Source organism: Euphorbia lathyris, chromosome 3, assembly GCF_963576675.1.
Source record: "Euphorbia lathyris chromosome 3, ddEupLath1.1, whole genome shotgun sequence".
Classification (NCBI taxonomy): Eukaryota; Viridiplantae; Streptophyta; class Magnoliopsida; order Malpighiales; family Euphorbiaceae; genus Euphorbia; species Euphorbia lathyris.
The window spans coordinates 76,079,375-76,151,463 of record NC_088912.1 but is presented as its reverse complement, the minus strand read 5'-3'; the positions used below and the strand labels follow the sequence as shown (position 1 = coordinate 76,151,463).

The window sequence follows — 72,089 nt, the reverse complement described above, 5'->3', positions numbered from 1 at the left end:
TGAAATTTCCGCTTGACCATTCGTTTGAGGATGGTACGGCGTAGAGATACGGTGGTATACTCCGTATTTTTTCATAAGTGACTCAAAACTTCTATTTACGAAATGAGTACCACCGTCGCTTACCATAACTCTAGGAACTCCAAATCGGCAGAATATTGTATTTAAAAACTTAACAACTACCTTAGAATCATTTTTCGGGGTTGCAATTGCTTCAACCCACTTTGAAACATAATCTACGGCTACTAATATATAATTTTTGCCAAAAGAAGTAGGACAAGGACCCATGAAATCAATCCCCCATACGTCGAAGATTTCAACTTCCAATATGTTCGTAAGAGGCATCTCATCTTTCCTTCCTATATTCCTGATTCTTTGACATTTATCACAGCGGACAATAAATGAACGGACATCTTTAAACAGAGTAGGCCAAAAGAATCCGCATTCAAGTATTCTAGCTGCTGTTTTGCTTACGCTATTATGACCTCCGTAAGCGCTAGCATGACATTCCAACATTATAGAGTCATATTCAAACTCACTAACACATCTCCTAAGTATTCCATCGCCGCATGTTTTGAACAGAAATGGATCTTCCCAAAAATATCTCTTAACTTCTGAAAAGAATTTCTTCTTTTGCTGATGATTCAATCCATCCGGCACAACATGTGCAGCTAAGTAATTGGCTTATCCGCATACCATGGAGCTATGACACTTTGTACTTGCATGAGATGTTCATCGGGGAAATCATCTCGAATGCCTAATGTTTTACCGATGGGACCGTTTTCATCCTCAAGTCTTGATAGATGATCGGTGACAAGGTTTTCAACTCCCTTTTTGTCTTTAATCTCTATGTCAAATTCTTGCAATAATAAAACCCATCTAATAAGACGCGGTTTCGCATCTTTCTTAGCAAATAAATATCGTAAAGCTGCATGATCTGTATAGATGATGACTTTAGATCCTAACAAGTAAGATCGAAACTTATCACATGCAAAAACTACTGCTAACATTTCTTTTTCAGTTGTGGTGTAATTTAACTGTGCACCGGACAATGTGTGACTCGCATAATATATAACATGAAGTTTCTTATCATTCCTTTGACCTAATACACATCCTACAGCTAAGTCACTCGCATCGTACATAATTTCGAAAGGTAGATTCTAATCGGGTTTCGATATTATAGGTGTACTGACTAAAGCCGTTTTCAAAGTATTGAAAGCTTGTAAACAATCCTTATTAAAATCAAAAGTTGAATCTTTCATAAGAAAATTAGTAAGTGGTTTGGAGATTACAGAAAAGTTCTTTATAAACCTTCTGTAAAAACCTGCATGACCTAAAAATGATCTTACTCCCTTAATAGTGGTTGGTGGGGGTAATTTTTCTATAACTGAAGTCTTTGCTCTGTCCACTTCTAAACCTTTTTCAGATATCTTATGACCTAAAACAATTCCTTCGTCTACCATGAAATGACATTTTTTCCAATTTAATACTAAATTCGTTTCCTCACATCTAGACAATACTTTATCTAAGTTCTGTAAACATGCATCGAAAGAATCTCCATAAACTGAAAAATCATCCATGAAAACTTCCATTATATCTTTAATGAAGTCATTAAATATTGCTGTCATACATCGTTGAAATGTTGCTGGTGCATTACATAGACCAAAAGGCATTCTCCTATATGCAAATGTTCCGTAAGGACACGTGAAGGTTGTTTTGTCTTGGTCATCCGGGTAAATGTAAATTTGAAAGAATCCGGAATAACCGTATAGGAAGCAATAAAATGCATGACCGGCTATCCTTTCGATCATTTGATCAATGAAAGGTAGAGGAAAATGATCTTTCCTAGTTGCTTTGTTTAGGTTCCTATAGTCTATACAAACCCTCCAACCGGTGGTGGTTTGTGTAGGTATCAGTTCACCTTCATCATTTCTTACAACAGTTATGTCTCCTTTTTTGGGTACACAATGGATTGGACTAACCCATTCACTATCCGAGATCGGATAAATGATTCCATTGTCTAAAAGTTTAGTAATCTCATTTTTGACTACTTCTTTCATGTTCGGATTTAAGCGTCTTTGCCTATCCGTTTTAGGTGGCTTATCCTCTTCGCTGTCGCGACTGAGATTCTGAAAATCTTAGTCGCGACAGGGGGTACAGGGGCGAGTTGAAATTGCATCTTTTTCCGTGACGCCTTTCGTAAGTCGCGACTGAGATTTTGAAAATCTCATTCGCGACAGAGACTTGTCTCCCTGTCTCTCGACTGCTTCTTGTCCTCTTTGAGCGTTCTTCTGGCTGATATGCATTCGTGGTACGTTTTTTTAGGTTTTCCCTCCATTTTAGCTCCGTTTTAGCTCCTATTTGGATTTAACCAAATAATTGAGTACATTGCATCAAAGAAGTAAATAAAGACGTAAAAGTATTCCAAATGAATATAATTAGCATGTTTTCAATGTAAATTTAACGTATTTATATATGATATTTTAGGTATATTTTGGGCTTAACAGAGGGGCATCTGGAACCTGTTATCACATATCTATTCAGGACTTCGATGGTGAATTGGACAAGGGGAGTCTGTGCGAATTTGGGAGGACCCATGGCTACCAAGAGACATCCCATGTATCACCTCAGCTAAACTGGATGGCCTAGCCCCACTAATAGCTTGTGACCTATGGATCCCATGAACTATATATTGGAATACGCCCCTACTCCAAACCTTCTTCTGTAATGAGGAGGTCTCCTCCATCCTCAAACTTCCAAGGGGCTCCTACTCTCTTCTAGACAAACTTCGATGGAATTTTGATAGAAGGGGGAGTATACAACGTCATGTCTGATTATAGGATAATCGTAACAGATTTACTTAGACCAAATGATATCACCAGCATTGATATTAACTAAGTATGTCTGGGCGCTAAACTTACCTCCATACATCAAAGTCTTCCTATGGAAACTATGTAGTGGCTACCTCCCCCTACGAAAAAGGCTATGCATGCACAGGATGGATATCAACAACAGTTGTGCAGCCTGTGGAGAATACGGGGAGCACGAAGTCCACCTTTTCATCAAATGTGCTTTTGTCATGACCTGTTGGCCAACAACCCAACTGCAACTCGATCTCCTACGAATCGACACCTTCAGAGATTAGTTTCGGCTATTGATGTCTAAACATGGCTTGTTAGAATTGAATTAGCATGTACGGTGTTATGGTCACTATGGAGGAACCGCAACGATGTGGCTAGTCAAATGCCCCCAAACTTACTGATATTTGCGTGAATTTAGCGCCTGGGTTACCTTGATCAATTCAGGTCGTCATACTCGGGCCCTTAATGCTGCAAACACCTCAGAGAGCCACCACATTCGTCATATTGTACCTGGCCTCCCTGACCAGACTTAAGGTAAATGTCGATGTAACTTTGTTCTCGGATTTGAATATGATTAGATGTGGTTTCGTGATTAGAAACTCCTTTGGTTTGGGAGTGGGTTGTTACTCAAGCTTAATCCCGGTCAATCGACATCTTTAGTGGTAGAAGCCCTATGCATAAAGGAAGCTCTCTCATGGTTGAAGCAAAGAAATAGTACTGCAACACTGTTGGAAACTGACTCTTTGGTTGTTGCTAGTGCCTTCAACTCCCGAGGTGATATCCTCAGTGATATAGGCTGCATTATGTTTGATTGTAGGAATTTAGCTAAGCAAGTAGGTGTCGATAAACTTACTTTTATTCCCCATCAAACTAACCGAGTCACCCATAGTTTAGCTCAAGCTTCCCAATTCAATGTTAGTCCCTCTTTTTGGTTAAATGCTTCGGTCTCTTGTTAGACATTAATCATATCTGATGTATCACTTTTTGGTTGATTAATAGAAGAGTTAAGAAAAAAAACTTGTTTCTCATTCCATAAGTTTTGAAGTCTTTTTTTAATATCTTATAAATTGAGCACATTTTTAATTAAATTTAATATGCGTATATGTTATTTATAATAATTTAAATTTATTAGAATTTGATAACATAGATATCTTATTTATTAAATCACTCCATTCATTTAGTATATTGAGAAAATAATAACTATATTTCTATTGTATAAGTTGTGCTTAAATGAGAAAGTATTTATTTATAAAGTATAGTTATACCAACCTCCAACTAGCTTAAATAATTGATATATCTATATTTGATTAGTTTATGAAATTAGAGTTTATATTTGTGGAGTGTTGTCTTATCTATGGTCCCCTAATATAAATGATGTCATAACATAATTTATTATGAGTGATTGGAATTGCTTGTTTTATCCTTCATATAGGCCAATCCCAACCATGCTTTTGCACCCCATTATTGATGTCAAGATATTTGGTCGCCGACAAAGTTCTGAAATAGTGCCCACACTCTTTATTATTCACACACTTTCTTACTAGTGTCTTTCAATAGATATTTACTCTTTTACAGTACTAATTAATAAGGTAATGAAGATAATTACCTAGCCTACACACTACAACTATTCCATACACAACAAGGATTAATATATCTATACGTAAATAATTGCCCTCTATATATATATATATATATATTTTTAAACTATTGCCCTCTATACTTTTAAATGTTGAGTTTATGTCATGAATTTGTTTAAAATGACTTATTAACTTTTTAAAATTTATACAGTGGAATAAAAAGAGACTTTGAAAAAGTTGAAATATATGCACTAAATAGTCATTGGTCACTATAAGTAAGTTCAAATGAAAGGTGAATAAAGCTGAGCTAATCAATTAAGAAATATCAGTGAAAAAACCTAAGAAATAAGAACCTCTCGCCGTTGTCGAGCCGCCTTGCCCCTCCCACCTCCATCGCTACTTCGATCCTTTCCCTGTTTCCTACTCTGTTTTTTTCCCTGCTTTGCCTCTCCCACCTCAACTCATACTGCTATTAAGAAGTTCACCGACCCCTATAACTGGTTTGCCGTCGCTATTTTTCTTCTTTTTTGTTGTTCTCGCCTATGACTATTCCGAGAGCTATGGATGCTGGCGTCGACATGAGTGCCCTCACACTGGAGGAAGAGTCGAGCACGGGTCTGATAATCCAACCCGATGAGTCTGATTTGCGGGTTAGTCCCCGAACATGGTGCCTGGTCGGATCTTTTGTTACTGACCGACCGATTAAGAGTGCATTTATGAAGTCAACCTTGGCCGATGTTGGAGCCCGTCAAAGGGAATTTTTATTGAAGACCTAGGCCCCAATTTGTTTCGTTTCGAGTTCTATCACCCGTGGGAGCGCGATAGGGTGGTTCAGGGGGGGCCCTGGACGTTTGAACAGCACCTACTACTATTACAAAGGTTAGAAGAGGGACAAAATCCTATGGAAATTGTTTTATCGAATGCTGAATTTTGGCTCCAGGTGTATGATTTACCAACAGGGTTCATGTCAGAAAATATTGCCGCTAGTATTGGTAATTTTGTGGGAAATTATGTGGAAGCTGACCCGAACAATTTTACAGGAATGAACAGAACTTACCTCCGTATCCGTGTTGCAATTAATATCTTCTCACCTCTGAAAAGGAAGATGCAAATTAGTATGTCTGGTGGCACAATCTTCTGGATTAACTTTAAGTACGAGAAACTTCCAACCTTCTGTTTTGTCTATGGTCTCATTGGTCATGCTGATAAATTCTGCCTTGCCTTGCTACAAGTGGCCGAACCAGAGAAAGTTGAGCGTGCTTATGGTCCTTGGCTCAGAGCTCCTACTCGTCGCTCACAATCACAACCGCAATCTAAATTTCTTCTGCAACGTCCTCTCCAATTACTCTCTTAGACAGGTAATACTAAAGCTCCACACTCCAGTAATAACTTAATTCACCTAATAAGGAGAGTTGTATCCCGAAGATTGCATCCAAGGTCCCGCCAGGGTTTATCCAAAAAGGAAAAGGTGCTGCAGAGATGAATGAAAAGGAGAACATCCCCAAAGGAGGAGTATTGCAGACAGGTGGTAGCCCTCAAACTTTCTTTGAAGATGGCTTAGAGGTTTCTGATCCTAAACGCAAACGGTTAATTCCACAGACAGTGAGGGAACAGACAGACAAAGCAGCTTCGATGGATACTGAGGGGAATGTGACGATAGGATTAACAGGGACTAACAGTTCAACACCAGAAGCAGGTCGAGTGGACTCGACTTGCAAGGGGCCATGAATGTTCTCTCGTGGAACTGCCGGGGAATCGGGAATGCCCGGACAGTTCGTCATCTAGTGGATTTGGTAGCCAATCTACATCCCGAGTTCATTTTCTTGATGGAAGTTAAATGTAGCCGTTCCAAGGTCGAAGCAGTTCGGAAGAAGTTATCCTTCCATGGACTTTTTTTCGTTGAACCTATCAACCACGGTGGGGGACTTGCGTTGCTCTGGAAAACTGTAAATTCAGTTCAACTTCAGGGTTTCTCTTTGAATTACATTGACTTCAGGGTCACTTTACTTGGTTTGCCGGAGTATCGATTAACCGATTTCTATGGCTATCCGGAGAGGTCGCGTCGTGCAAACTCTTGGCAGTTGTTGAGAGGGCTCAAAGGTATTAGTTCTGAACCATGGGCCATATTTGGAGATTTTGATGATTTACTTTCTCAATCCGAGAAGCATGGTGGTAATAGACATCCCCCGGCTCTTCTGAGGGGTTTTGGTGAAGCAGTGGCAGATTGTGGTTTGTCAGAGATTAGAATGTCGGGTTATCCATTTACTTGGGAAAGAGGGCGGGGAGCGGATGACAGAATTGAGGAAAAACTTGATAGATTCTTGGCAACAGTCAGTTGGTTTAATCTGTTCAATGAGGCGTCAGTTAGAGTTGAGGATGCTCAGTGCAGCGATCGTGCTGCTCTCTTCTTATCCGTAGCCAGTGCACAGTCAACAGTATCACATCAGTTCCGCTTTGAAAATGCCTGGACCGCTGAACCCGGATGCGCAGACCTAGTTAAAACAACTTGGGGATCCGCAGATGATAGGGGTTTTCTCCGTAAACAGCAAAGGTGTGGAGAAGTCCTACAAAGCTGGGGTAATCAGATCTGTAATAAGTTCAAGAGGGAGATTCGCCACTGCAGATCAGAAATAAGGCGTCAAAAGTTAAAAACTGACCCCTAGGCGTGCGAGGCAGTTCAGTTGGCTCGAATAAGGCTCGATGAACTTCTTCTTCAACAGGAATCTTATTGGAAACAAAGAAGCAAGACAAATTGGCTGAAATCTGGGGACCAAAATTCTAAGTTCTTTCATTCGACCGCAAACAGCAGAAAAAAGAAAAATGAAATCCGCAGACTTAAAGACGATACAGGCAACTGGATCGATTGGCAATCGGGTTTGTCCTCTCTAATCTCAGCTAATTTTACTGATATTTTTACCTCTTCTGGTTGTGTGGCAGACCCTATTCTTAATAATATTCATCCAAAGATTTCCCCTGAGATGAATTTTGAGCTCCTTCAACCATACACTGAGACGGAAATAAAAAATGCAGTTTTTTCTATGCATCCTGATAAAAGCCCGGGTCCTGACGGGTTCAATCTGTGCTTCTATCAACACTACTAGAATCTAGTAGGTCCTGATGTCGTCAAGAACTATATTCAGTGGCTGAATGATGGAGTCTTGCCAGATAGTATCCATGAAACAAACATTGTACTGATTCCGAAGAAGTCACCGCCTGAAAAAGTTTCAGACCTCCGACCAATTGCATTGTGTAATGTAATTTACAAAGTTCTAGCAAAGACAATTGCAAACAGGCTTAAAAGGGTGCTGAATGTTATTATCTCACCAACCCAGAGCGCTTTCATTCCGGGGCGTCTGATCACTGATAACATTATGCTTGCTTTTGAGGTAAACCATTTTCTAGAACACAAATCTAGGGGTCGGAAAGGATTTGTATCTCTCAAGCTCGATATAGCCAAATCATATGATCGGGTAGAGTGGGATTTTCTGAGATTAATGATGCAGAAGATGGGTTTTGATATAAAATGGATCTCTCTGGTTATGCAATATGTCACGCAGGCTAGATATACTATTGTCCACAATAATCAGAGAATCGGGCCAATTATTCCATAACGTGGACTGAGACAGGGGGACCCCATCTCTCCGTATCTGTTTCTAATTTGCGCAGAAGGGCTATCAGCTTCACTGCAGGCGTTGGAATTACAGGGCTTAATTCATGGTTGTCGAATTGCTAGATCAGCCCCTCCGATTACCCACCTCTTTTTTGCGGATGATAGTTATTTGTTTTTTCAAGCAAATAGTGAGGAGAGCCTACAAGTGCAACAGTGTTTACTTCAGTATGAAGCAGCTTTTGGACAGAAAGTGCATTTTACAAAATCTTCAATTTCTTTCAGTAAGAATTGTACTGCAGCTTTGCGTTCTAATCTGAGCTCTATCTTTGGGATACCGCTGGGTAGGGTTGCAGCTAAGTATCTGGGTCTTCCGGCTTTGGTTGGGAGGAATAAGACACAAGTGTTCCAGTATATCGCTGACAGGGTGAGGGCTAGAGTAACAAGCTGGACATCCAAACTTCTATCTCGCGCCGGGAAAGAGGTACTCCTAAAATCTATTATCCAAGCTCTTCCCTCCTACGCAATGAGTTTATTTTTATTGCCTCACTTATTATGTGCGGACTTGGAACGGATGATGAACTCGTTCTGGTGGGGTTCATCGGGATCTGATGGTAAAAGACTCCACTGGAAATCCTAGGATAAGCTATGTAGTCCAAAGAGTGAAGGTGGATTGGGCTTCCGAAAATTACACTTGTTTAACACAGCATTATTGGCTAAACATGGATGGCGGCTACTCACAAACCCGGATTCCCTTTTGGCTCAGGTATACAAAGCAAAGTACTATCCCCATTCTTCTTTCCTGGAAGCGGAGCTAGGGAATAGGCCTAGCTATATCTGGAGAAGTGTTCTTGCCGCATAAGCTGTAGTGGCTTCTGGTGCGAGGAGGGTGGTGGGTTCGGGCTCATCAATCAGAATTTGGGAAGACCCATGGCTCCCTGATCCTATTAATCCCTTTGTTGAAAGTAGCCAGTTATCGGATCTAGTGAGCGATAGAGTGGAGAGTCTCAGGATGGAATCAGGGTCTTGGGATATGGATCTGATACAAGGTATATTTGTAGACCGTGATGGGAGCTTATTCGGGCTATCCCTCTCAGTATACGTTCAGTTAATGACTCATGGGAGTGTTTTTGGGGTGAAAGAGGCAAGTTCACAGTACGAAGCTGCTACCGACAATTGTGGACTGCACAGTACGGGTCTGAACCGGACACGAGAGTTAGCGGAGTGGATTGGGACACCGTTTGGGCGATAAAAGCGCCGCCTAAAGTAAAAAATTTCTTATGGAGAACTTTAACAGGATGCCTCCCGTCGTTGAAGGCGCTAACAGCAAAAATGGTTCCGGTTAGTAATCTGTGTCCGATTTTCCAACAGGATGAGGAAGATGACCTTCATGCTCTAGTCGTGTGTCACAACTCGCGATCGATGTGGGGTCTGACTCGCTTTATTGGTCTGTCTGATAGCTGCTTGTCGTTTAAAGAGTTTTGGGCAAAAGTGGTTCAGTTTCATGCGGACAGCTTAGACGTGGCCGCAATTAGCTATTGGTTCCTATGGTTGAACCGAAACAATAAAGTTTGGAAGCAACAGACGTCGCCACCTACGGTAATCTTCTCACAAGACATGAATTTTCTCTCTAACTGGAAGGCAGCCCAAACACGGGTTCAAGGAGGTATCGTCGGAAACTCGACTGCCACGGCAAGTTGGTGCAAACCCCCTATCGGCTCGCTGAAATTGAATGTCGATGGGGCGGTCTTTGCGGATAGGGGTTATGCGGGTTATGGCTTTGTGTTGCGAGATAGCTCGGGTTCGTTTCAGGCTGCTGGGAATGGAATACTTCAGTGTCGGCTTGATCCGTTTTTGGTCGAAGCAATCTCGTGTCGGGAAGCTTTAAGTTGGCTAAAAGGAAGTGGTAGAAGCGATGTGTTAGTAGAATCAGATTCTCAATTGCTAGTGTATGCTATCCAGCGAGAAACTAGCGGCAATTCGGCTCTCGATCTAATAATTGAAGACTGCAAACTGTTACTTTCGGGTATTACTAATGCATCTATTTCTTTTATTCGTAAAACAACAAATTCTGCTGCTCATTCTTTAGCTCGTGCAGTTTCATCTGTCACAAATAGGTCGGAATGGCTTTTAGTGCCTCCCCCATGTATTTGTCCTGCACTTGCTGCTGATCAATAAGATTCTTTACATTCTTTCAAAAAAAAAAAAAAGTTCAAATGGTAAATATAACTTTTTCAAAATAACAATTGACTTTTTTAAACAAGTACATGAGACTAATAATGTATTAATAAACCATTTGTATTCTCAAAGTTTGCACTTTGTACAGACAACATATTTTGGTAAGAACCATCGTTGATTTCAAATTTAGCTACATGGCTTTATAAGATTAGTCTTAATACAGACCCTCTTAAATCTTCCCTTAGAGGCCTTGATAGTATTTTGATCAACATTCATCATACATTTGAATGAGCATAGGGAAACACATCAAAACAAAGGTAGAAGCAATGATGGTCATTGCAGCAACAACATCAAAAGACTAAGTTCGCATGGTAAAGTAATGGCCCTGAATGATCCATAGTCTATCTCTTAGCACTCTTTCCCTATCGCTCATAATTTTAAAAGGCTTAATACATTATTTGCTTTCTGAACTTGTCTAAAAATCTTGAATGGCCCCCTAAATTTTCAAAGTGTTCCGATAGCCCTTTGAACTTGCAAAAAATGTTCAGTTAGCCCCCTGAACTTACGTAAAACGTAATCAATTGATCACTCGGTCGTAAAAAAGTAAGTTAAATGCGGAAGATGTATTCCACGTATCTTAGAATGTTATTGCATAATTAAAAAATAGATTAAAAATGAAGTTATTGTTTGCTCAACTATACAACTTATCTCCTCTAATATTAGAATTGTATATTCCGATTTTGGTCGTTTTACTTTTTATAAGACTCGTGGAATACATCTTCCGCATTTAACTTACTTTTTTACGACCGAGTGATCAATTGATTACGTTTTACGCAAGTTCAGGGGGCTAACTGAACATTTTTTACAAGTTCAGGGAGCTATCGGAACACTTTGAAAGTTCAGGGGGTCAATCAAGTTTTTTGGACAAGTTCAGGGGGCAAATGATGTATTAAGCCATTTTAAAATGAACTAGATGAAAATCATAACATATATTCATAATATCCACTCCCCCTTTCAATTCCCAAAGTTCAAGGACGTGCTTTTACAAAGCTACATACCCAAATTCTTTCTCAAAATTTTGACAATCAAAGCATCCTTCAGTTATTGAGTAATTGGAAGATAACAGTAAACTTAGGTTTGTGCGGATTGGTCAAAAAAGTCGTACCAAATCCTTCAATCCGAAAATCTTTGGGAATACAAGTCTCTTCCAGAATTATTTCCCCAACCACAAAATGTCTATAGGAATGGGAGCAAGTGGTGTCCATGTCATGATCAGAACCACCGCCATCCGGCTCTAACGTTAGTATCGTGGTTTATTCATGCTGTTAGGATTTTTTAATTGAATCATAATTCTATTAACTTTTTTTCTAATTGAATGTTGTCTTGTTACTTTCAAGAAATCTCATTTACCTCGAATTGCAATAAAACAAAGTATAGAATAAGACGCTACTACCACTCATGAAATATAAAATTAGTACTATGAACACCAAATCATACTATACAAATATGAGAAAAGAAGAAAAAATGAAATGAATTACTATTATTTGGGACCAACCCAAGTTAAAATATATTTACTTGCCATATTATGTTAAACCCACCAATAATTATTTTATCCATAAGAAAAGAAAACAACAAATCAAAATTAGGTTAGGTAGGTAGTCACTCAAATTACCAAAAAGAATATTGCAATTAGAACCACCAAAATTTGCATAAATAATAAATATTTTGTAGGCTGCCGACACATCCCATCCCTCAGGTTCCGTATCCGAGCCTCACTAGTGACTGCGTTGCTGGTCTTCTCTTTGCAAAGTTGCATGCACTTGCACACCTTGCTTCTTTCTTGATAAGGAAAAAGACCCACTTTCACTTGCTCTTACACAGAATTTGTGGCTTTTGTTGCTGTCTTTTTTGTCACTTCATCTGCTTCTTCTTTATATTCTACAATCAGTTTTTGGAGTTTCAGTCGGTTGACTCTAAATTATTCTAATCTTTTCTTTTCTTTTTTGGGTATTTAGACTTTTCTTTTGATTTTTAGTATGTTTCTTTCTTTTAAGCATCCGGAACCAAAAACCCTCTTTTGATTTTCATAATTTGGAGCAAAAGGTCAATTCTTTTCAGTTTTCTACCTCTCAATTAGGTATTTTCTTTTCTGGGTATGCATGAATTGACTGTTTGTGACCTCCAAATGCTTGAATGAGTAGAAGAGTAAGAAATTGAAGTGTTGAACTTAACTTCCAATTTGGGAATTTATCCAGTGGAGGTTGTTGACAATGATTTCCGCAAAGTCTGAATCTGATGTTACAAGTTTAGCTCCATCATCACCATCAAGGTCTCCAAAACGCCCTGTATATTATGTGCAGAGTCCTTCAAGGGATTCACATGATGGGGACAAGTCATCTTCTTTGCAACCAAGTCCAATGGAATCACCTTCACACCCTTCCTTTGGACGCCATTCCAGAAATTCATCAGCTAGTAGGTTTTCAGGGATATTCAGGTCATCCTCAGGGAGGAAAGGTAGCAGGAAAAGAAATGATAATAAAGAGTGGAATGATAAAGGATGGCCTGAATGTAATGTGATTATGGAAGAAGGAGCTTATGATGAGGATAAAGCCTTTACTAGACGGTTTCAGATTTTGATTGCCATTTGTAGTTTCATCATCTTGTTTAGTGTTTTTTGCTTGATTATTTGGGGTGCTAGCCGCCCTTTCAAGACTGAGATTACTGTCAAGGTATGCCTTTTACTCATTTATTTCTTATCTCCAAATTTGTATGTTACTATTTGAACAATCAGGTCTTTATATAACAGTGTTGAAATTGTGTTGTAATGCATAGAATTGGTTAATTTTGCAGCAATGATGTGTTTTAAAGGGTCTTGAGTAGCTAGCTTGTGTTATCACACAGTTTGTGTAATAGCCTAGTCCAGACATTGTCCTTTTTGTCCCAATATCATTCCTTGGGAGGGACTCATGACATTCTGAATTTACATTACTAATATAGTCCAGTCAATTACTCTCTATTTTCGATGTGGAATTCAGTTCAATTCTGCCTTATTTCCATCCTTTAGTGTCGCTCCAGTCAATTACTCTCTATTTTCGATGTGGAATTCAGTTAAATTCTGCCTAATTTGCTTCATTTCCATCCTTTAGCGTCGCTCCTTATGCAGGCGTCCACTCTAGCGCCACCCCTCTGGACAGGGTTATTACAGTTTGACTGTTTGTTTGCCAGAAACTGGAACCATTCCTAATTAGCTTAGCTAATGCATTTCTTTCAATTGCTTAATGTTGAGTTCCTTTGGACTCTTGAGAAGCTATTGAGGCAAGTTCTTTCTGATATGCAGTGTGAGATTCATATGCTAACAGTCAGACAAAACAGAATTGATGCTTTATAATCTTGTTATGATTCCTAAACTTTGGATATGTCACCAGTTTGCTACCATGAGATAAATTGAGCTGTTCTATGTGTGTCAATAACAAAGTAATCATCAGCTGCTCATTTATTCTGCTACCATCCTTGCAGAGCTTGTCAATAAGTAATTTGTATGTGGGAGAAGGTTCAGACTTCTCAGGCGTTCCGACGAAAATGCTGACAGTAAATGGTTCATTAAGGATGAGCATATACAACCCTGCAACAATCTTTGGAATTCATGTTACATCTACACCAATCAATCTCATCTACTCGGAAATCACGGTTGCAACTGGACAGGTATTACAACTTCCTATTCATTGCAACTTTCTTAATTAGTACCAATACAAAAGCTTGAAATGCTGTATTTCGATTATTGGCAATTTTGATCTGGTATTGCAGCTGAAGAAGTACTACCAGCCAAGGAAGAGCCGGCGGACAGTATCAGTAATAATAGAAGGAGACAAGGTACCTCTATATGGAGCAGGATCAAGTTTAGCAGTATCACAAACTGGGATACAAATTCCATTAAAACTGAAATTTGAGATAAAGTCAAGAGGGAATGTAGTTGGGAAATTGGTGAGGACAAAGCATAAAAAGCAGATAACTTGCCCTGTGGTTATTGATTCTACTAGAACTAAACCAATCAAGTTCAAAAAGGGTATTTGCACTTATGATTGATGATATGATTTCCCTTTCTAAGACTTCGTTTTCTTGTGGATTTTCCATTGAATTGATAGCCAAATACAGTTAGTTTTTGCAAACTTTGCTTCTGTTTATGAGTGTGATTTGTGGAAATAAGTTGTCTTTTGTACACTATGTGCATAATATATGTAAGAGATCTTCAAATTGTAAGTGTATATTTGATTTTGATTTGATGCTAATGAATTCTTCAAATTTTAGTCTCATTTTCGTAGCTCTTTTTTGCTTTTTTATATTTGGAATAAAAGTGTTTGGTCAGGTCAGGTCAGGATTGAAAATAGTAGATATAAATAACCGAAATAAACCGTTCCTCTAGTTCGTTTCATAAACAAATTTTTTATAATTTTCTTATTTATTGTTCAATCAAATACATAGACCAAATAAACGGATTGAAACTCAAAAAACTGTGTTAATATTTCAGAGTTGTACATGAAATTCAAGTTATGGATTGCCATAGACAACTTGAAATTTGAAATTGAATGTTATTTTTGTTTGTAAGAGTGGATGTATAGTAAGAAATATAAAGTCAACTTTCATTAGTGGAAAAGCAAGACTAAAATACAAGTTTTGGAGAAGCTCCTTTATGATGAGTGGAAGCAAACATAAATAAAGATTATGGATAAAGGAACATGAATTGTAAGGCCTAGCCTAGCTTCTTAATTTAAAGGGTTAATTACAAATAACTACTTTGTGGTTTGGCCGATTTGCGATGTGGTACCTGTGATATTTTTTTTTGCAAATAGGTCCTCGTGGTTGGCACCGTTACACAAATAAAGGAGACGGCAGAAATTCTGTTAAATTACTGATGTGGCATAGGGGTATTTTAGGAAATTAGAATTTTTAATTTTTTCTTTCTCTCTCACTCCTCTCTTCTCTATCGATCTCTTCTCCATTGATCTCTTCTTCTCCTTTCTTCTTCTTCTCCTTTCTTTTCTTTTCTTCTTCTTCCTCCTCCTCCTTTCTTCTTCTTCTCCTCTCTATTTTTTTTTTAATTTCTGGTAAATTCAAGAATTCTGGAATTTCCAAAATTCTGGAATTTCCAGAAAAAAAGAAGAAGATGGGGAAGAAGAGAAGAAAGGAAGAAGAAGAAGAAGAAAAGAAATGGGAAAGAAGAGAAGAAAGGAAGAGAAGATGAAGGAAGAAGAAGAAAAGAAAAGAAAAGAGAGAAAGAAAATCGATACCGAGGAGGAAGAAAAAGAGAGGAGGAGAGATAGAAAAGTCAACAAAACAAAGTTAAAAAAAGTCAAAAAAATTTGTTTCCGAAAATATCCCTGTGATTTAACAATCAAACTGCCGTTTCCTTGATTTTGCTAACGGTGTTAACCACGGGGACCTGTTTGCAAAAAATAAAAATAACACAGGTATCACATCGTAAATCGGCCAAAGCACAGGGTAGTTATTTGCAATTAACCCTAATTTAAAAAATGTAGTTGAATTTAAAATAGTTAATCTCATTAATTTGTTGAAACAATTAAAAAATAATTTAAAGATGGATTAATACGATTATGGTACTGATATTAAGCTTGCTGGAGGAGATGAGTTTGTTGATTACTAAAAGAAAAAAAATCAGAAAAACTAAAAAGAAAAAACACAGCACATTGAAAAGATAATAAAAGAAAATATAGATATGGCGGAAAAAAGAACATAACAAACGTAATTTAAATAAGAAAAAATAAATATATATGTATATATTTAGAGTAAATATTTAGCATTTTATAAATAATAATTGAAAATATTAATTAATGTTGACTTGAGTGGTTATTTAAATCGTTTTTAAACTAGATTTCGAATTCAAATCGTAGTAGCTTCCTATTAAGAAATGGCCCCAACAAATTTGGGCAAATCACATGGGATTTTATTGAAAATCTGATTCTAAATGGGCCCAAATTGAAACTTTGGGCCTCTTTTATGAAGTTTTGATTTTGATGTCCATATAAGATTTTTCATGATAAAGAGCGAATTTTTTGTCAATGAAATTGTGAAAACATTATTATGATATTTTAGATCTTATAATCGTATTATTGTTATCACAATGTGGAGCTAAGTAATAAGAAATGATATTAATATTTACCCAAATTTACCCTTTAAACTTGTTTAAGGAGAAATTTTAGAATACGCCAGGCATACCACGTGAACAATAGGATGTGGTATGCCTGACCAATAAAAAAATAGACATCTGTAAAAAAAACCCTAAGGGGTCCGTTTGGTATGCCGTAATGCAATGTAATGTAATCAATGTCGTAATGTAATCAAAGTTGTAATGGAATGGAATGGAATGATGATTCTATTACCATGTTTGGTTGACAATTAGAAAGAAAATGATGCAATGTAATTACCATTACAATACTTATATTTTCCTAATTAAATGTAATCATAAAATTTTATTTACATAATTAAAATCAACTAAAAACATGAAAAACGTGAAAAGCATAAAAAAATGTGAAAAATCGAATCGAAATCAAATACAAAATTAGATTAACCGAAATAATAAATTAGTATATAATTTTTCGCTTTTTCATTTTTTTTAAAAATTTTCCCGTTTCTTTTAATTTCCATTTTCAACATTTTTCACCATTTTTTAAATTTCCATTTTTAACATTTTTCACCATTTTTCTATTTTCTCTTTTTCTGGTTTTTCGTTTTTTTATTTTTCACATTTTTTCGTTTTTTCTTCATTTTTTCTCGTTTTCAATTTTCATGTTTTTCTACTTTTTGTGTTTTTGACAAGAATGGGAGGTAAAATTGAGATGTGAGATTTGAGAAATAAGGGGTTAGATGACAATGTAATGAGAATTCAAGTCATTTTTCTATGTAATGAGGATTACAAGATTTGTTCAACAAAATTTAACTCAAAGTTTTCTCATTCCATTACAATAAAATTGTAACATGCAACCAAACATGGTAATTAACCTTCAATGTAATGGTCATTCCATTACGAAGCTCATTACGTCTTACCAAACAGGACCTAAATATTTAATACGGTTCCTTCCTCTTCTTTCCGCTGGTGCTGCCGCCTCTCCCCTTTCCTATTGAACGAAACAACACCGACTGATGTTTGTAATTTCAGGCAACACCGGATTATGTGAAAGTTGTTAAAATCTTAAATTTTAATTAAGCTAAAGATAATAAATAATCTATAATTCCAGTACTGGCCAAACATGTAAGAAACTCTGTAAAAACACGCAGATATTTATTTGGTATAAGGCAACGTCTGCTCTTGGATTGCACAAAAAATAATAATTCAACAGTGTGTAAAATCAAATCCAATTGGCACATGAAAGTCAATATGTATATATATTTATATTTACAGTGATCAGAGTTTTGCAGTTCTCTGAATCTGAAACCGGTGCTTCTAATTTTTCATTAAATTCCAATTTTCCAATAAATTCCATTGTGACTTTGTATTCCTCAGAGAAATTATGGGTTATGTCGATCTACATGCCGTAGCTTCAAATGAAAAAAACCCAGTGTTGGCCATTGATGGAGGAGATAGGCGGTTGGCGGAGGAGAAGGGGCAGAAGTTGAAACGAGTGGAAAGAAAAGAAGGGAGAGGAAGCAACAGTACTAATCTTTAAGGTTTTTTAACAGATGTCTTAAGCTTATTGGTCAGGCATACCACATCATATCATTGACGTGGTATGCCTGGCGTATTCTATAATTTCTCTTGTTTAAGGTAATGCATTGACTTTCCAAAAGTAATTTATTGCTCCATTCTCCATTTAAATTATACACACTTTAACTTATCCAATAACTCTTTACCCGCCAAACACATAGATTTTAAAAGGTTGAGCACAAACAAATAAGAATTTTAGAAAATTGAGCAAAACAAGTGGTTTTGATAAAATATTTCTTTCAAATTTGATTGATAACTATAATTTACATTGAATAAAAGAAATAAAACTAGATCTTACTTTTACTGTAATTAGTTGGTGTAGTGATGTTATCTAGTGTATCTGAGTCTAGTGTAAGCATAGATGAATATAATAAATATAAAATAATCTAACATCCCCACTTCAAGATGGAGACGATGAAGCAACAAATCTCATATTGGATAAAAAAATATATTAAGATGAGGAGCGGATAATGGTTTAATGAACAAATCCGCGAGTTGAAGTTTGGTAGAGATATGAAGAGTGGTAGAAAACCACATGATAATATGATCACAAACACTGTAATAATCGATGTCAAAATGTGGTATGTTCGTGAAAGACCGGATTGGAAGTGTTGTGGATAGCAATCTCATTATCGCATAAAAGAGTAACGGGAAAAGAAAGAGGGATGTGAAGGACATGTAATAAGTAAGAAAGAACTTGAATTCACAACTAGTACTCGTCATATTTCGGTATTTAGTCTCTAACAATGCTTTGTTTCTTAGCTTTTCAAAAAATAAGTGAATCACACAGAAAAAATGCAATAACCACTAACAGAGTGACAAGTTTGTTTGCAACAACTCCAATCCACATCACAAAAATCCTTAAGAGGAAAGTCGTTGATGGAATTGTAGTATAAACTGTAATGTATGGCACCTTTAAGATACTGATAACTTGGGAAAAATCCTTGATCGGAGCACTTCCTTGTGAGGCGCCGTTGGGATCGGTCGGGGACACTCCAATGCCAAAGTCAGTAATATTTCTGAGAATAAACTGTAAGCACAAAAGTAGAGAATCAGTAAGTGTACATTTGATCCTAGGAAGCTGGGGTATTTATATAGGTTTCTGTAACCTTCAGCATTAATTGGGAAGCAGGTGAAGAGTCATGTCATTACTCATCTTTAATTGCTATCAATTCTCCATTAATCCCAGCATTTAACATCGAAACCCTCAGAGTTAAGGTATTCGAACAGTCAAGTCTTTATTCCCCTTTAATGGCTATTAATTGCCATTTAATTGTATTTATTCTCATTCATGGATGGTAATAAAGGCGCCTTTTCGTATTCTTTGATCCGTCAAGGCGTATGTACGCTCTCCTTGAGAGCTATGACGGGTCTCCACTATTCGCTCTCATCGGGCGTATCTCGTTATGGCGTATCTCGCCATGGTCCACGTGATGTGGCATAATGCTAGAAACTCCTTCCTTTTCTTCATTATTTATATATTCACCCCTGCATTAATCCTGCAATAATTATCATTAATTCCATATTAATCATGCATAAATATCTCTTTTAGAAGGAATAATGGTTTGCCATTATTTCTATTAATTTTCCCTTATTCCTTATTCAAGAATAATTTGGGTTGTTATCAGAAGCTCCCCCTAAAGGTATAAAAAGCTCTTCAGGGCTGTCTAAAGGGTGTTTTATTTTTCTATCTTGGAGGAAAGTGGACCCGCCCTAGATGGGATCATATATGGATATGATGCGCTTTTAGGGGTTTTTTCTTCTTCGTGGATAAGTGGTCAGCTGTATCCATTGTTAGCCTCTAGGGGCTTCTTGAGAGTTGTATTTCCTTTAGAAAGGAGTAACCCGTCCTTTATGGGACCATTTGTTCCTACTGCATAGGATTATGATTCGCCTTAGGGACTTCTTTTCTTCAGTTCTGCCATATTGAGGAGAATGACCTGCCCTTAGGGATCAGTAAGAATGATCAGCCATTTAGGGACTTTTGAGCATTTTGTGGGGGTTTTTGACACTCTAGGCACTTGCCTTTTTAGTATTTACTCATTTTCCAAAGTGTTTTTACTTTGCATTTGTGAAGACGAGACTTCATTGCTTTTGATGAAGACGAGGCTTCATTGCTTTTGATGAAGACGAGGCTTCATTGCTTGGATGAAGACGAGGCTTCATTACTTGGATGAAGACGAGGCTTCATTACTTGGATGAACCCTTTTCTTTCCAGAACTATTTTTACTAATGCATTATATCTTTTAGCAAGTAATTTTCTAGAATCTGGTTTAGGATTTGTTTGGTTTGTTCAAGGTAGGTGGCCAGCCATACCTCGGAGTATGAGCCTTTTTGAAGGCTAGAAGCTTTTATTCCTGGTGAGGAAGTTAAGCTGCCCCAGGTGATCGATTGTTTCCTATCTTTGAGGTAAATAGATCTGCCAGCGGGTCTTAATACTCTCCTTTTGAGAAGAATACTTGAGGGTGTAAAGATCTCACGTCTGAGAAATTTTTAACCCGTCCCTAACGGCGATCAATCGTTTCCTATCTTTGAGGTAGATCGATCCGCCACTGAGATTATTGTTCTCCTATCTTTGAGGAGAAAGTTTAGGGTGTAATTTTCTCACGTTTGAGATAATTTTAACCCGCTTTTGATGGTGACCAATATTTTTCCTGTCTTTGAGGAGAGAGTTGAGCTCATTTGAAAGCTCTTGAGGGTCTGTGTTTCTTATCTTTGTGGAAAGGGGACCCGCCCTTGGTGGGGATCAATTGTCCTATCTTTGAGGTAATTGATCCGCCTGTGGAACTTTTCATTCGCCAGCCATTGGGCGTATATCACCTCTTTGATTACATCCGCCTGTTCAGCTTTGCTATTTCTTCTTCTATAGAATTTGGAAAGATATAGAACAAAACTAGGCAAATGAATATAAGAAATATGGCGAGAAAGAATAAATTATAAAATATAGGATACTATAACAGTTTAATGCACATATAAGAATACGTAAAAATACTGATTTTTAGGCCCATGGTTCCGTCTTTTCTGAGCAACTGGAACCGCATCCTCAATGATGTTTAACTTATGAGTAATCACATCTGGGCTTACTCCTGTGAGGATCTCATTCTCCCATGCAAACACGCTTTCAGACTCAATGAGAACTTTCGTAACATCCTCCTTGATCTCAGGTTTTAATCCTTTGGCGATTCACACCCGCTTTCCATCAGCAATAAGGAACATTTCCGTGTCACCCAAAGCTGTAGTGACAAGTTCATCTTCCTCACCTTCGTCATCTTTGAATTGTGGGCGGATCGATAGCGACGCCGAGTAGGTCTCTTGAACCACCTTTTGGTTCCCGCTAATCATTATTCCTCCTTTGCTAGTGGGAATGTACATTGCCAGACGATGGGTGGAAATTAGGGCTGCAACCTCTGAGATGAACGGCCGCCCAAGAATGATGTTATAAGCTAATTGTCCATTCATAATAGAGAACTCAAGATCACCAATCCACGCTTGATCATCATCTGCTAGCTTGCATTCCAAAGTTACATGGCCCTTGGTCTGGATAGTGTGACCTGTCACTCCCATGATGTCAACAATGGTTGTTTCTATTTGGATCGGATCAACCTTTAGTTTGGCGAATGCACCTCTGGTGATGACATTGCAAGAACTGCACGTATCCACCATTACTCACTTCATTTCCCAACCTTCCACTACCATAGTAATAACTAGAGCATCTGCATGTGGAGGGATTACTGGACCTGTTTGTTGAAACACCTTTCCACATGATTTTGATTTGACAAAATTATTTAAGTAAATGATAAAAAATATTCTAACACATTAAATTTAAATGCTTTGATTTATTCACACTAATGTGTTTGTTCAATGTTGAGTTTATTGATTTATAAGACATTAAGACATTAAGATAAAAAGTCTAAAGGCCCATAAGTGGAAGTCAAGCCTAAGTCAACAGATCAAGACCTCACGGTCCAAGAAGATAAAACGCAGTCGTATCAAGTGAAACGACGACTCAGCATGAAGAAGGATCGAGAAGCCTTCTAACAAAAGCTTCAAGAGGAAGTTGCTGAGTTGAGCGACAATGCAGTCAGGTCAGTGGAAGAACAGAACCAACTTCTAGACAAAGTATTTCTACTTTGGGTAAAGCTCAGAAGGCGCATGAAGCTGTCTGGAAGACTTTTCTGTAAATGTCGAAACATTCTGTTTATCTGACGAAAAGCTGCTGAGCACTGCCGTAGACAGAAGATGCAAGAATCTCATTGGCCAACGACACTGAGCACGCCTAGAGTGACAGCGACAGGAAGCCATTTGCCTCCAACGGTTATTTCGAAATTCAAAATTACCGGTGCTTGAAGTGTCACTATATAAAGGCCTCTTAATTGCTTCATTCGATGCAGATCTTCAATTAGTCGAAACGCTGTCCAAATTCATACTTGAAGTTCTGTAAGAAAAGCAAAGCAAAATCTTACACCAATTTCCAATCATTGTGTAAAATTCTAGAGTGATTTCAATCATCTAAAGTGTCTTAGCAATTGTTGTTTAGGACAAACATTTTATCATTTCTAGAAGAATAGAAAGGAGAGGCTGAGTACTCGGTTATAGTACTCAGCGGTAGTTATAGGAGTGAGTAGAGGTATATAGGAAGGTACTCTTGTATACTCAGCTTCTATTGTAAAAGGTTTCGTGCTCTACCTTTAAAGAGCTCAGTAGAGAATTCGAAAAGCTCGGAACGAGTTCCGGGGACTGGACATAGGCGGAGAGGCCGAACTAGGATATGTCTGCTGAGTAACATATTTCTAACCCTTAAACTCCTTTATATATTGCTTGCTATAAAACTGACTAAGTAACGAACTCATGCTTAGTTGAGTGCACTAAGAAGCTGAGTTCAGGAATAGACTCTAAGTGCTATCTCCTGACTCAAGGAAAGAAACAGACTTAATCACAAGCTGACTAAGCTTGTGTCTTAAAAACTACTTAGCGCCGCTGTGTAAACCTTTTCTTAAGAAAAGAAGTCAGCCTTAACGGACAAAATTTTAAATAGTTCCTATCCCCCCCCTTGGAACTAACCTTGTCACGTTAAAAGGGACCAACAAGTGGTATCAGAGCTTAAAAGCTCACTGAGCAAGATATAACTATCTTGAGCTGATCCCCACAATGGCTGAGAACATCACTCGTTTCCTTCCAGGAAATCAGACAACTCAGATTCTTCCTGAGGGACTGTCCATTACTCGGCCTCCTCTGTTCTTCGGGTCTAACTATACCTTTTGGAAGAACAGAATGAAAAATTTCATTCAGGCAACAAATATGTGTGCATGGCTTTCTATAGTCCAAGGCCCATTTGTTCCTGTTGAAACTATTGACGGCCAAACGGTTGTTAAAGCTGAGACTAAGTGGACAGAGGATGATCTCAAGAAGCTACAAAATCATGCTTCGGCTATAAACATGCTTCACTGTGCGTTAGATGCTGCAGAGTACAACAAGATTTCAGGTTGTGAGTCAGCGCAGGAGATCTGGAAGAAACTGGAGGTCGCCTACGAAGGAACCAACAAAGTTAAGGAGTCCAAGGTGAACCTGCACATGAGGTTGTACGAGCTATTTGAAATGAATGATGATGAAGGAATCTCTGACATGAACTCAAGATTCACAAACATAATCAACGAGCTCAAGAGACTTGGCAAGATCTTTACTGAGGAAGAGCAAGTCAAGAAGATACTGAGGAGTCTTCCTAAAAGCTAGCAAGCCAAGAAAACTGCTGTTGAGGAAGCTCAAGACTTAACCACCTATAAGTATGATGAACTCATTGGCTCGCTGCTGACCCATGAGATCTCAATGAAGAACTTTGATGTGAAGGAGAAGTCTGAGGACAAGAAGCAAAAGTCTCTTGTCATGAAAGCTGACTCCACTGACGGGAGCTCAACAGACGATGCAGAGATGGCCATGTTCGCTAGAAAAATGAAAAGGCTGTTCAGAAAGAATGACAAGTATTCAAAGAAGCCTTACAAGAAGTTTGACAAGTACAAAGCTGAGTCCAACGACAGCAAGTACAAGAAGGACAGCTCAAAGCCAATCACATGCTTTGAATGTCATCAAACTGGCCATATCAAATCAAGCTATCCTACCTTAAGGAAGGAAAAGAAGAACATCAAGAAGGAAATGGTGGCAACCTAGAGTGATAGTGATGAGTCATCATCATTAGGAGACGATGCCACTGAGTCAGCAAAGATCTGCTTCATGGCAGATGAGCTTGCTGAGCCTTGCATTTCTGAGCATGCTGACCCCTCTGTTGCATCTGACGATGAGGCACACTCAATTGAGGTAATATCACTACCCCTGCTCAGAAATGAAATGATAAATGCCCTGAGTCACCTCTACACACTTATCAAAAAGTGTAACAAGAAGGTTAGAGCACTCAGCAGGCGATGTGACGAGATTGAGGAGGTCAAACTGAGTGACCTTCGATATCTTCTCCAAGACAACTCAACTTTGCATAGCAACGTAGAAATTATGCAAAAGTTTATCTCTGAGGTCCAATCAGATTCTAAGAAACTGAAAAAGGACGTCACATCTATTAAGAACCAACTCAAGGTTCCGAATAAAAGAAATATTCCTCTGAACACTCAGTACCGAAGTACTAGTCAGCAGAGATGGAATCCTCAGCGGAATGTCCAGTGTGACTTCTGTGGGAAGAAAGGACATACCACAAATGTGTGCTGGCATGCTCAGCACTGGAGTGCTGACCAGTCAGTGAGATATCCTAAACGAAAGGTCAGCTGTGACTTTTGTGGGAAAAATGGGCACACTGTCCAAGTGTGTCGTCATAAGATTAAATATGATGCTTTACCTGCTGAGCCTAACAAACAAGGACCCAAAAAGACTTGGGTACCTAAAGATAACTAGCTATATTGCATGTAAGCCTGAGGTGTGCTGAGAAGTCAAAGATGTGGTACATTGACAGCGCATGCTCGAGGCATATGACTGGTGATGAAACTCAGTTCATCACATTTGTGCGTAAACGAGGTGGAAGCGTAAGTTTCGGAGACAACAAAAAGGGTAAGATAGTAGGGTCGGGTACCGTTGGTGGTAATCCTACTATTGAGTCAGTCTCCCTAGTCAGCGGACGCAAATATAACTTACTCAGCGTAGCTCAGCTATGTGATGATGGGAGAAAAGTTATATTTGATGACACTGGATGTAAAATATACGAGGGTAAAACAAATGAGTTGATCTTAACTGCTCCTCGTATTGATAATGTCTTTATGCTGAATTTAGAAAAGAAATTTTCAAAAACTGTATGCTTAGTGTCAAAGGAAGAAAATTCCTGGCTATGGCACAGGAGACTTGGTCATGTAAGCATGGACCTCCTGGCCAAATTGGCAAGAAAGCAATTAGTTGAGGGACTGCCAGAACTTAAGTTCAAAAAAAATCAATTATGCCACGCTTGTCAAGCTGGAAAACAAACAAAACAATCTTTTCATAGTAAAAACATTGTCTCAACTAAGCGTCCATTAGAGTTGCTACACTTGGATCTCTTCGGTCCAGTCCAGCCGCTGAGCTTGGGTGGTAGAAGATTTTCCTTGGTCATTGTAGATGACTTTTCTCGGTACACTTGGATCATCTTGCTGAGTAGCAAGGATGAAACCTTTGAGACGTTTTCAACTTTAGTAAGAAAACTTGAAAATGATAAAGACCTTAAGTTAGCTCACATCCGAAGTGATAATGGTGGAGAATTCAAAAACCAACAGTTTGTTGAATTCTGTGAAGCCAACGGCATTGACCATAATTTTTCTGCTCCTAGAACGCCTCAACAGAATGGGGTTATTGAAAGGAAAAACAGAACCTTGGTTGAAATAGCCAGGACAATGCTGAGTGAGCATAGGCTTCCAAAGTACTTTTGGGGAGAAGCTGTCAACACAGCGTGCTACATACTTAACAGGGCTCTAGTTAGACCCATATTAAAGAAGACCCCCTACGAACTTTGGAAAGGACGAAAGCCCAACATTGGATACTTTCGTGCCTTCGGCTGTAAATGTTTTATTTTAAATACCAAAGACAGCCTAGCTAAGTTTGACTCAAAAGCTGATGAAGCTATCTTTTTAGGCTACTCAACAAACAGCAAAGCATACAGAGTTTTCAATAAACGAACTCAGGTCTTAGAAGAGGCAGTACACGTTGAGTTCGATGAAACTAACCATGCAGGAAAAGACAAGCAGCTGACTGAGGATGATCCATACTCAGCACCTGCTGACCAAGAAACAGCCGCTGAGTCACTACCTCAAGGGCTGACCAAAGGTAAAAGCGAAACTCAAATTGTTTTCACTGACCAATCTACACCTGCAGAGATTGTTGAAACACAACTAGCTCAAGACATCACTCTACCAAAAGAGATCAGAATACCAAGAGGACACTCAGAGAGTGCCATTCTTGATGCTGCTAAAAACACACTGATGACAAGAAATCATCTCAGAAGATACCTCAGCAACGTAGCATTCGTCTCAGTTCAGGAACCAAAGAACTTCGCTGAAGCTAAGTACGATGAGTTCTGGATGAATGCAATGCAAGAAGAACTTGATCAGTTCAGGAGAAATGAAGTATGGGACTTAGTGCCAAAACCAAGAAGCCAGAAGACCATAGGAACAAGATGGGTCTTCCGCAATAAGCTTGATGAACAAGAGAACGTGGTCAGGAATAAAGCAAGACTTGTAGCTCAGGGCTACAGTCAGCAAGAAGGTATTGACTACGGTGAGACCTTCGCCCCAGTGGCAAGGCTAGAGGCTATAAGAATTTTATGTGCATATGCAAGTTATATGAATTTTAAATTATTCCAAATGGATGTTAAGAGTGCATTCCTTAATGGAGTTATAAACGAGGAAGTCTATGTTAATCAGCCTCCAGGGTTTGAGGATCTCAAGTTCCCAAATCACGTTTATAAACTCAAAAAGGCTCTGTATGGTCTCAATCAAGCACCACGTGCTTGGTATGAGAGGCTGACCAGTTTCCTGCTGACTAGAAATTATGTCAGAGGTAAAGCTGATACAACCTTATTCATTAAGAGGAAGGATAAAGATACCCTACTGGCTCAGATATATGTTGATGACATTATTTTTGGTGCCACTAACGAGTCAATATGCAAGGAATTTAGTAAGTAGATGCAGGCTGAGTTCGAAATGTCAATGATGGGAGAACTCAACTTCTTCCTTGGACTTCAAATCAAACAAGGGAAAAATGGCATCTTCATCAGTCAAACTAAGTATGCTAAGGAGATATTGAAGAAGTATGAACTTGAGAACTGCAAGTCAATATCTACCCCTATGGGCACTGACACTGTCCTCTGCGCTGACAAAAATGGTAAGTCAGTAGACAGCAGATTGTATCGAGGTATGATTGGCTCTCTACTCTACTTAACTGCTAGTAGGCCGGACATTCAGTTCTCAGTATGTTATTGTGCTAGATATCAATCTAACCCTAAGGAATCTCATTACATAGCTGTAAAAAGAATCCTTAGATATTTGCAAGGCTCAGTGAATGCAGGTTTATGGTATCCCAATACTCATGATTTCACACTCATTGGATACACTGAAGCTGACTACGGATGAGACAAACTTGAACGAAAAAGCACCTCAGGAGGATGTCACTTCTTTGGAAGCTGTCTTGTGTCCTGGTTCAGTAAGAAGCAGGCGTCAGTAGCCTTGTCAACCACTGAAGCTGAGTACATTGCCGCTGGAAGCTGTGTTGCTCAAGTCCTCTGGATTAAGCAACAGCTAGAAGATTATGGTGTTCAGACTAAGACAATTGAATTAAAATGTGACAACAAGAGTGCCATTGACCTATCAAAGAACCCAATCCAGCACAGCAGGATGAAGCACGTCAGTATAAGACATCACTTCATCAGAGATCATGTACTCAAGGGAGAGATCAAGTTGACCTATGTCCCAATGGATGAGCAGCTTGCTGATATCTTCACAAAGCCACTAGCTCGTGAGCAATTCAACATACTTAGAGAAGCCATTGGTATGTTTAATCCTCTTCAGTAAATTCCAAGTATAACATGAGATATATGCATGCTGAGTTGACTACCATGCTGAGTGATTTATGCTAAATCAATGTCTATTACATACTGAGTAGATATACACGCTGAGTGATTATCTCAAGCTGAGTTACTAAGCACACAAATAATTCTTTTGCGTTGAACTAATTACTCAGAACCTTAAACGTTTGGAATCCTTAACACTGAGTAAAGATCTGTTGCAAAATTTAATGCAATACACGCGAGTTAAATAGCCACCTAGGATGACGTAAGCGCAATAATTAGAAAATACATGTGCCGAATGTGTCATAAATGCTAGAATCCTTATCGATTGAGTATCTCGAGGTCAAACGGCCACCTCAACGCTTCAGATCAACTTGACACTTTTATAAATAGTGGACGAATTCCCACTCTTACCTCTTTACGCTTAGAAATTTCTGGTATTCAAATACTCTCTTCTCTAAAAATTCCCAAACTTCTCAAACTTCTCTAAGAATCATGACAAAAGATTCTCAGAATGTCTCCGGTGCCGGTTACGCCGATAATCACTCCGATGAAAACCCTCCATCTCCTGCTCAGCAGGAACATAGAGAGACTCCCACCAAGTCTCAAGAACCTGGTCAGCATGACCATTCTAAGGTCACTACCCCAAGGAAGAAAACCCAGGCTGACCAAGCTGCCTCTTCAAGAAGAAAACAACAAAAGGACAAGGGTAAGAAACCCATAGAGAGAACCTACTCACTGCTATATGAGAGTGTTAGGGGGTATAAGGTTGACCACTCTCGCTGGTTTTCGAAGGGATTTATGGAGGCTGAGCAACCCTTCTGTGAGTGGATCTCAAAGAACGGTTGGACCGAGCTGTTCTCAGTCCGAGAAGCCACCTATCCTGAGTTAGTGAAGGAATTCTACGCTAACCTAAGAGCCGCTGATGATAACCGGGACTACATGGTCACCAAGGTTCAAGGGAAGGATATCTTCATCAACCCTGCTTACCTTGCCTCACTGCTCAAGCTGAAAACGAAGGAGTTCAACTCAGAAAATTAGGTGACCAAGATAAAATTGAGTATCCCGTTGAGTTCTGCAAACCCACTGATCACGTAGGAGAGATATCCAGCACTTCCATGGGTCAGAATCAGAAGATGGCCCACTACATACTGGCCAACTTCCTTTTCCCCAAGATCAACTGCACCAGCTCAGCAACGAACTTCGAACAATGCTTCATTTATCACATGCTGAACTACCAGCCGATCAATATGCCAGTCTTTATTATCAGTGGTTTTCAACGGAGCACTGGAACCCTTAGGTTAGGCTCCATTATTACCAGAATCCTCAATGATCACAAGGTGAGTTTGGTTAAGGAAATCCACATCTGGGGAACAGAAATTACTGCAGCTGCACTGTTCGGCTTGGTCTACGACCAACCGATTTTCCCTAAGAAAGGAAAAGGGGCCGCTGTTCCAGATACAAAGAGGATGGTGACCCGAAAAGAAAAGAAGGAAACGAGAACTCAAGCTGACCCAAAGGATAGAAAGAGGAAAGCTTTTCAAAGCCCCTCCAGAGACGCTGTCTCTCCACCGAAGAAGGTTCGGTTTGTATCCAGGGGAACAAAGCCTCAAGTTCAACAAGGTCAGGATGGACCTAATTCTACAGAGAACCTCAAAAGGCAAGCTGAGCCTGAGGAAGACAAAAGAGAGGACACTCCTGAATCACCCCTGAGGAAGAAGAAGAAAATCTCTTATGGGTTAAGTCCTATTGACGTAGCCCCTCTTGGAGTTGTTATCTCTAAAGACTCTCATTTTGCGAGAAGTCAGGGCATTGTTCATGAGAACAACCTTACTGACCAAGATGAAGATGAACTGGATGGTCAGTTTGATAATGAGGAAACAGTGGATGATGAGCAACATGAGCCATCAGATGTTAACATGAAACAACCTACACTAAGCAGGTTGAAGAAGAAGAAGCTGAGCGAACAGCAAAGGATCACACTGATCAAGGGGCACCTTCACCCACTAACTCAATTGAGTCCCTTCCTGCTGACCCCTCTCCTCAAAAGACTAAGAAATTAAGGAGACTTAAGAAGAAGGCACAAAGATCCCCTATCATTGACCTTATGGGTGACTCACCTCTGTGGGATCCAATCACTGACCTATCAGATATGTAATTTAAGTCCTTCTCAAATCCTACTGAGTCTCCACCAGAGCAACAGGAAAAGCAAGCCTCTATTTCTAATCCTAAGGAACATGCCGACTCAACTGCTCCCATAAGCCAAGATGATCCCGAGTAAGTGCTCGAAGTTCCTGCTCCTCAACATGTTGAGCTAGCTAAGGAAATACCCGCTCAGGTCAGTGCTGAAACACCTCAACCTCCTGAAACCAGTCAGCTTCAGCTTGACTCTGAGCAAGTAGATATTTCTGCCGATCATCCTCTTCCATAAACACAAGTGCAGAATATCAACCAGTCAGCTCCTACTGGAAATCTAAACTCAAGACCAGCCGCTGATCATACTGGCACTTCCAATATTGAGCAGAACCAAACACCTCCACAATCTGGTTCTACTCGTACTCCGGCAACTGAACCAAATAATGATGGATCCTACTCTTATCTGAATGCCTCTGAGTCTGGTCGAAGAATCATTGACTCAGCTCAAGCTCTACTTCAGGACCTCCATCAAACAAATACCGATGCCGCTGGGTCAGTTCCTGTTGAGCCAACTCAGCTTTCATCTGTCACTCAGCTTCTCACAGAAATCAAAGGTCTTAAGGATCTTCTGAGTGTCATGACTTCACTTCAGTCTCAATAACCCACACAGGAATCAATAACAAAGCTGGCCGAACTCCAGCTGACAATGGTCACTCACATGAACTCTCTACAGGGTCCACTTCATCAACTGTCAACTGCGAACACAATGTATGCAACTTCTACTGAAGTTTATCAACTCTTCAACCAGCTTCACACTGAGCAAGCCAGAACAAATGAGCAACTCTCTTCCTCCTCCCAATGCTCCATTGAGCAAATCAGTGAGGTTGTCCGTCTACTCAACTTGAGTAAGGAAGAGATGGAAATTGACCAACTCAAGACGAATGAAATTCTGAAGTACTCTCGAGTAACTTTCAACCATGTGCGCCACTCAAATGCTCAACGTCAGTATTTTGACTCGGCCTTGCTAAAGATGTTTCATCAAGCCTTTGCCATGCTAACTGACAGTATAACTTGGGTTGGAAAGTCTCAAGCATACATCCTGAGTATGCTCAGTGCCTCAGCTATCAGGATTCCACGTTCTGTCTTGGATGAGGGTGTTCCTGTTTTTGATGGCATAAATGAAAGCACGCGCAGGCTTAAGGCATTCTCTGGCCGCTTAACTCGTGCTGCCATTGACGACACATTCATTCCTCCTCCTCCTGATGGTGGCAAAACGGGGGAGAAAGAACAAGCTCAAAGAACTCAACAATCAGGGGAAGCATCAGGAAGTCAGCAGAAATCCAAGGGAAAGGGAAAAGCTAAAGAGCATGAAGCCCAACTCAACTACAAGAAAAAATAACTTGGCTAGGATTGCTAGACTTAGATTTTAAAAACTTGTAGTCTTTCCCTTATGAATTTTGTTGTGCTGACCCTGAATACAAAACTATGCATGCATCTACCTTTTTCAAAATTGACCAATCTTATGTGATGCTTACTTATGTTTTGTGATAAACTCAAATGCATCTTCATTAAATCAATTGTGTTAATTGTCTACATGGCTCTATGATTGTATGATGTGTTGATCTATAAGTTGACTTCTTTTATATGTCTTCTTAAAAACAATTGAACAAAGATATACTCAGCACTCTCTGATATCTAAATCTTCCGCATAAACTGAGTTAAAAAGAATATGTTCCATGAGCTGACCTATTTCTGAAAACTGACCTTAGACTTACTTGATTAAACCTTGAAATGCTTAAAGTAAAACTAAGTCAGTAGCTCAACCCTTACGGGGGAGTATCTTGAGTAATATAAAGTCAACTATCATGGGGGAGCTCAACACTGAGCTCTTCACTGAATATTTTTGCCAACATCAAAATAGGGGAGTTTGTTGAAACACCTTTCCACATGATTTTGATTTGACAAAATTATTTAAGTAAATGATAAAAAAAATATTCTAATACATTAAATTTAAATGCTTTGATTTATTCACACTAATGTGTTTGTTCAATGTTGAGTTTATTGATTTATAAGACATTAAGATAAAAAGTCTAAAGGCCCATAAGTGGAAGTCAAGCCCAAGTCAACAGATCAAGACCTCACGGCCCAAGAAGATAAAACGCAGTCGTATCAAGTGAAACGACGACTCAGCATGAAGAAGGATCGAGAAGCCTTCTAACAAAAGCTTCAAGAGGAAGCTGCTGAGTTGAGCGACAATGCAGTCAGGTTAGTGGCAGAACAGAACCAACTTCTAGACAAAGTATTTCTACTTTGGGTAAAGCTCAAAAGGCGCAGGAAGCTTTCTAGAAGACTTTGCCGTAAATGTCGAAACATTCTGTTTATCTAACGAAAAGCTGCTGAGCACTGCCGTAGACAGAAGATGCAAGAATCTCATTGGCCAACGACACTGAGCACGCCCAGAGTGACAACGACAGGAAGCCGTTTGCCTCCAACGGTTATTTCGAAACTCGAAATTACCGGTGCTTGAAGTGTCACTATATAAAGGCCTCTCAATTACTTCATTCGATGCAGATCTTCAATTAGTCGAAACACTGTCCAAATTCATACTTGAAGTTCTGTAAGAAAAGCAAAGCAAAATCTTACACCAATTTCCAATCATTGTGTAAAAGTCTAGAGTGATTTCAGTCATCTAAAGTGTCTTAGCAATTGTTGTTTAGGACAAACACTTTATCATTTCTAGAAGAATAGAAACGAGAGGCTGAGTACTCGGTTATAGTACTCAGCGGTAGTTATAGGAGTGAGTAGAGGTATAGAGGAAGGTACTCTTGTACACTCAGCTTCTATTGTAAAAGGTTTCGTGCTCTACCTTTAAAGAGCTCAGTAGAGAATTCGAAAAGCTCGGAACGAGTTCCGGGGACTGGACGTAGGCGGAGAGGCCGAACCAGGATATGTCTGCTGAGTAACATATTTCTAACCCTTAAACTCCTTTATATATTGCTTGCTATAAAACTGACTAAGTAACAAACTCACGCTGAGTTGAGTGCACTAAAAAGCTGAGTTCAGGAATAGACTCTAAGTGCTATCTCCTGACTCAAGGAAAGAAACAGACTTAGTCACAAGTTGACTAAGCTTGTGTCTTAAAAACTACTTAGCGCCGCTGTGTAAACCTTTTCTTAAGAAAAGAAGTCAGCCTTAACGGATAAAATTTTAAATAGTTCCTATCCCCCCCCCTTGGAACTAACCTTGTCACGTTAAAAGGGACCAACACTGTTTCTGCAAAAGGGGCAATTGAGGGATGTTTTATCCAGGGCGGATATTTTTATTTTTCTTTTTTCACGAGTGGCTGATACACTGGTCCATCTGCTATGACATTAATGACACTTTTGAATTTCTTTCTAGGCTCTGTCTTCTGCTTGTCGTCTTGTTATTTGTTATTCTGGACGAATCTATCTAGTTTGCTAGCTCCCAGCAAGCTTCAGTGTGGTGGCCATTTCTTCTATGGAACCTGTAGTACGCTTTGGCGTTTCTTCCAACGGTTACATGCTCCCCTCCTTTGGGTTCAGGATATGTAATGTCCTGTTTATATTGACTCTTCTCCTTTATATTTTGGCAAGTTGGAAGCTTTAAACATTCTGTCCGCCTCGTACCTCAAGATCCGTGCTGTGAATGGCGAATTCCTGTTAACTGGATGGCATATCTTCCTGCATTGTTCTCTTGTCTATCTAGAGCGGCATGCACTCGCCTTTCAATCTCATCATCCGTGTGTTCAATGTTGAATCGTGGTGGTGAAGCTAGCTCTTGATCTTGATCATGTTGAAGTTATGCTTGGAACTATGGTTTAACGTGGATGGATGTTGTCACAACCGCCAAATCCATTTTATCTAGCTTCGAATATCTTATCTCCGCATCCTTCAACATTTTGCTAACATAATAGATGGTGAACTGTTGACCTTCTTCTTCTGGAATAACCATAGTGCACATAGCTTTATCCATGATAAACTGATACAAATGCAGGTCTCCCCTTCAAATTGGTCTGCTCATCAAGGGCGGTTCTGCTAGGAATTGTTTTATACATTGATATGCTTGTTGACAATATTTCTAGTACGATGATCCGCCCGTTCAACCTTTGGATCTTTCTCACCCATTGTGGGGCTTTCATTTAGGCGCTCTTTTCACCTTTCTCCTCGTTGGGCTTTTATTTAGGCGCTATTTTCGCCATTTGCCTCGTAGGCCTTTTACTTTATCTGGATTTGCTCTAACTCCTCTTTGGCTAATGACGTAGTCAATGAATTTTTCTGAAGTGGCTCTGAATGTACACTTCTTTGGATTGAGCCTTATTTTTGATGTCAGTGTTAAGCGCTGGTTGCAGTATTAGCGATTCCCTTGTACTTGTGGGTTAGTACTGAAAGAACTCCAGAAGTGGGGCATACCCTATCCATTATTAAAAGATTGTGGTAAGGCATAAAAGTTATATTCACTTACCTTGGGGATCAATGGCTTGATCCATAGAACATACTTCATAGCAAAAGACTGTTTGCATTGGCCTTGTTGGCAAATATCATGTATGATGCAATGTCTCTTTATGGAATTTTTAGGTCATCTTTGAATCAACTTAATAATTCCTTCACGTTGGTCCCTGACTCTAGAATGAACTTAGTCAAAGGATAAAACCGAGTAAATATTATATGTCAAACAAATTCATAATAGAATTGTATTCATGTTTGTGTTAATAATACCACATATAACGGTCATAACCATACAGATTACTACTGCACATAAATATCATAATGAATTCTTAATAAATAACCATAATGAGAATGGTTTAAGAACAATGTCCTTTTGTATTTCAATGCGCATTAATATCCAAGATAGCATATTTATTTTAAACATCATAAAAGTTATGACATTTTATATTGGGTAAGATATCTTACATGGTTGCTATTTACTTGCAATTAATATTGTGCATCCATGCATTAATGACATTCAGAGATCATTAAGGCCTCATTTGAATGAGGTGTAATTAAAGTAAGGTAAGTGATGATTTAATAATGTAGTTATATATAAAATTACTCTTATATCATTTCATTTGTATAAATAAAATAAAATACAAAGGGTAATTTTGGAAGAAAAATACATGTACCATGATTCTCCTCCAATTCGGGGTGTAAGAAAAATTACTCAAAATTCATCCTCACCTACCTTCATATACAATTATCCAAACAATCTTTAAGGAATTCTCATGTATATCCTAAGAACTTTGCATAAATTAATGTTCTGATCCGAAACTGACACTTGCACTATTTTGTAGTTAGCTCAGGACATGAAAGTTTTGTTTATCCAATTTGGTAATTCATCATCCCATAATGGCCTTAATAGTTAGGGACAATTACAGGATAATCATAAATAGATTCAATATGTTCAAGTCTCTTACGTTGCTAAAAGAAATTCTAACAATGTCAGATAAACAATTTTTATTATGAATAAACACATCCTTGTAAAAAAAAGGGATGAAATAACTGTTTGACAAAACAATATTCAATAATAAGAATTTTTGATATTAAAAGTACTATATATGAGAAAAGCCATACATAGATGGCGAATTGTACAAGAAAAACCAAATATTATTTTTTATAATTTCTTCTAATAGTTATATGCATGTTCATCCAAAAGACTGATCAGACCTAAATCATCTGTAATTACACGAGCGTTTTATGAAATCTTAATATTAAGTGATAAAATCACCTTGAATGGATGAATTTTTTATAAAATTCCAAGATTACGGATCTTATACATGCATCTTGTACTAATTCAATGTTAATGCCATATTATACTTGTCATGCATAAAAATATGAGGGCATAGTAAGCATGCAAGATTTAAATGAAAGATTTGTGTCTATAACTTTATCGCAATTTATTAGATTTATCATAATAACATATATGATATTCATAGCACTTTATAAGGGTGGAGAATCTCAAATTTCTTTAATTAAAATGGAACAAGAAAGGAGAAGAAACTTATCTTATTTATCATAAAATTCCAGATTTCATGTAGAAAACTCTTCCCACCAATCTGTAGAGAAGCCTATCTTTGGATAGATTTGTTGTACTGATTGAGCCAAAGTTTGAGATCGAGATTTCTATTCCGTTGACTCCATTATTTTGTTCTTTGTGAAACTCTATATAATCAAGATTTTGTGATCTCCTGTTTGTTAGAGATCCACCTTCACCGCACCAATTGATAACTTGGGAAAAATCCTTGATCGGAGCACTTCCTTGTGAGGCGCCGTTGGGATCGGCCGGGGACATTCCGATGCCAAAGTCAGTAATATTTCTGAGAATAAACTGTAAGCACAAAAGTAGAGAATCAGTAAGTGTACCTTTGATCCTAGGAAGCTGGGGTATTTATATAGGTTTCTGTAACCTTCAGCATTAATTGGGAAGCAGGTGAAGAGTCATGTCATTACTCATCTTTAATTGCTATCAATTCTCCATTAATCCCAGCATTTAGCATCGAAACCCTCAGAGTTGAGGTATTCGAATAGTCAAGTATTTATTCCCCTTTAATGTCTATTAATTGCCATTTAATTGTATTTATTCCCATTCATGGATGGTAATAAAGGCGCCTTTTCGTATTGTTTGATCCGTCAAGGCGTATGTACGCTCTCCTTGAGAGCTATGATGGGTCTCCACTATTCGCTCTCATCGGGCGTATCTCGTTATGGCGTATCTCGCCATGGTCTACGTGATGTGGCATAATGCTAGAAACTCCTTCATTTTCTTCATTATTTATATATTCACCCCCGCATTAATCCTGTAATAATTGTCATTAATTCCATATTAATCATGCATAAATATCTCTTTTAGAAGGAATAATGGTTTGCCATTATTTCTATTAATTTTCCCTTATTCCTTATTCAAGAATAATTTGGGTTGTTATCAGATACCTAATGTCAAACCCGACCCCAAACGACATCAGGTATGAACGAAAAACAGGATAACGAACTTCTAACAGTCTAAAAGCCGAACGTATTTCTAATATAAAAATTTATTCAAACTACCTAACATTTATTTAAATATTTGGCTTGGACTTGATAATTCTATCAAGCTTCCTACGTATCCCGAACGTCTTTTAATCTTTAAATCGGGAATCACTATAAGAAAAACAGTAATTACCAACCAAAATTTGAAACCAGATTAAAATTGGTTGTAATATTACAACCAATTTAGTTGCAAAGCACTATGTGTGGTTGCAAAGATAATGATTAGAATTGTGAAATATAATTGAGACAAAGATGTGGTTTCAAAATTTTAATGGTTGCAAATATTACAACCACATAAGTTACTAGATTTATTTTTTGGTTCCAATTTTTGGCCAATATATTGGCGCCAAAATTCCCGCCATAAGTTATAGACTAAGTTAAATAATAAAAAATAAAAAACAAAAATTACCATATCACCACTTTATCATTACCGTTCATATTCATCCCTTTTGACATCTGTCTCTCTTCTCTGACTCAAACTCTTCCTCTCTCTTTTCGATAGTTTCTGTATGCTTGGCCCCCATTCTAAGCTCCCACTCCCACTCTCAGAAACCTAAACCTAAACTCTTTTCTCCCCTAAAATCAGAACTATTCATTCCATTTCCCTAATCAGTCAAACTTCTTTCCCCTTCCATCGCTGCATTTTTCTTTCTCAGACTCCAACTACAAATCATTCCTTTACGATGCGCAAGGGAAAAAAGAGCGGGGAAGAAGAAGATACAAAATGACAGAATGGTAGAGAGTGTAAGAATGGTAGAGAGTGTATGTGCCTCTTTCCACAACTAATTTGTGCTTGGAACTTCTGAATTTGTTGGTGAGAATCACTTTTCTTCTTTTAAGGTTTTTTTTAATTTTTTCGTTCATAGCCATCTTCTGCTGCTTGCTTGATCTTCATAGTTGCCAGTTTCTTCTCTAGCGTAGTTTTTTCATTTGAATCTTGTTTGTATGCTTCTATTTCATAAATGTGAGCTCTATTGGTAGAAAAGTTATGTTGTTGAGCAAAGGTAGAATCACCACCATTGTTAGCCACTGATTTGGATTTTTAGGGTTTAAATTGGGTTGTATACCAGAGGAAAGGACAAGAAGAGAGGTTGAAGATGAATTTGACTTTTATTATTTTTCTTAAAATCAAGATGAACGGTTCCACTTAAATGCAGACAGATGTGGTTTCATTTTAGAAAAGCAGACCAGCCCTTTATGTGTTTATTACAATACAGATTATAATACTTGTTATTGAATTAAATTTCTGTGTTCCTATTTTCCATCATCTTCTTAGAGAATATAAATTCCTGCATTTTTTTAATGAAAATATAATCTACTTATTCCTTGCAGATCATTTTAGTGAGGTAATGGCCTCAATGCAAATTTGTTTTATTTTATTCTTTTTAAACTAGTGCTTTAATTTGATTGTGTCAAAAAAGTATAGGAATAAGAAGTGATTAATGGCCTGCTTATTTGTGCAGCCTTAACAAAACATTATTTTTTATATATCTCTTTAAGATTAAAAATAAAAACAATGATTAGTTTGTGGATTTTCTTTCACACTTCTCTTTAGTTGATTTTTCTTTGGTCTGAAAGAATGTCTTTGGTATACTTACTCCTTTGAAAGTATAAGATATTTGACGTAACTCAGCTAGGGACTCTTACTATGGTGCTAAGGCTCCAAATACCCCTAACTAGGACAAATGTGACTGAAAGGACTTTTGGGTCCTTCATCTTCCACAAGCATACCTTCTCAGACCTTTTCCTTTTGGGCCTACTCTGTAGTTCTGGAGAAAGCCTTGCTATGGATTACAATGGCCTCTCCTCTATATTGAAAAGCATCGAGCATCGAAGGACCAAGTCATAGCCAAATGGTACATCCACAACCGCCCATGGCTGATGAGGTAAATTCATCTGGCCGGAGGCTGTTAGCGGTTTCATTTGGTTTTTCTTTCGGTTTTGTTTTTACCATTCAAGAAGAAAGAAAAGATAAGCAAATCGGTCACTCGTTAATAGTTTTTTCTCTTCCATTGAAACCACTACTTCTTGCTGCTCTAAGGGCAGTTCCATTCATTCACTCCAGATTGTCTACATATCTATCTCCCCATGGGAGAAGCTTTGGTTGCTTAGTCTTTGCTAAGCCTATACTTAAGTGATTGATTGAATGAAGTCTGATTTGTTCCCTAACCTCTCACATTCGTTCGAGCACTTCATATCTCTCCCTATCGGCCGAGTGTCTACAAACCTTTTTTTATATATCTCTTTAAGATTAAAAATAAAAACAATGATTAGTTTGTGGATTTTCTTTGTTATTTGCATCTACTATTTCATTGTCTATCTAAAATTGATACTATATATTGGCATATATATTAAGTGTATAATTAAGTTATAGAATACAATTATTGTATTCTCTACTGCAATTATAAAAAATATTAGTTTATACAATTTATATTAATTCAATTTGAAAGACGTTTCATATACATGAGCCTTAAGATTTTCTTATGTTCTGTTTCATCATGAAGAAGATTCTTCATTTTATTAAGTGTTAAGAGTCTGCTACGTCTTTTGATACATACGATGCACTTTTGATACACATGAGCCTTAAGACTTTTGATACATATGATGCACTTTTGTGAGCATATTTATTCTATATTTTGCATTGTATGTTCTTAGCTTCTGTTCTAACCAAATTTTGTGTGTCCTTGGCTGCTGAGTCTGCTAAAAGAATTCCTCTTCCTAACGTAGATTTTAAATTCACTGTTTTTAGGTAATTGGTATTCAGAAACACATTTTTATTTATCAATCTTAGAAGCTGATGTATATTTATTTTTCAAGTCCCAGTGTATGTTCATATGAATCAAATAATACTTGGCATCATAAGCCAAAAAATTACAAGTTCAAGGTGCTAAATGGAAAAAAGTTAAAAGTTTGTGTGTGATAGGTTCAAGTATATCTTCTAAAACTCTAATTTCCAACTCTTCCCATGTCTTCCCCTTTTATTCCTTTGAGTCTGCCCATGAATCCTCCTCCTATTTATCCTCTTCAGACTCCACCAGAGATGTGGAGTCTGAATCTTCATCTTCTGATCCAGACTTTGGAAGGTCATCGCCACAAGGAGAACTAATCCTCCTGAGCTAGTTAGCTGTCAAACCCTTGACCTTTAGCTGTGATAACATTGTGATATTATCCCAAGGATCAAAAGGGATATTCACCTAAAGAACGCCACGTGTTGGTCGCCTGATATGGGAATTCTGCGGCGTATCAAAGTAAAGAGATCCGACGGGCGGATCACCTAGAACTCGCCAGGAGAGCCCACAGGCGAACTTGTGAGGCGAATCTCCATAAGCTCTCAATCCGCCACTAGAACGGCTGGGCCGATCCGGCAATAAAGACCATTAATGAGCTATCAATTAGCTAACCGCCAACTTAAGGGTAACCTGTAACCGCCATTAATGGGACATTAATGGAGACTTTCTAGTTACTGAAGGTTACAACTTCATGATTATAAATAGCATACGTCTCAGGCTATCAAAGGTACACATTACTCACCCTCTGTCAATTCAGTTTGTTCTCTTGTTCTTCCTTACTTTGGCATCGGAGCTTCCCCCCGTCGAACCCAACGACGCCCCTATAGGGACGGAAGCCGATCAGAATTTCTCCACAAGCCATCAAGCTGAATTTACCTATTTACTATTTGACTGTGCAGATGAATGCTCTTTAAACATTGCTTTTGCTATCTTTATACAGATATGATATTTAGAAAGTAGAGGTTAGAAATGGTATGTTTTGATTCTCCAAATCTTTGATATATATTGTGGTATATAGAGCTGTCAATTTTTGGCTCACTGGATGATTCAAATGGAGATGGCGGTGAAGCTAACTGATTTTGAACATTTGCCTGCATAATTGTAATACTATTGTTGGCATCTTTAATGATGATATGAAGCTTCCCAAGTAAACGGGCAAGCAAATAGGAAGACTCAGAGCTATTGAAGTCGCAAATTGGAATATCTCCAATTAAACTTTTCTAAGTATTGTTTAGGTAATCATATACCTTGATTGTGGCAATATCAAGAGAACTGGATTGTTCAAGTTCCACATGGGATGGCTCATAACCCTGTCTGAATCCTACGAGCCATCAGAATCTGAGGCCCTTGGCTTCCAAATTCAATAATTCATCTTATTTTAGGAGTTTTAATATTTCTTTCACTTAAGAATTAATGCGATAATTATGGTTTGGTATGTGAAATAACAGAGAATTTGGGAAGAAAATGAACTTTTATTATAACCGAATGAATGTTAGTTGTAGTTCTTGGCTGCTATTTATAATAGCAGTAATAACAGAATAGGGGCAAGAAGGGAATTACACAAGAACAAGTAACTAACTTGCTAACAGCTAACTAACAAACTGAAATGAATTCGTTTATAGTTTCACATCCTCCCCTCAAGTTGGAAGTGTTGGTGAGGAGACAACTCCAAACTTGCAAGAGAAAGTTGTGAACTGGGAGCATGTCCAAGGTTTGGTGAAAAGGTCTGCCAGCTGATGCTCAGTGTCAATATGCGGTGTAATGAGGAACCCTTGTTCAACATAGTCTCTAATGAAGTGAACATCCACATCAAAGTGTTTGGTTCTGTCATGATCAATGGGATTTGCTGCTATTGCAATAGCAGAAGTATTATCACAATGTAAGGGGATTGGCAATTGAACATTGACATGGAGATCTTTGAGGATGTAAGAGATCCATTTGAGTTCACAAGCTGTTACAGCTAAACTCCTGTACTCAGCTTCTGCTGAGGACCTGCTGACTGTGGCTTGCTTCTTTGTCTTCCAGGAGATGAGAGATTGACCCACAAAGATACAATAGCCAGTTACAGATCTTCTTGTTGTTTTACAAACCGCCCAATCTGAGTCACAATACCTTGAAAGTGTGAAATCATCCTGTTTTGGATAGAATAAGGCCTTATTCAAGGTACCTTTGAGATATTTCAGTACATGTAGTGCTGCATCTAGATGATGTTGGCAGGGTTTGGACATTGCTTGACTCAATAGTTGTGTAGGAAAACTGATATCAGGTCTGGTGAACCCCAGGTACAAGAGTCTTCCTACCATTCTTCTGAAAACATCTGGTGATGCCAATTGGTCAGTCTTGAGGTGAAATTGGAAACCAGAGGGCAGAGGGGATGCTGAAATAGTTGCTGCTGTCAAGTTGGAGTCTTTCAGCATGTCTTGGATATATTTGGTATGTGAAACCAACAGTCCTGCCTCTGATCTTGCTATCTCAATACCCAGAAAATACTTGGCATAGCCAAGATCTTTGATGGTAAATTTGTTATGCAGAAAACTCTTAACTTGTTCTATGAGTTTTTCTGAGGTACCTGTTATTAACAGATCATCAACATACAATACAAGGGCCAAAAAGTCTGCTTCAGTGTTTTTGGTGTACAGGCAATGGTCATGTGATGCTCTTTGAAAACCAATCTCCATAAGAGTGGATGACATTTCTTTGTTCCATTGTCTCCCCGCTTGTTTTAGTCCATAAAGAGACTTGACAAGTTTGCAAACTAAGCCTTGTTCAGCAACTTCATAGCCTTCTGGTATTGTCATATACAAGTCTTCATCAATATAGCCATGAAGATAGGCATTATTGATGTCTATTTGGTGTATAGGCCATCGTTTTGCAGCAGCAAGGGCCAAAAAGATCTTAACAGTAACCCCTTTTGCTACTGGAGAAAAACTGTCTGTATAATCAATACCAAAAAGTTGGTTATACCCTTTAGCTACAAGTCTTGCCTTGAATTTGTTGACTGTCCCATCAGCATTGTGCTTTATTTTGAAAACCCATCTAGATGCAATAACCTTTTTCCTTGATGACAGTGTAGTCAAAATCCATGTCTTGTTTTCTTCTAATGCATGAATTTCAGCTTTCATTGCACTCACCCATCTGGGATCCTTAATGGCCTCTCTATAGGATTTAGGTTCATGTTCTTCTGCAATTGTAGCTAGAAAGGTGCTGTGTTTAATGTGAAAAGCAGGAACATAAGAAATGGTGTTAGGCAAATGTGAAGTTTGAACTATAGAGACAAAATCAGAGAGCCATTGGGGTTTTTGAAGGGGTCTGCCTGTTCTGGATAAGGATTGATCAACTGGTGTTGGTGTTTGAGGGAGTGTAGAAGTTGAAGGCAGAACAGGTGCATCAGGGTTGTGTGAAGCAACTGGATACAAAAGTTTGAAAGGAAAAATATCCTCATGGAAAACTACATCTCTAGAGACCTGCATTGTTTCAGTTTCAACATTATACACCAGGAAACCTTTTTGACCTGGTTTGTAACCAAGAAAAACACACTTGTGAGCTCTGGCCTCAAATTTATCTTTGTGAGGAGCAGTATTGGTTATGTAACATAAGCAACCAAAGACTTTTAAGTTGTCATACTTGGGAACACAATTATACAGCTTCTCAAAGGGTGTTTTCCAGTTTAATGACTTGACTGGTAATAAGTTGATGATATGAGCAGCTGTAAGGATAGCTTCTCCCCAGAATGTAAAAGGCAGGCTGGATTGAAATAGCAATGACCTGGCTACCTCCAGAATATGTATGTGCTTTCTTTCAGCAATTCCATTTTGCTGGGGGGTGTGAGCACAACTGGTTTGGTGTAAAATGCCCAGAGAAGAGTAAAAGTTGGAGCATGGTGTGTTAACAAACTCCTTGCCATTATCACTTCTAACTATTTTAACATGAGCATTGAACTGATTCTGAACCATAAGAATGAAGTGTTTGACAGACTCATATACATCTGCCTTAGATTTTAACAACACAATCCACAATGCTCTTGAAAAATCATCTACTATAGTCAGAAAATACCTTGCACCTGTCAGTGAAGGTTGATGATATGGCCCCCATACATCCAAGTGTAAGAGCTCAAAAGTATGTCTGGTACTTGTAGTACTATTTGGAAACTCTAATCTGTGTTGTTTACCAAGAGGACATATGGCACAATGTTCCTTTATTGCTTTGAATTTTATTACATCAATATGTTTCATCTTCTCAAAAGATGTATGCCCTAGCCTGGAATGCCATAACAGGCTGTCATTAACAGGTTGGTGTATAATAGAACTAGTACTATTAGAGCAAAAATCTGATATGACAGATGATTGGAAAGACATCTGTGTGATCTTGTACAACCCTTCATGATAAAATCCAACTCCAAGCACCTTATTAGTCTTCAAATCCTGTAACAGACAATGCTGAGCATAAAAAATCACCCTGACTTGCCCTTCTTGTAATAACTGTCCTACAGAAATCAGACTGCACTGAAATGTAGGTATATGCAACACATTTCTTAATACCAAAACATCCTGGAAATTCACTGTGCCTATGTGTTTTGCTTGTTTTGTGCTCCCATCTGGCTGATATACAGGTCTGAAACTAGAAAATGCCTTATATGTCTCAAAATGAGAAATGTTGTTACTCATATGAGAGGTAGCACCTGAGTCTATAATCCAGCAATCCTGATTGACATGCTTAGAACAACTAGATGCAGTAAAGGAGAGCTGTTTACCTGCAAAACCAGAGAATTGAGCTAAATGTGCAGATTCTTCCTGACTTTGCTTCTTCATGTATTTCTGAAACTCCTTCTGTAACATCTGGGAGAACTTTTCAGACTGTCTATCTTCGCTGTCAGAAGAATCAGCATCAGCTTGCACCATATGTGCCTGAGCATGTTTTCTGCCTCCCTTCTTCTTGGATTTATACTAGCCCACCAGTCTAAAGCAGTTTTCTTTGGTATGTTTATGCATCTTGCAATGTGTGCAGAAAAGCTCTTCTTTCTTCTTGTCACCCTCTCTTACCCCAGTACTCACAACTGCATGAGCAATGTCTATCTGTGGTGAAGAAGCAATGACATTTTGTTTTTGTTTCTCCATTTTCTGTAAATGAGAATAAGCCTTATTGATAGAGGGTAGGGGATCTAGCATCAAGATCTGATTCCTTGTAGCATCAAAGGAGTCATCAAGGCCCATGAGAAACTGCATGAGTTGATCTGCTTCAACCATTGACACAAGTTTCTTCCCATTATCTGGACAGAGGCACACTGGCAGGGGATTCAGTTCTGCCAAATCTTCCCACAACTTTTTCAGTTTAGTAAAATATAAGCAAATATCCATATTGCCTTGTTTCAACAGGCTCAATTCCTTCTTTAGCTGATAAATGAGAGGACCATTGGTTTCACCAAGTCTCTGCTTTATCTCAATCCACAATTCCCTAGCAGTTTTGCAATAGAGAAAAGATTCACAAAAATCTTTAGACATGGAGCCAAGTAACCAAGAAAGCACCATCCTATCACATTTTCTCCATTTTGAGAAAAAGATAGATGATGGAACAGGTTGGATATTCATCTCTGAGAACAAAATCTATCTTATCCTTTGCTTCAAGGCCAATTTTTACAGCTCGGAGCCAAGAGAGATAATTAGTTGTTGTAAGAGGAACACTTACTAGAGAGGCCCCCAAAATATCTCCATTGTTGAGATGTAGGAGATCTGCAAACTGAAAATCTTCATCTTCTTGAAGATTTCTGTTTCTCACAACTTCAGATCTGATTCTCTCTTGATCAAAACCGGATTGCTGTTCTTCACCGAGAACAAAGTGTGACTTTTGTTCACCATCAGTGAATCTGGTGTGATTACCAGAAGTATTATCGTGCCGGAGATCGTTGCTCCGGCGAACGCTTGATTCTGGACGATCAAGAGCACGTCTGAAGTTCATACTCTGAGGATCGTGAGGCTGATAGCGATCGTCAAAATCTTGTTGAAAATCTTCAATATCATCCTCATTGTTGATATACTCAGAGTTGTGCTTCAAAGACCTTCGATTATTGTCCTTCTTCGCCATTGGAGCTTCTCTGTAAGCTTGATTTTGGTGCGGAAAAATTGATAATCATGCTCTGGATCAATTACACAGCCCTGATACCATGTGAAATAACAGAGAATTTGGGAAGAAAATGAACTTTTATTATAACCGAATGAATGTTAATTGTAGTTCTTGGCTGCTATTTATAATAGCAGTAATAACAGAATAGGGGCAAGAAGGGAATTACACAAGAACAAGTAACTAACTTGCTAACAGCTAACTGACAAACTGAAATGAATTCGTTTATAGTTTCACATGGTAATAGTTTTAGGAATTGAAAAAAATAAACAAAAAAGCAATTTCAATTGATGTTAAAACTGAATTAATCAAATTGAGTAATTGTTATTTTTATAGTTGCATCAGTTCTTTTTATTAATTAGGTTCTAGCATTTGCTGCTGTTATGTTCCAGAATTAAGGAGTGGCAGTAATATTTTGCTAATAATTAACTTTTGTTTTAGATTGATAAAAAAACGTAATATTTCTTAATATTATTTTATTCTAACCTCTAGAAGTGTCATTCAAGCAAACTTGTCCTTATTTGAATTTTTATTAAGGTTCCCTGATATGTTTATAAAAAAACAATTGCTCAATATCAGTAATATATGCCTTTTACATATCTTATGCAACAAAAGATATCATGTTGTATATCTTCTTTGACATTTTTTAAATCTTTTGTTTAATATAAAATGTAGGCAGAGTATGAAAGCAATATTGAAAAACAAGTTGAACAACTTGAACAACAAGAAGTAGAACAGACTCCCACCCAACTTGAGGCAGCCATTGAAGCCATTGATGAAATAGAAGCATTTTATGCGGCTTGTGGAGGAGTTAATAGGGACGGGGGGATTTATGGATTGGGTTCCGCATCTTCTCATTATTATCGGGATCGTATGTCGCATCCTAGAAATGCAAGAGTTGGTTCATCTTCAAGTTCTAACATCAACGGTGCATCTAGCTCACATGCTACTACACAAACCAATCTTCACTTTATCCAAGAGCGGCTTGATGGTTTCAATGCCGAGAGGGCTAATTTTATAGAGCATCTAGAGCGGATAAATGAACGCCAACAACGGACTGATGAAAGACAACAACAGATGGATCAAACGCTTCAAAGTTTACATTTGCGTGATAGTCCCGATGACGTTAACCAACTTCGAGGGAGATTAATGGATATTGAGACAGTAATTGGTCCATCATTGAGGCAAATTCAAACCATTCTCCACCGACTTCATGCCTTGGAGAGGTTAGACCGTGACTCTAACAATTAGATTCCTATGTTTTGGAATATTTCTTTTTGGTAGTTTTTTGAAGGGGGTGTATATTGAATCCACGACCTCCCACTCTAATTTGATATTAAAGGTGTACCGAGCTATATATGCTCGTTTTGATACTTACATTAGTATTATGTCATTTTGGTACTTGGCTAGTTTAATTATTACTTATAAATATATTTTGGTAGTATTAATATATATATTATGTGTTTTATTATGGAATTTTTTAAATGGTTATATAATATTTTAGTTTAGTAATTAATAGTAATAATAATTTATGGGAAAAAAATATATCAAAACAGTTGTCCAGCAATTTACCGACGAAAATTACCGTCACTAGTGCAACAGTAGAATTTTGGTTGACGAATTAAATCAGTCAGAAATCGGTCCGAAAACCGTCGGTGAATGTTGCGACCAGCTTATTTGCAACCAAAAGCTCATCTCTAACAACATTCGATACACAAATTAGAAATTGGATTTTGAAACCAAATAGTGGTTGCTAAAAAAATGGTTTGTAACTTTGCCACCAACTTAACAACCAATTTGTTGGTTGCAAACATTGCTACCATGAAGCTAGATCCGGTTTGAAAGATTTAGCAACCTAGCAATTAGCAACCGATCCATTTTGGTTGCTAAAAACATAAATCTGGTTGGAAAAACACGTTTGAGACCGATTCAGCAACCAAATTTCTGGTTGCTAATTACTATTTTTCTTGTAGTGAATCAAAGCCACGTAGTTGTACCTATGTTGAAGAACTATATTTCCTAATGCTTAAACTAATAGAACATTCCTAGCCTTATCGGAATAAAACAAATATTTCAAATATTATTCTTACATGCAAATAATGTATCCAGAGTTCAAGTAATCCAACATAATTTGAATGAACTCAGTGTCTCATCTATGTCCACCAATTTTAACTTCACAAATATATATGAAACCTCCAAAACTCTAATATAACTTAATTTCAAAAATTAACATATTGCCTTAAATCCTAGAAATCAAACTATTCTGAATATGTTCAAGATCCAAGAATTAAAATTACTCTACGAATTATTTAGTCTTTTTATTTGAATCATTTTCAAGAATTGTTTTGCTAAATTCTCATACTTCACCAGAAATCTTATAGGTCGCGGGAATACTAATACCGGAAAAATTAAACTTACCATATGAAAGAAACGAGTGTACCAACATAGTCCTTGCAAATGTAGGAGCTCAAATGTACGGTTGAAAGAAAACATTAAATCGATCAATAAGTTACTGAATCAGGAACAATTTGGTTTCCTTCGCCCAACCTCCGACCAATAGCTAAAACACCTTGTTTACTCTGATTTCAAACCTACTCAATGGTTATTTAGCCTTTTGAGTCCACTGCCAGCATCAGATTTGAGGAAACCGACCAGAATATGCTCAAGTAGAAGTGACATCTATATGTACGAAATTAACTCTCTCATAACTCTTCTAAAACATGATTTCTCCCTCTCAAAATTAGATGAGCTTGTAATATGGGATTAAGGCTTCATTTTGATACCAAAAACACGAAAAACAGAGACCGGACAGGGAAGAACGGAAGTCATCGGCGTTAGAGTGGTGAAGGAGGCGTTGAAATGAGCATAGGAAGAAGATGAAGTTTTCCCTTCACGAGGAAACTACGACATATTCCTATATAATTAGTTAAAATTTCCCCCTAGTCCTCTCACTTTTCTTTAATTTATAATTCTCTCTTATTTGTTTTTTTTTCCTTCTCCAAGCCCTTTTTTTTTCTTTATTTATATATCAAAATTGTAGGATGAATAATCCAAGAAATTATAATTTAAGAACACTTTTATGATCCATAAAAATTGAAGGGTGTTGTTAAACCCAACCATAATTTTCCACCTCTAGCCCCGTGAAAGGACGAAAGTACCCTTTGAGGCTTTGAGGTGGGAAATTGGGGGAAAAAACCTCTCCCGGTACGCGGACGTGAGGTAATCATGCCTCACCCTATGGTGAGGCGTGAGGTAATCACGCCTCACCACAGGTTGAGGCGTGATTACCTCACGCCCGCATGAATAAATCACAAAAAAAATGTTCATAATTGTGGTTAGCTCGAATTATCCGTTTAGAAATAAAATTACGGCATTTTAACTCGTATTACCCTTTAACAAATAAAATTTAAAAACATAAACATTAAAATAAAAATTAATAAACATAAAAGAGTAAATATAATATCAAAAGTGTTAAATGTATGAAGTTCTACAAAAAATAATTTAGCTCGCCCGACGCCACGCCTCCATAAACTCATCCATCTCCCTTTTAATGCGTGGAGCATCCTCGTCAGATCGGTGGGTAGCCGCTAGTTGGGTGACACGCCACAACCAGCTAACCCACTGCAAAAAAAAATTAATAAATAAATATTAAAAAATAAACACATATAAACTAATATTAAATAATAATAAACTTACAAATTCGCTGTTGGCGCGAGCATGCTGTACCACAGCTGTACCGGTCTAGCCTGTGGTGCATGAAAGAGATGAGGATGCAAATATCGCATATACCAGTCCATATAAGCAGGATCACATGCAGTGGGATCGTATCCAACTGGTCGGTATCTCCTCCGATCAATGCCCCGAGCCGATGGAAATCTCCGCTAGGTATCCTCAACTGTGACAGAGGAATGCGTGAGCTTATACGATAAAGATCTCCATGGTCGTACTGCTTTATCAGGTCTAATACGCTCAGCTGGGATAGGCTGAGTACATTCGACCTGTCGCAGCCCTCGATCGGGCATATACGGCTCGACGATGTCTCTACATCGTATCTAACCGGTGTAGGACACTCGAAGCCGATCATCATCGGGACAGGACCATAAGGCAACCACGTCACCTGAAAAAAAAACAATACTCAATAAAAATAATAATATACTATAAATAATACTTAAATTAATTCTAAAATTTTATAAAATACCTCTGCTGCCGTCATACGGTCCAGCTGCCCGCGTATGGTATCTAGTCGGGCGGTCGTCTTGCCTGGTACCCCGATCTCCCATCTCAGTGTACGGGCATGGTCAGCTGGGATCAAGTGAGCTCCTCTATGTGGCCGGAACACCGGAAAATACTCGTATATCCATGCCTGCAGTAGGGTCAAACATCCGTATATACCAGAACAGTCTCCTCTGCTCGCTATCCCCAGCTTCCGATACAACGTGGCAAGTGTAGCAGACCCCATGAAAGTCCAGCTGCCCCGCTGACACCGCCGTAAACCTCAGCAAGATGGGCCGGCCTAATCCTATCTCCACTCTTGTCAACAAACAAAGTGGATCCAAGCATAAGCCACATCCACGCTGTAGCCCGAGTAGCGTCATCCCTACCCTGGATGACAAGCCTATGTACAGCCTGAACAAATACACCTCCACCACCCCATAAATGTCGGCCCGACAACAGAAGCTGATCCCGATCCACCCCAAACATCATCATGCACATGGCATGGAGTCCGTTAGTAGTGGGAGACTCGGACACCATCGGACCGTCGATCGGGATCCGAAGAATCTGCCATAGATCATGCAGCTGGATAGTCATCTCCCCGAACGGCATGTGGAAGGAGTTCGTATCGGGCTGCCACCGCTCCACGAACGCAGTCAACAGCGGAGTGTCGAGGTTCTTAAACATGATATGTGGAAGGTGAGACAAACCAGTCTTCTCGATCATCTCCTTCAGCTGTAAAATGACACATATACAATTTGTACAACTACTGAATGTTTTTTATGTTTATAGTTAAAAATACAAATTACAATAAATGTTGACAAACTATATTATTCTTACCTCGGGTGACGCACCAGAAAACCACTGATATAAATCTCGGCATGCTGTTGATCTGTTGTAGCATGTTAGAAACGATCGAATCTCTCCTCCCAGCATCCGTGAGGCAACATGTCCTAGAAAACTAGGAATCACGGAACCATCAACGGGGCTACCATCCACCGGTCCACTAACTAGCCAGCTCTCGTCCTCACTAGCTTTAGGACGTTTGCTTGTCCCTGAAAGTTATAAAATTATACTAAAGTTGTAAAATTATACTAAAGTTATACTAAAATTATAAAATTATACTAAAATTATAAAATTATACTAAATTATACTAAAATTATAAAATTATACTAAAATTATACTAAATTATACTAAAGTTGTACTAAAGTTATAAAATTATACTAAAATACTAAAATTATACTAAAATTATAAAATTATACTAAAATTATAAAATTATACTAAATTATACTAAAATTATACTAAATTATACTAAAATTATAAAATTATACTAAATTATATTAAAATTATACTAAAATTATAAAATTATACTAAATTATACTAAAATTATAAAATTATACTAAATTATACTAAAGTTATACTAAAGTTATAAAATTATACTAAAATACTAAAATTATACTAAATAATACTAAAATTATAAAATTATACTAAATTATACTAAAGTTATAAAATTATGCTAAAATTATACTAAAGTTATACTAAATTATACTAAAATTATAAAATTATACTAAAGTTATAAAATTATCCTAAAATTATACTAAAGTTATACTAAAATTATACTAAAATTATACTAAAGTTATAAAATTATGCTAAAATTATACTAAAGTTATACTAAAATTATACTAAAATTATAAAATTATACTAAAGTTATAAAATTATACTAAAATACTAAAATTATACTAAATTATACTAAAATTATAAAATTATACTAAAAAATATCTGTACTCGCAAAGCGACCTCCTACGCGCTGGGTCGGCTGTCTGCCCGGGGTCGACGTCTCATCACTATCCTCAACCTCGCGATCACGTGCAACTGCAGACTGTCGCACTGCCTGGGCTGCCACATCCAGGTAGTCCTCCACAGTATCGCTATCAGGCTCTCTGTCACCAAAATCCGTCGCCCCCTCCGATCCATCAATATCGGGCTGCTCCACAATCGGTCCCCTCCTCAACTGGTCCGTCACAGTCCCTCTCCGCCTACGATCGGATATATCAATACCACGCAATCTCGTATGGCGTGGTGTATCATCCTCATCGTCCATATCTAGACGACGAGCAGATGACGGGATGGATTTTCCACCCCTAGTAGGCCGTTCCGTCTACAAAAAATTACATCTAGTTAATAAAAAATGGTAACATATAAATTATAAATTACACTAAATTAATAAAATTGTAAATAATGTAAAATTTTTTTTAAAAAAACCTTGGGCGTATGAACATCACGTCCGACCAGTGGTGCGGGCGTAAGCGTATCACGCCCGACCTGTGGTGCGGGCGTTCGAGCATCACGCTCGACCCGTGGTGTGGGCATGTGGCTATCACGTCCGCACCACTGGTCGGACGTGAAACGCTTACGCCGGAACCACAGGTCGGGTGTGATGTTCATACGCCCGACTGCGATTCTGGCGATTTTTTTAATAGGGTACTGATCTCAAAACGAAGCCGAAATCAACGACATAAAACCGTAAATCTTACCATTTTCTCTTTCCCTTCACGGCCTCTTTCACGATCTATGATTTGGTTCATAAACGAGTCCGGATTTGATCAAAGAGTGTATAGGGTATTTAGAGGTTTTGGTTTTTTTCAATTTTTGGGCAAAGGGTAGTTCGGTCAATTCCTGAGGCTAGAGGTAGGAATTTGTGGCTAGGTATATAGTAAATCACAAATTGAATCTAACAAATCAAGACACATGTAGCTTCATGCAAATAAAGGACACATGGCCATTATAATTTAAAGAATGAGAGACACATGGAGCATCATAAATCATAACTTAAGGACACATGGACTCCATGCAATGAAAATTTCATAAGTTAAAGACACATAAAAAAAAATTATGATATTATGATCTAACAACTTGAAGACACATGGAGGAAACATTTTTAACCTTTCATATCCTTATTATTATTATTTTTAATAAAACTCCAAATAATGCTTTGTGTCATATAGTTTAAATTCATTTATCATCTAAAAATGAATAATAAGCTCATTGACATTTTAAAAATAATTTGGAGTCTAAAATATCGTTACAGAAATATCGTGACCGGTCATCGAAAATTCATCGTTGTGATCCGTTACACTGCTCTTATAGACATAAACGTTACAAATTATAATCGGTCCACACGAAATCATTGCTTTTGCTTGAAATCATTATTCTTTTTATCCTTAATCCCCTCCATTATTTTCCTTTCCTATATTTATTCTCTTTCCCCCTTTTGTATTTTCACTTTCTTTTCACATAAAAATACAAAAGTAGTCTCTAAATTATATCCATATTATTCAACCAATTAGTCATCCACTAAAACATATAATTTAATCTACTATTAAGGTATAAAGACTAGACATTTTAGACATGTATGTGACACCTAATGAGATAAAGAACACCATCCATATAATGGGAACATATAATATGCATGAATTAACTAAGTTTTTACTGTATCGTTGTATTTTAATAAGATAATAATTTTAGAATAATTCAGGAACTAAATATGATCAAATAATTATTTAAGAGATGGGTTAATTACATAAATATCATAAATAACTATAAAATTACAACTAAATCATATTATCAAAATTTATTCTTAATATGTCATTATTTTCTATATATTACAAATAAAGTATGATTTTATAACACAATTTAAAAATTTTAGATCCAATTCATAAATCCCAAACCCTAGAAAATATATCCTAGACACTTAATATATAAATTCTAATCCTTAAAATATATTAAAAATGCTGAATTTTTTTTATGGGATTAAAAATACTGATTTTACTAGTTTGACATAATTCAAAATCATTACTTGACATCGTTGTAAATAATGTTTCAAATATGAATTTCTGTGTAAATTTCCCTTTTGCTAAAGTCTTCAAATTTTGGAACATTAAGGGCCCATGATGAAAGACTGTCCAAATCAAGTTCCGTTCCGTTATCGTTGACCAAAAAAACCAGTCATTTGACCCCTCTTCTCCTCTGCTATGCTCTGCACGTTAATTTTCTACTCTCATTAACCCCTCCACCAATCAAGGAAGATCTCCAGATTCAAACCCCTTTACCAAAAACCCTCTTACCCCATTACTTATATCTCACCCAATTCAGTCAAATTCCTTTCAATTTCTTCATTTTGTAATACCAAAACAATCAACATCTCAATGATTCGCAGAAAATCAACTTCCAGATTCGTCTTTTTCATCTTCACTCTCTTCCTCTTACTCTCCTTTACAGTATCTCTCATTGCCGCTGAAGATTCACCAACTGAACCTGACAATGATGATGAATTGGAAGAATTAATGGCAATAGATGAACAAGGAGACGAAGAAGATCAACAGCAGCATGGAGAACAACAGAAGGAGGCTGAGGTATTGTCAAAGGCACAGAGGATAGTTCTCGAGTTAAATTCCGAAATTGCAAAGAGGGCTATAAATGAGAATGAGCTTGTCATGATTCTTGGGTATGCTCCTTGGTGTCCAAGAAGTGCTGAGCTCATGCCTCAGTTTGCCGACGCTGCTAATAAGCTTAAGGAGTTAGGGAGTTCTCTTTTGATGGCTAAATTGGACGCTGAAAGATACCCAAAAGCTGCTTCTATGCTTGATATTAAAGGCTTCCCTACTCTGCTTCTTTTTACCAACGGAAGCTCTCAGGTCTACACCGGTGGATTTTCTGCGTAAGTCTTCTGATCTAAATTTCACAGAGTAATTGGGGAGACAGATCTTTGCTTTATCATGTACACACTAGAAGTATAAAGCCATGATCTTTGGTTTCAATTAGCTTGGATTGGTTTCATGTAGTCGCTTATGCTTTAATTAATGGTCCAACATTACTTGCTTTCAGGGAGGATATAGTGATCTGGACTAGGAAAAAGACTGGTGTACCTGTTATTAGAATAAAATCAGTTCCTGAGGCAGAAGAGTTGCTTAAGAAGTACAATACTTTTGTTGTCGGCCTCTTTGAGAAATTTGAGGTATGTATAATATCGTTATTTGCTTATGAGGATAACTAAAATCGAATTTTGGCATTCGAAGTTTACTGACTTGGACTTATCTCTGCCTCACTATTCTAATCTGTTTTTCATTAAACTTAAATTATCACCAGGGATGTGTTACTGTGCTTCAAATCAGTAATTGAAAAGTGGATGCTTTTTTATAGTTCATTGTGAAAACTGACTGGTTTGCCTTTAGATCTTACATATTGCTGTCTGATCACTTCATATCTGATATGCTGGCCACTTATGCACATAATACCCTCCTAAATGTTTGCTTGGTTGCACTGTTTAGGATGCTATGTAGTGTGTGATATCAAGATCTTGATCTCTATTTGGTGTCAATAACATTTTTTAGACAACAATTATACATTAGCAAAAACCAACTTAAAATTTAACAGATATAGGAAAAAGAACATAACAAATGCAGTTCCGAGCATCATTTTCTTGGATTTACATTGTACTTCACTATTGGCAATAGTTTTATGTGTTCCTTGGATCGTTGCTCCACAATATTTTATATTTAACAAATAAAAATCTGTTTATTTCCCGAGGATGTGTTTTTGATGATGTTATAATTTTCATAGGGACATGATTATGATGAATTCGTAAAAGCAGCAGTCTCCGACAATGAGATCCAGTTTGTTGAAACGAGTGACCTTGTGGTTGCTAAAGTGCTCTTCCCAGAAATCAAATCTACCAATTTTCTGGGAATTGTTAAAAGTGAGCCTGAAAGATACACTGGATATGGTAAGTTGATGATATTAAAATCAAGATAGTGGACAGTGTGCCTGCATTTTATAATGCTAAAGAGCAAAAATAACTGCAGACATTTTTTTTCTCCATAAATATTGCGACATAATAAGGTAGCTAGTGAGTATGCTCTATTAGGATGTGCTACAAGATATTAAGGGTTACTGATTGCTCTATTGTTGCATTTTATCACATTTTCTGAAACTAAAGCCAATCGTCTGAATTACCAAAATAATGAATGATTATTTGTTTCCTTTGCAGAAGGGACATTTGAGGCGCAGAAAATTTTACAGTTTTTGGACAATAATAAGTTCCCATTGGTTACCAGGCTAACTGAACTAAATTCTGGCAGAGTTTATTCCAGTCCCATCAAACTTCAGGTTCCTATTACTTTTAACTTGCCTGTTGTATTTACTGTTTTTAATAAGAGAAGGCAACTGAATCGATATTCTTTATCAAAAATACAAATGATGCAAACTTACTAGATAAAGGTAGATAGCATCCTTACTACTTGTATGGCAATTCATGTTGCTTAATAACTAACTGCTGTGTTGCTCATAGAGGACCGATACAAGACTACTTTGAGCAATGGAGGACGAATGTTTCCTTATAGATAATGAAACTAATCTACCTAATTATAGCTATTCAATTCAGTGGTTTCTTACATGAGTGATGAAAATATTCAGTTTACTACTTTGTTCAGAAACTAGGTTTGCCTTAGGTATTATCTCTTTTAATTTGGCATGTTAGTAAGACTCTTAGGCATTACTTGCACTGATTTTCTTCTTTGCTTTAACAAAAAGCATTAGCATCACTTGTCTTCTTTAGCAAAACATCTACCTCAGTCGTCAAATATAGAAAATAGTTCTCTCGAGAACAGGTTCGTTGGTTTTGGTGGATGTTGTTGGCTTCAATGGTGACTACTTGCTTATTTCTACATGCTCTAAGCTTAAAAATCAATATATTAGCGGGATAAGGTTCAATTTTGCCTCATCGTACAAAACGGCTTAATTTTGCCCCCATGGTGCAAATACTAGCTTACTTTTACCATTTTTTTTCACGGGATTCCGTGGCTAATTTCCTTGGGATTTACTTAAAAAGGGGTAAGAATGAACCAGATTTTTTATCACGAGAGTAAAATTGAGCTGAGCTTTCTACCATTGGGGCAAAATTGGGCTATATTTATATGATAAGGTAAAATTGATCTTCCCTAATAACCTTAGGTGCAAATTTAACCCTTATCCTTATATTAGCTCTACTTATCATCTGTTTGCTGTTGCAAAATTCCTTGGTTCAACGATTTTAATGAATTAGATAAGTTAGAAGTCATTATTTAATTCTGTTCGTTTGACCTTAGTCCTACTGTTAAGTGAGGAAAAAGGAAAAAGCTTTTGTTTCCAAAACCTTGCAATTGAGAGTGGAAAAGATTGGACGTTCCCTACCAAGGCCTTTTTTAAAAAGAATTTCATGATTCTATTATGGTCCACTTGCGGTGAAGATGCGTGATTTTGGATTAATTCATCAAAAAAATATATGTTCTGGATAGCAATGATTTGACATTTCTCTAGACAAATATTCATCTCAGGTATTTTGGGCCTCGTATTATATATTTGATCTTCTTGGATAGCTAGGATTCACAGTTCACATATGATTCGTTAGGGAAACACTTTTTGTAGTCAACTTAGTTTTTCCTTACTAAAGATTAACTTCAAATATGATTGCTGAACTTTTAATAACTTTCATCAAGTCATTGCACTTAATTCGTATCAGTAGAATCACTTGACATTGATTCTGTTATTTTGGTAAGATTCTATATTTTTGTTTTCAACAAGGCTCCAATTTTTAATTTGCAGGAAGACAGCCCTATAATCTAATCTTCTATCATGTAAAGACTTTGGCTGACATTCTAGCAAATCTGGCAATAATTATTTTATTAAAAAAGAAACTGAGTGATTTTGCCATTTTTCTCATACTTGTTGAAGCTATCAGATCATACTGAACTGTGAAGAAACCTTAGCAAATATGGATGAAATTAAGGTACAAAACAATGATGCAAAATAAATCTTATGGATTGCTCTCTATTTTCCAGGTCATTGTCTTTGCAGAGCCTGATGAATTTAAAAATGTTGTTGACTCTCTCCAAGAGGTTGCTAGGAAGTTCAAAACAAAGGTATTAGTTTGACCAATTTACTGAATTAGGCAATTACCTCTTCAGTCTTCACTGTTAAATTCTCTAAGTTGTCCTCCTTTGCAGATAATGTTCATATATACAGATATTGCTGATGAAAATCTTGCAAAGCCTTTCTTAACTTTGTTTGGACTTGAAGATTCACAAGATACAGTGGTCAGTTTCCCCATTCTTCACATTATCATTATATGGTTTGGCATGTTGTTTTGCTTATTTTTCTGAGGCTATAGATTGATAACTTTCCTTGCCTTCTAGGTCACTGCCTTTGATAACAGAATCAACTCAAAGTATTTGTTGGAGTCAGATCTAACCTCAAGTAACATCGAAGTAAATTTTGACTTCATTCGTGTTATTTTTTCCCCTCTGAAGAATATCCAACTCAGTTAAGATGATTTCTGTTGAATTTTGTAGAATTTCTGCTCAAGGCTTCTACAAGGTAGTCTCTCACCTTACTACAAATCACAGCCCATACCTGATAACGTGAGTTTTTCCCTTCTCATTATGTTTCTTTTTGTTTTTCTCTGTTCTTTTCCTCTCCTCCTTTTGGGCTGGTAGCAGGTTGTTTAAATGATTCTGATATGCAAAAGAAATATATTTTGTTCTTCCCAGTATTGTCCTTTTTTAGAAGACACCATGAGTAGAGGGTATATTTCAGATTGAGGCTTTTCCATTAGGCCAGATAGTTTTGGTGTTTCCTTCTCTCATATTCTTAGGATTCTAGAGATGTATTGGTCGGCTCCATCGAGGAAAATGAGCTTAATCTTTGGCTTATCTACTCTTTATGTAAATCTAGTTTGAACATGATGCTGAACGAATTGGGCTTTCGTTTGCTTTAGTGGAAGTCTCTTAAAGGCTGCAGCTGTGTCTGATTATTGCCTTAACTTAAGAGTGTGACTATAATGAAATCTCATAGCTGCTTTTTCATTTACTAGATGAGGAATACTGCAAGTAAAAAAAAATCACTTAGGGGGCCGTGCAATATGGTGATGTCTAATAAATCTTTCTTTTTTGGCTGTATCCTTCTATTTGTTTGAACTTTTTTCAATATTACGATTGCATCATATTAACTCTGGCTTTGAACATCTTGCGATTATGGAAATTCCAGAAGGAGGCAAGTATCCAGATCATTGTCGGAAAGACATTTGATGACTTGGTGCTGAACAGTCCAAAGAACGTTCTTCTTGAGGTAGGCATGGATGACTTCTTTGTTCTCAGCTGTTTTTGCACCTAAGGCTTAAGCCTTACCAGATTATGTGCTAAATAAACTCAAATTTTCTGTATTTGAAAGCTACATTCTCGATGATGCTGAAGCAATTCATCGTTTTACTTCATTTAGGGAATCTTTTTGTTATATCAATGTCATGTTTTATTTGAGCTGAATCTAGCAAAAAATTGTGCCTACTACTTCTCTATGAAACTAATGAACCTTATAATTTGTTTCATCTTTCCTCTTGAAAACGTTAATTTGCGTTACGAAAACAGGTATATACACCATGGTGTATCAATTGCGAGACTACAAGTAAGCAGATGGAGAAGTTAGCAAAGCATTTTAAAGGTTTGGACAATTTAGTTTTTGCAAAGATTGATGCTTCTGCAAATGAACATCCAAAACTGCAGGTACTATTCTCTTCTCCTTTTAATCCTTTCTCATTCTTCTGTATAGATGCACGGAATGAACTGAAATATATCCAATGTTTGAATAACTCTTACTTCTTGCAGGTAGAAGACTATCCCAAACTTCTATTTTACTTAGCCGGCGATAAAGCTAATCCGGTAACAAATCATGATTTTTCGCGTATATTATCTGTTTGATTTTTGGAAACCTAGTTTCTAGTAAGCTGATGTGTGAATTTTGCTATGCAGATGAAGCTGTCAACGAAATCGAGCTCCAAAGAATTGGCAGCAGCAATCAACAAACATTTGAAAGGCAAAGAGCAAGCCAGCAAAGATGAACTATAGAAGATATCATAGTGATTAAAATGTAGGAATTTAGTTAGAAAGCGAAAAGATGAAGCACAAAGAGTTTCTTCATCGAGTCATGATTCAAGAAATTATGTGTTGTTTGTTGAATTACAACAATTAATGGGCAGTTTTGCATGAAAATAGCAAACACAATATATATAATATAATTGGATGAAAAGATAGAAACTTTAGAAATTGTGTATTTTAATGCATTTTTTGTTTTTTTTTTAGGTGGATTGAATTAGGTTGATTCTAGTCGAAGGCTCGTCTTTTTGTGAAACTACATATTAACAATTATTTTGTAATATTTAGGCGCAAATATTGAAAAATAATGAAAATTTATAATAACATTATGCATATTATGTAATGTGTGGTAACATTGTCTGAATGATGATACACTGATAATCACATGTATGTCCCTATAGTATAGGGTAGGCATGTTACTATATATTTTTATGATAGATTTTTTATTTTGATCTGCCAACATTGTTAGATACATTAATGAGGAGGCATGATGAGGGAAACTTTAATGTGTGGATACCATTATTTGTCCACTAATCTCATTTTTGTAAAGTTGTCAAAAAAAAAATCTCATTTTTGTAAAATTTATTATTACGGATGAAGTATAAAACTTTTGGTCCATACGACTTTTATTCTTGCATATATAAAAGTGCTCGAACTTACCGGGTGATTTTTATAAAATATTTCTTTATGCCGTTCATTTTATTTCTTAAAATATTTCATTACGCCATCCATTTTATCTCATAAATCGTATGGTCATACCGTTGATTTTATCTTGTAAAATATGTCGTCACACCATTTATTTTATCTCATAAAATGTATCCGCATACCAATTGTCTAGTAGTCAGACTGAAAATAGTGTGGGATGCATATGTGAATCTTAGTTCATTAGCTATATGATATCCATCATATGATGTATAATATTACATACTTAGCACATATACTACACTATACTTTACTATACCATAGTATATTACATGTTATATATATTGCACTACATCAGGTATACTAATACCATCATATCAAGCCAAAAAGGATCCAAACTGGTAGCATGTGATGAACATGAACTGTTTGGTTTAGAAACTAACCAAACATGAAACATTATTGACTTACCGGTAGGAAAGAGAACAGTTGGCTGCAAATGAATGTACAAGCTTAAACATAAGCCATATGGCATCATTGACAGGTTCAAAGCACTGCTAAACAGAGAACACATAGCGCTTCCCTATCTTAAAGGGACACCAGGCCTCAAACTTTATTTTCTAGCCACCAACAAAGCTTCAACTCCAGGCTTATTATTATTATGACTGAGCATCCTACCATGAATCCACAAAATTGATAGTGTATATGCATTTTTTCTCAGACACCTCACTCATATTATGACCATCGAAGAAACATAGCACCGTATCTCGTTCCTCCTCTAAAGCAGAATACATAAGGACGGTTTCCATTTTTTGTGGGATTCATTGGCTATTGAATCTTCTTAGGGATCTCACATTTCCACAACTAGCTCCTGCTTTGTTGTTCTGCGATAATACCCTGCTCTTCATATTGCTCAGAATCCCATTTCCACAAGAGAATGAAGCATATAGATATTGATTGCCACGTAATTCAAGAAAGGTTCCAATTTGGGTTGATCTGCCTTATTCCTATTCTCTCAGCACTACAACTTGCAAATCTTTTTACAAAGGCACAATACTCACCCTGACTACAGTTCATACTTCCCAAACTTTTCGATCCTTTCTTGTCCAAGTTTAGGGGGAGGGGAGTACGATGAAATCAATTGAAATCAGCTAAAAGTCATAAGTGAAATCAACTGAACCTGGTAGAACAGTAACAAAGATTTCCAACGATCACCAAAGCTCAATAGCAGTTCAGAGAACTTAAGCTTGCATCCATGTCATCAATCCATCTTCAAGTAAATCCATCAACAGAAATCAAGGCAATACACACTATCTGATGCAATCATTGGCACCAAAAGTAACCATTAAATTCTTTACGTTTTTCTGTTAATTCTGTAGCTAAACACATGTGCAGAGTAGAGTCTTGTCTTTCTTAGCTGTCAGGCTTTAGTGCTGAATATGTATTTATGCACCTCTTGCCTCGATTCGTTTTCCAATGAGAAGGAGAAACTAAAAAGAATTCAGTTGATTCTTCATCCATTCCATTCATGAATAGAACAATTTGTATATATGAAACACAAAAAATGAGATCAAAATTACACACTTATATCACAAGAGGAAATTGAAACTACAGATAAAAAGAACGAGTATAGATTCCACTGAAGTAGAAGAAGCGTTCTCAAGGCCAAGTTTTATAAGAACAAATGTTATCAAATCCCATATACTCATGATTTTCGATCTTCTCTACCACATTTGTTATGCCAACCCCACCTGTCTCAGGACAAAATCAAATTATTCAATCTTATACATCTTTGAAACAAATTAAGCAACTTCATTATTATGTTAAAACATACCTAGTGATATTGCACTCACAAATACTGTGAATGCAAGGATGAAGATTATTATAGATGCTCTCCTTAATATGCTTATGATCTTTCGGACCACGTACTGCCCTATGAATACAGCAGCCATCGATACAGCAACAAAGTATAAAGCTGTATAATAAATTTCAAACTACATTAATCTATCAAAGGTAAAGCAATGAGTAAAGTGTCGTAATTCATATGGTACTAGTTCTAAAGAATTACCGTAAGGAACTGGGAAACGTTTCAGGAGATAATACTCTATCACAGACATGGAAGCAGAAAATGTTATAACAAAAGTAGTTGTGGCACTTGATACCTACATCAAAAGTTTCGAGAAATCCGTCAACGAATCAACTGATGCAATATGGACTTTCACAAAAAAGGACCCCCAAATGCAATATTAATGAACATTAAACAAGAAAATCTTCAGGAGAAGTATGGAATGCACCTGTGGAGGGACTCCCAACTCCAGAAAAAGAGGTCCCATAATGAATCCTCCACCAAGACCGAACAACCCGCCAAATACACCAGCCATCATTCCAATGAAACAATAAAGAACCAGCTGGTGAACTTTCCAATTTGCGCCGGCTTGTCCCTTGGATTCAATCTTCGTCCATCCTTTGTACAAGCTAACTGCTTGATATGAAGAAACTCCAAGTGCAACTGGAATCTGAAAAGCATGAAAATTAAGGAACCAGTTTGCTGTTTCAAATGCTAACAAGGCTCTTAGAACCTCATATAAGTTCATTTTCTACCATAAGATAAGAGTAGTGAAAGCACCTGCAATAGATTGCAAACCCAATATGCCACAGAACATGTGGTTATATATTTCTGCAACCAAAAAGGAGAACATTTTATCATCAGTATATCCAATGAATTTAAGCTAAAACTAAACTATCATTTTCTGCAAAAATTAACTTCAGTGTAGACTATGACCTTGGTTATTTCTAGCGCAAGAATGATGAGCCACACAGCAAAAAGAAGTCCAAGTTTCTTCCATTGAACATTCTCAAGAACAGTCACCTGAAACAGTTAAGTCAGTTGCAAAAACTCAAATCTTTGAAAAGCATGCAGAACCTAGCTATCAGGATTTTCACCTCTTCTTTTTTGGATTCTGATCCTGTGCCATTGTTTGCATCTCCAGGAAGAGGTTTGTATTCCACTTCTTCACTACCATCGCCTGATTAAATGGAAACCTATTAGTCTGGAAGAAAGATTTCCAAATTATCCAATTCCCAAAAAACATAAACCGAATAGAGAGAGAAGGAAAATCGAATTATTAACCAACTTACCATTTGATGATAAACGTCTTGCAGCCTCCTGAAAGTTTTAGTAACAAGTGGGAGATGAGGTTTCAGAGAAATTAACATGAACCGCAACTTACTTATACGAAAAAAATCACCTTTTTTATGATGGTTTCTTTTTTCCATGTTTCTACACCTTTGAGGAAAGACTCAGTTGATGAGGCTGTAAACAATTATAGAGCATCAGGAAGGTTATCCCAGAAGATGCATCCCAAAAGTTGGAAATAGAAAGAAATTCACCTGCAAATAAAATAATTAGCAGGACTGTGATCATCCAGTCAGCAAGGATTGCATTTAACATGACACCAACGCTGATTCCAAGTATCATAACTGGTTGAAACAAAAGTGCCAAATCATAGTCGATGATCGGCATATCTAATGTAGGATGCCTAAGCTTTAAGTTGTAGTACACCGTTGAAGCCGCTACACCAGTAACCATACCTGCCAAATATAGGAGTTAGGATAAATGAAACAAAATTGAAAATTGTGTGTGTCAAGCAAGTTTCTCAGTAAATAGTGTTGTCGTGTCAAAAATTGATAGCCCTAAATTGAATTAAGATGGATAACTAATACAATGTTCTCCTTTCATGATGAAGCAAACAATACAAGCAAAAGATTGTAACAGAGGCGCATTTTCTCACATTCTGAAATAGCAGTAGATGATTTTGCATCAAAGCCAATAATCAAAGTAAACATGGGAACAAAAATACCACCCCCTCCAACACCTCCTACGCTCCCAAAAGCTGCTCCAAAAAATCCAATTATTGAACCAACCACAATGTGCCATCCAAATGTCAGTTCCTGCTCATCCAGTTTCACAAATTATATTCTTTATCAATAAACAAAAACAGAGGGGAAAACAAAAGTGCATCAACAATAGTAACATAAGTTCTTGCAGCAAAGCAATTAGATTAAATTTCTTACCTAAATTATTAGTCCTTGCCCTTTTTAAGTAAGGCTTTGTTTAGTCTCCCCTTATTTACAATAGTACATTGTAAGGTTTTTAATGTTTGTTACTGTCAATTGTATGGTCCTAATCCCTACTCTTAAAAATCTCTACTTACTAGTGGCCTTGGACTGAATCTTATATATTACCATTATGTGCCGTAAGCATTAGAAGTATATTTGGAGCTTATTCCTTAAAAGCTTTGATTGCATAGATTAGCTTACCAAACACAAGCTCTATAGTTGAATGAGGCATATTTTAACACCCTATTTTTCACTTGAACAAGAAAATAAACAATCACTCTAAGAATACAAAAAAAGAGGTAAAAGAAGCAGTGGACTTACAGGCCAAACATGTGTATAACCCCATCCACCTTTTTGCCATAATAAATTAAGTAGTCTAATAAATTCAGATTCATCTTCTTCTTCACTCTTGTAATTCTCAACTAAAACTTCCTTCTGCTTCAATCTTCCATCTGCTATGATCACCATTGATGCAACACCAAGAAAGCATATTAAAATAGCTCTTGAAGACCTCAAACCCTTCCATTGCCTTGACAAGGAGCTCATTTTGATTGAGAGACAAGTGGAATCATAAAGACCTTATTTTTTGTGTTTATTTAGAGATGCTTTTTCCACTAATTCATGGTTCTATACTTTGTTCATATCTCTTATATGGTTGACTCCACCATGCCATTTATTAAATCTTCTCTATTCCATCTTCATATCTCTCTCTTTTCATGGTATTGTTTTAAATTTTCTACAATTTCTCACAGATAATAAAATATTTTCATTTCTTTTTTATTAAATAGAAATCCATCATTTTCAGAGAGTGATGATTTATTTCTAGGTAAGAAACAGTAAAACCTATCCATCATTTTTTAATTCTAACGTGATGTTTTGCAGCTGTTTTAACAATATAGTAAATGTTTTAGACAATTTTTTTTTTTTTTTATGATTAATTATATAGTATATTTAGTTGTTCATATTTTGACAAATTGTTATTTTTTTTTTATCGAAAGATGGGGACATGGTGACAGTGGACAGACATCCAACTAGGTTGACACTCTTGAAAATTGCCACCCGGAATATTATTAATAAAGAATGAAAAAAAAAATGAAAGAATAGAGATACAAAAGAATGCAAAGTACTATGAAAAGCCAAATGAATCTCAACCTATAACATTATCCCTGATAAGAAGTGAGCAAAAACCGGGAGCCGAGTCCCCACAATGGAGGCAAGAGTTGACACTTCTGAAGTTCGCAAAAGCATCGGCAACACAATATCCTTTGCTGAAGACATGTATCCATTATTTAAAATCGAAAATCACATATCACGGTCTGATTGCATCAAATTAATTATTATAATAATGCATAAGACTAATTATAACTATTCTTTTATTTGAAAAAGACTAATTATAACTATTATTGTTTTCTTACAAAAAACTATTAATTGTTGATTGGATAAAAAATTTAAATATTATGTATAATAAAAATAATTGCTTAGAGAATTTTGTCCTTTGTCACCAATTGTAATAACATAAAATTTTTATTTTTTATTTTTATAATCAAACATAAATTATTATTGACTTACTAAATGATTGGAAATTTTTAATATATATTCTATAGTGACTCATTTAAATGATAGTTTAATATATTAGGTTTCTATAACTATCTAACTTATTCTTAAAAAGAAAAACTATCTAACTTAAACTAATAATTTAAATGAAAAGGTCTTTAGCTTCTAAACTCATACAACACAACATAATTAATTTAATTACAGTTGATGGTATCTTATAGTGCTGACTTTGTATGAGAAATGGGTGAGAATCTAAATGTTAAAGTGTGGATGAAGTCTTTTCTACTCAAAATTAGAGCAAAAAACAACATGGATTACATTGCAGACTTACTTGCTGTATGGTTGAGCTGCTTTATAAGAAAATGTTGGCTTCTACACAGAGATATAAAATGTTAAGTAGAATACTACAATAATAAGAAACTAAGTTGCAATATTTAAGCTTGGCATACGGTAAATATTGATCAACAATATTCAATTATAATTTAAAGGTAATAATGGATTGGGATAACTATGAAACGTTTTTTTTAAGTACAGATTTAATCTAAAAGTATGAGATGGTGTAACATTAATCATTAATGTTTTCAATCAATATCATTTTTTTTTTTGTTATAATGGAGGGGCTAACCCTGAAAAAACACCAAAAACAAAACCGACCCTTAAAAACGGGTCATTTTGGGAAGCTCAGACCCACAAAAATCAGAAAAACAATGTCCCGGATGCCTGCAGGAGACGCATCACACTCTTGAAGACCTAAACTCAAACTCCCTCCATAGTTTGTCATCCAATCAGCTGTCATATTCCCTTCCCGTAGGATATGAACGAGCCGCACCTTCCAATCTCTGTCATATAGATCACAACACGCCATAATAAGCCAAGAAAAACGATGTCGTTGAACCACCTCATGACTAACAAGCCGAATTACTACCAAAGAGTCCATTTCGAATACTACCTTGCGGTAATGCCTAGCACATGCGTACTTGATGCCAAAATACAAACCTCATAGTTGTGCCAGTACTGCAGTGCAAAAACCAAGATTCACCACCACACCTCCTAACCATTGACCATGCTCATCACGTAGGATCCCTCCAGCCGAAGCGAGCCCCGGATTTCCCTTGCTTGCACCATCACTATTAAATTTAACCCATCCTGCAACCGGGCAAACCCACCTACCAACACATCTCTAATTGGCCGATCACGGTACCTCTGTTCTATACAGAACGCCTTGGTAATTTCTCTCGCCTTGGCCAAAATAAAATCCAGCTTATTGGAGATTATCGGGATGCTAGGCTCAAAGATCAACGAACAGCGCCAGCGCCAGCGCCAAATCCACCAAACCATGGTAGCAAAAAGGACCGACCACTCAGTCCCGAGCCAAGTCCCCCTCTTACTCAAACCATCACGAATCCAATCCACAAACTCTAAGCTATTAAAAACCAACCAATCTGCTGTTGGAATTAAATTTCGTCAAATATCAGTAGCTTTATTGCAGTCACGAAGAATATGGATAGCAGATTCCGGGTAGCCACAAACTGCACAAGAGGCAACGTCACTCAAGTGACACACCACCCTTTTAACATTAGACAAGATACCATTATGGAATATAAACCAGATAAAGTACCGAATACGTTGAGGAATATGTAAGCTCCAACCCGCCTTCCAAACTGCAGGAGGAAGAGTGCTAGTTGCCTCAATATGGGTAAGAGCATATGCAGTAGCAACAGTAAAATTTTCCGAATTCGTCAGCCACCAACGCCAAGAATCAGTATCATTTGCGAGTGGGAACAATACCATAAACGCAAGCTGGAGGATAGCCGAGTGCGGGAGAATACCACTCAAGTCGTCCCATTTCCAGCCACCATTTGACAACCAGTACGAGCCCATCGTTTGAAGCCTGTCCACAATCGGAATACTGCCCACACTCAACTCCGCCAGCGGCTTCACCCCGACCCAACAATCCGACCAAAAAAGAGTAGACTGACCATCACAAACGTGGCGCTCTAGACCCCTAGCTAACAAATCTTTGCTTTTAATGGTACACTTCCAGACATGACTCTGATTATTCTTAGGACAAAATCGATCAAGATCTAAAGTCCCTCCCATATATTTCTGACGTAGAACACGCACCCAAAGAGTTGAATCCTCCAACAAAATCCGCCAACCCAACTTTAGTTCAATATTACCGTAATTTTAAAAAAGCTAGTGGTTGTTATTTAATTGTCACATTAGACATTCCAATCAATTTTGTCAATAACTAAAACAATTTCATATATTTTTTGTTAGTTATTTGTAACTATAATAGTAACACAATATACATTCTAGACACTTCGAACAAAAAGAAATTCTGATTAAGTTATATATGTTAGGTTTAGTTGTTAGAATTTTAAAGTTTTTTTAAACTATGTTAGTAACACATTAAATATCTTTAGACATAATTGATGTTTGAAAGGTCCAATGTGACAGTTAAATAACAGTCAAACCGACATTTTCAAATTTTTGATAACGTAAAGCTAAATTGGTCCTACTTGGAAACGTTAGGGTTAAATATGGGCCATTTTAACCATAATGGATTCACAACGTGTACAACACAAGTCCACCCTACCATGTGTTGAAATTTAGTCAACAAAGGGATTCGAATCCTTGACCACTTGATCTAAAAGGATTTGATACATTGTCATAGAACCAATTGAACCAAAAGCTTTAAACTGATAGTTGAGACTCAAGAATAACTTTTTTTTTTAAGAAAAATAACTTTTATCATTATCTCTAACAATTATATTATAAAGGATTGCAGTGTATATATACAAGTCATTAATTGAGTAACTAAAATACAACGAATACAATGAAAGTTGTCACATCAGCTTGTAACTAATACTACGCCAATAACCCCTTCAATGATGGTTCAAAATCGTTATCCCAATGAATATAAAACTATCACGGGGTTCGCTGTCGTTTGATGTCCCTTCAGATGACGGTTGCCTTCTGTCATTTGAAATAACCTCACATGACATTGCTCTATTGGTATACTGTTATTTTACCTGTATTCCAATGACATATTATTTATTATTACTATCACCTATGTAACCCTTGAATGACAGTCTACTAAATAAAAATGTCAAAACTTTCTCGATAAAGTATAATAATTAATAGATATTTTCTACAAACTAGGTTTGTAGAAAATATTAACCTTAAAATACTAAGATTAGGTTTGTACGAGATTTCTGATCACTCAATTACAAAAATGTAAGTTACATGTAGAAGATATATTGCACACGTCTTTAAAAAAAGGTAAAACGATTAAGGTCGGGGATGCAAGTTAATATTAGAGAAGATAAGTTTTATAATTGAGAAAGTAACAACTTCCATTTTAATCTATTATATAAATTATGTAATAACATTTTAAAGTGCTTGAAACACATCTTCTACATGTATTTTACTTTAACCGATTTTACGTAAATTCAAAAGGTTAACTGTACATTTTATATAAGTTTACAATTAATAATCACATGTCCCTTTTGTGTGCAATTATTACAAAATTGGAGAGCGTTGGAGGGTCTCATTGTACTCTATCTTTGCTAGGAGTACATGGTACTATAGTAGAGGGTTGGCATGTTACTATATTTTTTAATTTTTGATTTTGATGTGCCAACATTGTTAGATACATTAAGTGAGGAGGCATTATAGTTTGTACTTGCTCACCACTTGGAATATAGGACACCATTATTTGCACATGTGCTATTTGTTGGTGTCCTTTTAACTTCTTATTCTTATGATACTTTCTTTATATCTCTCACTAGTATTGTTTCCCGAAATGTCAAGACCATAAATTCAACATTGGTAAGATTTAACATGTTTAAAATATGATATAAATAGTTGTATTAGAACATAAAATTATAATATATAATAAATAAAATTAATAATACTTACTTAGAGGTTAATTGGAAGAAAAAAATTCGTGTTAAAATTAATCGATCAAACAAATTCGTATTGATAACGTGTTATAAAATTACCTAATTATAGTGTGATTATAACCACACTGATATGTAGATTAATATATATGTGTAATTATATATATATATATATATATATATATATATATATGAAAAACTTAGATTGAGAGAGAAGATAATAAGTGCATTGTGTAAATTCTATTGCTCCCATTTCAGATCACTCTCCAATAATTTTGCATACGTCAACAGATTCAGCAGGTCCGAGGCAAAAACAGTTCAGATTCGAGCAACGATGGCTAAGGAATGAGGAGATTTGGAATGTGATAAAGGAGGCATGGGATTCAGACAGGCAAATGGTGTTGAGTTTGCGTTTAACGCATGTGGCAGCAACACTTATGAGATGGGGCAGGAGTAGTGATGTGAATTTTCGTCAGAGAATTAAAAATTTACAGGCACATCTAATTCAATTACGTGATGTGGGGGGTCCGATTAATAGTGATGAGTATGAATTGACCCGACCTGAGTATGTGAGACTTATGGTTCAGGAGGAAGACCACTAGAAACAGAGAGCAAAAGTCTTATGGCATCAGGAGGGAGATTTGAATACTCGTTTTTACCACTCTTTCGCCAATGGAAGACGGAAGCACAACAATTTAACAAGGCTTAGGAATAATGCAGGAGAATGGATTGATGATAAAGATGGGATGGGGCATATTGCAATACAATATTTTGAATCAGTTTTCTCTGACAGTAATAGCGAATGGGGTGGAGTGGTAGATTTAATGCAGCCACGCATCACTGAGACATAATTGGGGTAGATTTAATACAGGAATTCAAGAAAGCATTATTTGATATGCATCCTGATAAGGCTCCAGGATCTGATGGATTTAATCCAGGATTTTATCAAAAATTCTGGGACATAATTGGGGATGACATCTTCAATGCTGGGTCAACATGGTTTGATCAAGGTATGTTCCCCTCTGAGCTTAACAACACTATCATTACTCTCATTCCAAAGTGTGAGAATCCTGTTATTATGACTGAACTTCATCCAATAGCACTGTGTAATTGTCACGACCCATCCCACGGACCGTGACCAACGCTAGGGAACGGGTAAGCTTAAGCTACCGGAACCCGTAGCAAGCCTAAATTATCTTAGCTAATCAATTACATAAATTCATTTTTTTAATAAAATATTTAAAAGTATTAAACATTAAATCATTGCGCAATATAATTTAATAAACACTCGTATATCTGGTACCGCTGTCTAGAATTAGAACTTTATATTAGCTAGAAGGATTATACAAATAAAGATAAGTGTGCCGCCCGGAAGAAGATATTGGGCTGCAAGAGACTTCTAATCACCTGAAAAATTAAAGGAGTCAAACCTCCCATAGTGAATTAATTATATGCAATGCATGAGTAATTTAACATTGATGTCACACATAATAATAATAATAATAGTAATATATAATATAAATATGCACACAATATGCTTTTCATGAAATTGTCTTGTAAATAAATAAATATGTGGTTTAATACGTGTGTTGGACCCTAAACCTCAATACCCGATCTAATAATCCACCAATAATCAGCATTTCACTCATATCCAATAACTGGGG

The 72,089-nt window shown here is 37.0% G+C and overlaps 3 protein-coding genes and 2 long non-coding RNA genes across 6 annotated transcripts in view; 3 read left to right on the top strand and 2 right to left on the bottom strand.

Moving 5' to 3' along the window:
* The first annotated feature begins 11,963 nt into the window (after positions 1-11,963).
* LOC136224230 (uncharacterized) lies at positions 11,964-14,506 on the top strand. Its single transcript, XM_066012503.1, has 3 exons — positions 11,964-12,949; positions 13,737-13,922; positions 14,025-14,506. Exons 1-3 carry the CDS (start codon positions 12,491-12,493, stop codon positions 14,301-14,303), a joined length of 924 nt encoding a protein of 307 aa, XP_065868575.1. The 5' UTR covers positions 11,964-12,490; the 3' UTR covers positions 14,304-14,506.
* Positions 14,507-37,624: 23,118 nt separating this feature from the next.
* LOC136224021 (uncharacterized) lies at positions 37,625-47,438 on the top strand. The gene is made up of 2 exons (XR_010686251.1): positions 37,625-37,948; positions 46,713-47,438. It is a non-coding gene; the product is annotated as an uncharacterized lncRNA (long non-coding RNA).
* Positions 47,439-54,277: 6,839 nt separating this feature from the next.
* LOC136223553 (protein disulfide isomerase-like 1-6) lies at positions 54,278-60,541 on the top strand. Of its 2 annotated transcripts, XM_066011616.1 has the most exons (13): positions 54,278-54,966; positions 55,134-55,263; positions 55,869-56,031; positions 56,296-56,414; positions 58,124-58,204; positions 58,289-58,378; positions 58,478-58,549; positions 58,634-58,702; positions 59,155-59,205; positions 59,328-59,408; positions 59,705-59,839; positions 59,942-59,995; positions 60,086-60,541. In XM_066011616.1, the coding sequence occupies exons 1-13, from the start codon at positions 54,455-54,457 to the stop codon at positions 60,179-60,181; spliced, it is 1,653 nt and encodes a 550-aa protein (XP_065867688.1). In that variant the 5' UTR covers positions 54,278-54,454; the 3' UTR covers positions 60,182-60,541. The 2 variants fall into 2 exon arrangements, with proteins under 2 accessions (XP_065867688.1, XP_065867689.1); XM_066011617.1 differs by lacking the exon at positions 59,155-59,205 and having other exon boundaries at positions 54,280-54,966.
* Positions 60,542-61,180: 639 nt separating this feature from the next.
* LOC136223303 (sulfite exporter TauE/SafE family protein 3-like) lies at positions 61,181-65,706 on the bottom strand. The gene is made up of 12 exons (XM_066011237.1): positions 65,288-65,706; positions 64,639-64,798; positions 64,238-64,438; positions 64,096-64,160; positions 63,986-64,013; positions 63,791-63,873; positions 63,630-63,716; positions 63,474-63,524; positions 63,142-63,363; positions 62,916-63,009; positions 62,682-62,822; positions 61,181-62,598 (listed from the first exon to the last, which is right to left on the bottom strand). The coding sequence occupies exons 1-12, from the start codon at positions 65,510-65,512 to the stop codon at positions 62,507-62,509; spliced, it is 1,449 nt and encodes a 482-aa protein (XP_065867309.1). The 5' UTR covers positions 65,513-65,706; the 3' UTR covers positions 61,181-62,506.
* A 5,988-nt stretch (positions 65,707-71,694) lies between these two features.
* LOC136222096 (uncharacterized) overlaps positions 71,695-72,089 on the bottom strand; it is a 2,011-nt gene continuing 1,616 nt past the window's right edge. Inside the window, exon 3 of the long non-coding RNA XR_010685500.1 lies at positions 71,695-71,832. This is a non-coding gene — a long non-coding RNA (uncharacterized lncRNA). The remainder of the gene's footprint in view (positions 71,833-72,089) is intronic.

Coding starts and splice junctions, on each gene's coding strand:
- LOC136224230 (XM_066012503.1), top strand. CDS start 12,491: ATGATTTCCGCAAAGTCTGAATCTGATGTTACAAGTTTAGCTCCATCA. Junction 12,950..13,736: donor AGACTGAGATTACTGTCAAG/GTATGCCTTTTA, acceptor CCATCCTTGCAG/AGCTTGTCAATAAGTAATTT. Junction 13,923..14,024: donor TCACGGTTGCAACTGGACAG/GTATTACAACTT, acceptor CTGGTATTGCAG/CTGAAGAAGTACTACCAGCC.
- LOC136223553 (XM_066011616.1), top strand. CDS start 54,455: ATGATTCGCAGAAAATCAACTTCCAGATTCGTCTTTTTCATCTTCACT. Junction 59,206..59,327: donor TTAGGGGGCCGTGCAATATG/GTGATGTCTAAT, acceptor TGGAAATTCCAG/AAGGAGGCAAGTATCCAGAT. Junction 59,996..60,085: donor CCGGCGATAAAGCTAATCCG/GTAACAAATCAT, acceptor TTTGCTATGCAG/ATGAAGCTGTCAACGAAATC.
- LOC136223303 (XM_066011237.1), bottom strand. CDS start 65,512: ATGAGCTCCTTGTCAAGGCAATGGAAGGGTTTGAGGTCTTCAAGAGCT. Junction 63,717..63,790: donor CAGAATCCAAAAAAGAAGAG/GTGAAAATCCTG, acceptor TAACTGTTTCAG/GTGACTGTTCTTGAGAATGT. Junction 63,364..63,473: donor GGGTTTGCAATCTATTGCAG/GTGCTTTCACTA, acceptor CATGCTTTTCAG/ATTCCAGTTGCACTTGGAGT.